Below are 72,089 nucleotides of genomic sequence, written 5' to 3' on the forward strand. Positions count from 1 at the left end.
TTAAGAAGTATTTGAATGTGCACTTACAATGCCATGGCATACAAGGCTGAGGGCCTAGTGCTGGAAAATGGGATTAGAATAGTTAGGTACTTGTTTAACCAGCACAGACTTGATGGGCCGAAGGGCCTTTTTCTGTGCCGTGAACCTCTATGACTCTGAGAGGAAGGTCAGAAAGCAGTGGGGATGAAGATGGCTTAGACACTGTTGATGTCTTCAGTTTGGAAGGCAGATTCCAAGAGTTCCTCACACTTGATGTTGAAAGTGATGATTGAAGGAGGACGGTAATTGGAGGAGCAAACTCTAGTATTAACCTTCTCTTGCGCAGTGATTGCAGTCTAGTGAGAGGATGCAATTGCTTAGAGAATCAACTTTTGCTTAAGGAGGTCAAATGAGAGTTAGTGGTGAATGATCAGGCTGGCTGTGCATTTTTGCAGGTTGGTAGCCCTCAAAAGTAAGTATGTGAATCTGATGACCATTAGTAGGAATCAAAGATTGTGAGCTTTCTGGTGGGAATAGGTGTCAAAGGTCATGCAGGTTATTGAGAAGGAGCAATGCTGTGATGGGAAGATGGAAGAGGGGAGAAAAATGGGACAGATCATTTTGTGGTCGAGATGAGGGTGCTGAGGAGCATACAGGTTATTAGAGAAAGCTGTCAGTGACTGAAATGCCAGATGTATGTGTTAGGGGGGGGCATGGGGGGGGTTGCAGTGCTGTGAATTGGTGAGTTGACCTGCAGTCTTAGGTTGAATGAGGCTTTGAGGGCTGTGAAGTTATAACAGAAGGGGCAATGGGAAGTTTGAAGTAGTTGAAGCAGCTGAAAAGCTTGGTGCAAAGACTTTTAAAAAAAATGGGAAGAGGAACTTGTTGGTGATTTAGGAGGTTAGCAGAGAAATTTAATGTTAGTGAGTTTTTCAGTTTAGGTGCAGAGCACATTTCACTACTCTGCCTACACAACATGCTGCATCTCCAACCTCTGAATCCGCTCCCCTCCACCTATATGACATTTCCAATTCTTAACTTTTGGTCCCCAATCTCAAACATATTTTAATCAGCTCTATTACTAAAACTCCATTAAGTGCATTATTTTCATCAGTAAAGATTGAGAATTTATTAATTAGGCATAGTATAAATGACTGAAATAGAGCAGCTAATCTACCAAATCTTGCAGGGCTGTTGCACATATAGCTCAACTACAAGATAAAACAGTGGACTTGAGGAAGTTCCTGTGCTTCACAGGAAACTTGCACTTGAACAAGCTGTTAATTCAATGAGTCATCGTACTGCTGATCTTGTTCCAGCTCCGTGATCTGTGAAAGACAGCAACAGATAGCTCTGGCCGATGCCACTGGACTTTAGATTGGCCTTCGTTTTAGCTAGTTGCTTTGTAATGTTCTGTAATTGTGCTGGATTAAGCTCCCTTTGCATGAAAGATAATTATGTAACATGTCCTGCGTTGCGATATCCACCCTAGTCATATTTCAAAAGACAGTCTGCATTAGACTACGGAGGTGACAAAGGTGGAATATACCACCGACCTCACCAATCGCAGCAGTGCATAATTAGAATGTAACTTTGGAGCTTGCTTTAATTTCTGTGTAATAGCAGTACCATAAGTGGATTCAAAAAGGATATGCTAAGTGTTGCAGCAAAAATATAAATAAAAATACCTGGAAAAACTCAGCAGGTCTGACAGCATCTGCGGAGGGGAACACAGTTAACGTTTGGAGTCCGTATGACTTCTACAGAACTAAGTCAAAATAAAAGAGAGGTGAAATATAAGCTGGTTTAAGGGGGGGGGGGGCGGTGGGACAAGTAGAGCTGGATAGAGGGCCAGTGATAGGTAGAGATAGCCAAAATATGTCATAGACAAAAGGACAAACTCGAAACGTTAACTGTGTTCCTCTCTGCAGATGCTGCCAGACCTGCTGAGTTTTTCCAGGTATTTTTATTTTTATTTTTGTTTTGGATTTCCAGCATCCGCAGTTTTTTGCTTTTATCTTAGATTTGCAGCAGAGATTGGAGCAGTTCTACACCATATATTTTATTTCACAAGTTTTGCTCTAACCATTCAAAACCCATGTACCGTTCCCACCTGAAAAATTCCTTAGGTCTGACATTTTGTTTTTAAGCAATTGCTTTGTTTTGCTCTTAATCGACCCACCCTACCACTCTTTTCCCCCTCCTCCCACTAAGTCAAATCTTTGATTATTATATTTCTAGCATTGGCCATTGAATAGCACAGCATTTAAGGAGGCCATTTGGCCCATCAAGCCTGTTCCAGCTCTTTGGAAGAGAATGCAAATAGTTCCACTTCCCCCACTCTTTCTCCATATCCCTGCATTTTTTTCTCCTAAGTATTTATCCAATGCCATCTCATAGGAAATGCTGATAACCTTTTAAGCACAAACTTTGGATGATTAGAGCTAAACAGTTTGCTTTATACGCCAAATAATCTATTAAAGTAACTTCAGAACGAATTAGAGGACTCCCATCTGAAATATTAGCGCACGTTTTTAGATGCTGACTGACTGACTGTTTTTAGGATTTTCTATTTTTATTTAGAGGCTTGAAACATCTAATTCCCTGCTTACAGGAAGGATTGAATTCCATATACTTTAGATGCCCAGGCTATACACTACCCTACAGGCCATCTTCAACCTTGTTCTCGTAATGGCCACAGCAGCCTTGTTAGATCAAGACAGAATTCAATCAAGGTTAGCACATTAAACAAACTTTAAAAATAAAAGCTTGGTCAATTTATCTACACTCTTCTGGAGGGGGTATGAAAATGGTGAAACTAGTATTTAATAAGCTCAAAACTTAGGAGTTTGTTTGAGCTGCTTTCCCCGTCACCTTTAGGATGATAGATTGTACCTGCTCTGATGAACTACCGTGGAGTTTCCAAGGCGTTGTAATCATTCCAAAGAAGCCACCAGTCACAGGAAAAGTGTCAGTATATTGTAAACAAGCTGGAGGAGTTTCTAATGTTCATTAAGCTGACATCAATCCTGTATAAAAATAATTGAATCAGTTATCAGTAAACCTGAAGATAATAACTTCCTGAACAATGCTCAACATAGATTTAGGAAGATTCTGATGATCGTTCATTTAGAGGGGTATGGTGGAGCACTGGAAATATCACTGGACTTGTAATCCAGAGGCCCAGGCTAATATTCCAGGGACAAGTGTTCAAATCCCACCACGGCAGCTGGTGGAATTTAACTTCAATTAATAATCTGGAATTGAAAAGCTAGTCTCAGTAATGGTAACTATGAAACCATTGTCAATAGTCGTAAAAACCCAGCTGGTTCACTAATGTCCTTTAGGGAAGGAAATCTGTCATCCTTGCCTGGCCAACATGTGACTCCAGATCCATAGCAATGTGGATGACCCTTAGCTGTCCTCTGAAACCATGTGGCAGGCCACTCAGTTCAAGGGCAGTTGAGGAGGGCAACAAATGTTGGCCTTGCCAGCAACACCCACATCCCATGAAAGAATACATTTTTTAAAATTCTGATTGACTTACTTGAGGAAGTGACATCCTTGAATTTCCAGTCTTTCCTGTTGTTCACAGAGATCATCATTAATGTGCTTTTATGAAATAATGATATAGCAAATGTGCTTTAGAGGAATGTTCATTTGTCTTAAAGTAATTCTTCACCAGTCCCTGGATGGTTTGCTGGGTACGTGAACCCCAAGAGATGGCACCGTGTCATTACAATGCAGAGGAACCCCAAGTCTGGCCCGAGGTTTATGCCAAGTCAGCTGCCCAATCAGCAATAGTGCCCCTGGACTGAAACAGGGAAAATCCAGCCAGATTTCTCTCATCCATAATCCAGAGCGCATCACGGTTTGAAGTACAAAAGGAGGGTCATTCACCCCATCATGTCTGTGCTGGCTCTTGCTAGAAGGTGACTGAAGAGATGGCCAAACTACAAATACTTGTAGTTTGTAGCTAGTGTGATGCATCAGACTTTCTCTTGTCTGTCTACTGCTTTGAGATTAATTGTTTGGCATGTGCTGCTCGTGCATTTAACATCCAGCTCTGCTTTTCAATACACAAAACTGAAAACCACTTCTCAATATAACCGAGTGTATTTGGCTTTCAGCTGGAAGCAATGCTTTGCTTTCTCCAATATATTATTTTTTAACATAAATGAAAATAAATTATGTTGGTGCTCTTGAATGGAACATTCAATGCCAGTATGAAGCACTCCATAGGTACAGTACACATTAATTCCAGGTAAAAGTTCCCTTTACTTCAACTCCGCTTCAGAAGAGCATTCCTAACATACACCATCGTTCTATTTCCCTTCCCTACGTATCTTCTAGTTTCTCAGACTGAGACTGACAATTTAGTACTAATTCCTAATGCTGTTAACTTTAGGGTGTGGATTCCTGAAGCCCATTATTGGAATTGATTGAGATTTCCCAAAGCCAATTCCAATAAGTCTCTCAGAAGTTGGCAGAAAATGTTGACTTTCATCCACAGTCTAGGGCTGAAATCCAGGGTCACAAAGTATATTTTGTTCCAGTTAAATGGTTTTGCTCTGTCTCCTGAAAACCCCTCAATATCCAGTGCAGTTCCACTGCACAAGAAATGGGGACAGCCTGATCCTAGAGGCTCCACTACTATTCTCTTGTAGGGCAACATTATGTATTTGCTCTGCACCTTCCATTAATAGCAGGGCTAAGACCAGAAACTCACTGGTAGTGGTATTTTGAAGCACCAAATGAATTGGTCATAATTTTGCTTTGCAAATGTCTTCTTAATTGGCTGAGATTTAAGGCTCCTGGTCCAAATCAAGTTTCAATACTTGCACTGTCATTTTCTGATGAGTAAAACCAACTGAGGTACCTAATTAAAGATCTGACTGTCATTTTTCCTTAGCGTTAAACAAGCTGTGCCCTATCTTTGCCTCTTGACAGGAAATGACTACTGGTAATACAGTATTGTTGGGAGATAGAGATAGTTTAAGTAAGTTAAATTAGTATTTGTGGGAGTTAATAATGAGTTTTAGCTTTAATGTTTAAGTTTGATTTGTATTTCTGTATCTGTGGTTTAAAAGTTGAGTTTTCGTTTCACTTTAAAAAGTGCCTGCATTTCTAATGAGAGTTTATGACTGTAAGAGAAGTTAGTAGAAACCTGGGCTGTTGGGTCCAGAGAGGCAAGTCCTTCCCACAGACACACACAGGAAACGAGAAACAGTAGTTTTTGAGTTCAGTTTTGAAGACAGCTGCCAGGCAAAAGCAGCTTAGAAGGGGCAGATAGCCAGCCCCAAGCTAAAGTAGCTGCTAGGGAGAGACTGGAGCAAAGGGGACAGATAGCCAGTCTGAAGCTAAAGGAGAAAGTCCCCAAGAATCCAGGGGACTGGAACAGGTGAAAGTACCAAGCAGACCTTCTAATCAAAGGAAGGACAGGACGCTAGAAAAGATCCTGTTAAGTGAAGTTAAGAGTGAGGGGCGGAGAAAGGCTCCAAGCTGTAGGAAGCAGATTCAAAATGATCTAAAGGCTTGTGAGAAGTCAGAAGGTCCAAAGAGACAACTGAAGGTCTGTAACTCTTTGCTATGGGCATGGGAAGCAGTGGTGTACTGTTGACAGCTGAGTCATTGAGAGAGTGTGCGTGGAAGAAAGCTTGAATGCATGTGGTGACCCAGGGGAGAGGAACATCGGAAGGAGAGTTCGAAACCCTGGAGGTGAGTCCTTGCGGAAGGCATCTGAGAGAAAGCATCGGTTTGGGAGAAGATTCCAAGGCATATTCTTTGGAAACCCCCATGTGAAAGGCGGAGTTCAGTGAGGCTGGTTCAGTGAGGCTCACGGTGTAACAAGTGCCTGGGGGAAGTTAAGGAGAGATCCATAGCATCTCTCTGGGGTGGTATCTGTCACTTGGTTTCAGAGTGTGATGTGCATGACCATAGGTCGCCAGTTGGTTTACACAGACTGTACTTGCTGTGAACATTAGAGTATAAGATAGCTTTTGTAACTTGTGTTATCCTTACAAATCTGTATGTACCTGTAAAGATACAGTTCTGGGTGAAGGAGTATTATAATATAGTTCATCTTTTCTTGTTTAAGAAATGTTTTATGCTTTTGTTAAAAGTTCATTAGCTGATTCTGGTGACTCCATTCAGTAGCTCCTCTCCATGTATCAAAGCAAACAAATAAAAGTTAGGATCTATCAAGCTGGGTTTCACCCCTGGATCAGACTTGTCCAGTGGTAACCTTAGCTGGGGACTAACAGCATTCAATATGAATAGATACAGCAAGTTACCAAAAAGGGACAGTGGGGCTGCGAGCTGGCACACAGAGGGAGGGTATCGATCCACATTCGCTGTTCCCTATATGTTGGTAACCCGTTTCAGCACACTCTGAAATGAGCTCTAGATGGGAACTGAGAGTGAGTGGAAAAAAACCAGAAGAGCTGCTTCCAATTCACTTGCTAGAAGATGGCTCCACAGCATCAGAAGTCTGAAGCCCCAATGATTTTGAGACCCCGCTCTGATAAGGTACTGCATATTACACTCATGATTAAAGTCAGAGTTTGCAGGATCAGAGACTGAGTAGCAGAATCAATTTCAAGCTGGCTACAGAATAGAAAGGACAGAGCAGGGGTTAAAGGTGGTTACTCAGATTGGTGGAAGTTGGGAAATGGTGTTTCACAGGGTTCGGGTGCTGGGACCAAACTTAAACAATTTGGGTAAAAGCAAAAAAACTGCGGGTGCTGGAAATCCAAAATAAAAACAAAAATACCTGGAAAAACTCAGCAGGTCTGGCAGCATATATTTCACCTCTCTTCTATTTTTACTTAGTTCTGTTGAAGGGTTATTCGGACTCGAAACGTTAACTGTGTTCCTCTCCGCAGATGCTGCCAGACCTGCTGAGTTTTTCCAGGTATTGTTGTTTTTGTTTTATAAACAATTTGGGCTTGGGAATGGAAAGTACAATTTTGAAATTTTCAGATGGCAGCATATTGTGTGGTATAATTTACATTGAGGAAGACTGTGGCAATATACAGGATTTGGGAGTGTGAGACTAAGCATAATTGCTCTTTCAAAGAGCCAGCATAAGCACCACAGACTGAATGGCCGCCTCCTGTGCTTTAGGTTTCTATGTTTCTATGATTTTAAGAATTTAATAAATTGTAGAATGGGTGTATAAATAGTGAACTAATTTCAATTTAGATGGGTGAGGTAGTACATTTTGATAGGAGGATCCACATACTGCTTGGAGTTTAAATGTGGTAGAGAAGGAAAAGCGTATGGATTAAAATTTAATGCAAGGTAATAATACTACAGAAAATGCAAACAAAAGACGGGGGTTCATTTCTAGTGGAATATAATTAAAAAGCAGAGAAGTTATGTTAAACTAGTATAGAACCTTGGTTCGGATACAGACTACTGTGCACAAGTCTGTTCTCCATATTACAAAAATGACATAGAAACGCAGAAGGTGCAAATAAGATTTACAAATTTCCATTCTCTCAGGTCCAACCCTGACATTGTCATCAAACCCGCTGACAAGGGTGGTGCTGTTGTTGTCTGGCGCACTGACCTCTACCTCGCGGAGGCTGAGCGTCAACTCGCAGACACTTCCTCGTACCTCTCCCTGGACCATGACCCCACCATTGAACATCAAGCCATTGTTTCCAGGACTGTCACTGACCTCATCTCCTCTGGGGATCTTCCTCCCACAGCTTCCAACCTGATAGTCGCCCAATCTCGGATGGCCCGCTTCTATCTCCTACCCAAAATCCACAAACAGAACTGCCCCGGTAGACCGATCGTCTCAGCTTGCTCCTGCCCCACAGAACTCATTTCTCGTTATCTTGACTCCCTTCTCTCTCCCCTTGTCCAGTCCCTTCCCACCTACATCCGTGATTCCTCTGACACCTTACGTCACATCAACAATTTCCAGTTCCCTGGCCCCAACCACTTCCTCTTCACCATGGACGTCCAATCCCTCTACACCTCCATCCCCCACCAGGATGGTCTGAGGGCCCTTAGCTTCTTCCTTGAACAGAGGCCGGAACAATCCCCATCCACCACTACTCTCCTCCGTCTGGCTGAACTTGTTCTCACACTGAACAATTTCTCCTTCAACTCCTCTCACTTCCTCCAAATAAAAGGTGTGGCTATGGGTACCCGCATGGGCCCCAGCTATGCCTGTCTCTTTATGGGGTATGTGGAACATTCCTTGTTCCAGTCCTACTCTGGCCCCCTTCCACAACTCTTTCTCCGGTACATCGATGATTACTTCGGTGCTGCTTCACGCTCTCATCGGGACTTGGAAAAATTTATTAATTTTGCTTCCAATCTCCACCCCTCCATCATTTTCACGTGGTCCATCTCTGACACTTCCCTTCCCTTCCTTGACCTCTCTGTCTCAATCTCTGGTAATAGACTGTCCACCAATATCCATTACAAACCCACCGACTCCCACAGTTACCTCGACTACAGCTCCTCACACCCCGCTTCCTGTAAGTACTCCATCCCATTCTCTCAGTTCCTTCTCCTCCGTCGCATCTGTTCCGATGATGCTACCTTCAAAAACAGTTCCTCTGACATGTCCTCCTTCTTCCTTAACCGAGGTTTTCCACCCATGGTCATTGACAGGGCCCTCAACCGTGTCCGGCCCATCTCCCGCGCATCTGCCCTCACACCTTCTCCTCCCTCCCAGAAACATGATAGGGTCCCCCTTGTCCTCACTTATCACCCCACCAGCCTCCACATTCAAAGGATCATCCTCCACCATTTCCACCAACTCCAGCGTGATGCCACCACCAAACACATCTTCCCTTCACCCCCCCTGTCAGCATTCCGTAGGGATCGCTCCCTCCGGGACACCCTGGTCCACTCCTCCATCACCCCCTACTCCTCAACCCCCTCCTATGGCACCACTCCATGCCCACGCAAAAGATGCAACACCTGCCCCTTCACTTCCTCTCTCCTCACCGTCCAAGGGCCCAAACACTCCTTTCAAGTGAAGCAGCATTTCACTTGCATTTCCCCCAACTTAGTCTACTGCATTTGTTGCTCCCAATGCAGTCTCCTCTACATTGGAGAGACCAAACGTAAACTGGGCGACCGCTTTGCAGAACACCTGCGGTCTGTCCACAAGAATGACCCAAACCTCCCTGTCACTTGCCATTTTAACACTCCACCCTGCTCTCTTGCCCACATGTCTGTCCTTGGCTTGCTGCATTGTTCCAGTGAAGCCCAACGCAAACTGGAGGAACAACACCTCATCTTCCGACTAGGCACTTTACAGCCTCCCGGACTGAATATTGAATTTGACAACTTTAGGTCTTGAGCTCCCTCCTCCATCCCCACCCCCTTTCTGTTTCCCCCTTCCTTTTGTTTTTTTCCAATAAATTATATAGATTTTTCTTTTCCCACCTATTTCCATTATTTTTAACTATTTTTAAATCTTTTATGCTCTTCCCACCCCCACTAGAGCTATACCTTGAGTGCCCTACCATCCATTCTTAATTAGCACATTCGTTTAGATAATATCACCAACTTTAACACCTATGTGTTCTTTTGTTCTGTTGTTTGTGACATCTTTTGATGATCTGCTTCTATCACTGCTTGTTTGTCCCTACAACCACACCAACCCCCTCCACTTCTCTCTCTTGCTCTCTCTCTCCCCCCCCCCCCCCCCCACACACCTTAAACCAGCTTATATTTCAACTCTTTCTTGGACTCGAACTCAAGTTCTGTTGAAGGGTCATGAGGACTCGAAACGTCAACTCTTTTCTTCTCCGCTGATGCTGCCAGACCTGCTGAGTTTTTCCAGATAATTCTGTTTTTGTATGGGACAAGCTGGATGAACCGGTGGGTCTTTGCCTGCTGTCATTGTTCATATCTTATGGCGATAAGGTTAGATGAGTTAGGACGAGGGGAGGCTTGTGTGGAGCAAAGAGCAGCTAGGCCAAACGGCATTTCTGTGCTGTAAGTTCTATGTAATTCTATGCAAAGACTGAGCAACTAAGAATTTATGTGACACTGCCTGTTTGTGACTCATGAAACCTCAACTTCTCTTCCAACCCCATTCTGTCACACTTCCTGTTGTTCCGTCGAGCAGGTCGTTATGAAGGTTAATGGTGCATGAAATCTTGTGGTAGCTTTTCGCGGTCATGTTTGGCTTCAAATGCTTTCAACTAAATCAATATATTTTTAATAACCTTTGAGAAAAATTACCAGCTGGAAGTATCGCAAACCCAAGGCTGGATTACACGAGTTGTGCATTGCTGTGTCGTTATCTGAAAGAGGTCCTTATCATTACCTTCTCTACCAAGCTACAGTAGGTTCTTGTATTTTTAACTACTTTTTCATTTTTAATGTTTGAACAAGTCAGAACTTCCTAAGACGCTCTTGGTGCTGTAATATTGTAATGTGAGCTTTCAAACTACCTATTCTTGGTGCTTCAAACAGCAAACTTCTATTTTCACCATTGAACACTCATCCAAATCAAACTTAAAATGCCAACTTGTGGCACACAACTGAAAATTCATTAGTTTACTAGAGTAAAGAATGAAAGAAAGGTCTTGCATTTATAGATTGGAGGCTTTCAGAACGGTTCTTTGATTTCCAATACCGTGTTTTTGTGTAACACACTTTACAGCTTCCCCTTCCCTCCGTCATCACACTTGGAGATAGATTTCGTGGTGGCCAGAGAGAGAGAGAGATAAAGAACCAACAGATGATTGGAGAAAAAAACAAAAAACTGCGGTTGCTGGAAATCCAAAACAGAAACAGAAATACCTGGAAAAACTCAGCTGGTCTGGCAGCATTGGCGGAGAAGAGCACAGTTGACGTTTCAAGTCCTTATGATCCTTCAGCAGAACTAAGTAAAAATAGGAAATATTTCACCCCTTTCCTATTTTTACTTAGTTCTGCTGAAGGGTCATGAGGACTCGAAACGTCAACTGTGCTCTTCTCCGCCGATGCTGCCAGACCTGCTGAGTTTTTCCAGGTATTTCTGTTTCAGTTTTTGTGTAGATGATTGGAGAAACCGCTTTCCATTCAGTCAGCACAAGTATTTAGTTAAATTGTTTCATAGCAATCCAATAATCTCCAGATAAATGGGTACTTGATTTCAGCATTGAATTCCAGAGGCTGAACTCCTTTCCGTTCATATCACACAAAAAGGTCTGATTCTGTTCTCCCAGTGTGGGAAATGCTGCAGTGAACACATAATGGGAGCCAGTGGATAAATCGATGTCCCTCAGACCATCTAAAGCAGCATTTACTGCTTCTCATTCAGGGAGGGCGAAGGCCCACATGTCAATCTTGGCACAGTGGCTTCACACACAGCTATGTGACATGATGCCTTATTTCTAAGAAATAAATAAGGAAAAATTTCCAAGTAAACAAAGATAGAGTTTCCTTAAGAAATGTATTTTTTTAAGCATGAGAGCCAGGTGCTTTTGGACTCTTACACCTCCAGGATCTGGGTTCAAAGTCTTCATTGGCTGCCAGTGGGTAGGAATTCTGTGTGAAATATCTGTAGGCAGCCTCAGTTTAGTCCCTTGTGGCCATGGAACCAGTGTATAAACCTGTCCTTAATTTAACACTAATTGGCAATCTCTGATAGACTGTGTAACTAACTGCACTGTACCTGGTCTGGGTGTGCTTGATTGCATTAAAATGTTCTATTCCCGCCATTGGCGTGAGGCACCTTAAACATAAACTTAAACATAGACTATGTCAGACGAAGTCTGAAAATGCATTAAATACTTGCAATAATTGTGACTTCAAATAATCAGAAAATCTTGACAGTCCACAGGATCCTCTAATTGATAATCAACATCAAGATAACAAGATTTATAAGCATAGGCTAACAGGTCTATCAGCATCTGAAAAAAAGGTTGCAGGCATATTAACTTTCCAAAGTACATGAGGACACAGAGCTCTGAAATGAATTACTTTGCTACAACCTGTATAATACTTTGCAAAAAAAAGTGATTTTTCATCATTTGGACAATGAAAAGACATTTTTTTTTATTCATTCACAGGATGTGGGCTTCGCTGGCTGGGCCAGCATTTATTGCCCATCCCTAGTTGCCCTTGAGAAGGTGGTGGTGAGTTCCTTTCTTGAACCGCTGCAGTCCATGTGGGTAGGTACACCGACCATGCTATTAGGGAGGGAATTTCAGGATTTTGACCCAGCGACAGTGAAGGAACGACGATATATTTCCAAATCAGGATGGTGAGTGGCTTGGAGGGGAACTTCCAGGTGGTGGTGTTCCCATCTATCTGCTGCCCTTGTACTTCTAGATGGTAGTGGTTGTGGGTTTGAAGGTGCTGTCGAAGGAAGCTTGTTGAATTCCTGCAGTGCATCTTGTAGATGGTACACACTGCTGCTACTGTGCATTGGTGTGGAGTGAATGTTTGTGGATGTGGAACCACTGTTCCCATTTTTCAAAGTGGGCTGCTTTGTCCTGGACAGTGTCAAAGCTTCTTGAGTGTTATGGGAGCTGCACTCATCCAGGCAAGTGGGGAGTATTCCATCAGACTCCTGACTTGTTCCTTGTAGATGGTGGACAGGCTTTCGGGAGTCAGGAGGTGAGTTACTTGTCACAGGATTCATAGTCTCTTACCTGCTCTTGTAGCCACAGTAGCTATATGGCCAGTTCAGTTTCTGGTCAATGGTAACCGCCCCCAGGATGTTGATAGTGGGGGATTCAGTGATGGTAATGCCATTGAACATCAAGGGGCGATGATTAGATTCCCTCTGGTTGGAGATGGTCATTGCCCAGCACTTGTGTGGCACAAGTTCCTTGTCACTGTCAGCCCAAGCCTGGATATTGTCCAGGTCTTGCTGCATTTGGACATGGACTGCTTCAGTATCTGAGGAGTCGTGAATGGTGCTGAAAATTGTGCTAACATCAGCGAACATCCCCACTTCTGACCTTATGATGAAAGGAAGGTCATTGATGAAGCAGCTGAAGGTGGTTGGGCCGAGGACACTACCCTGAGGAACTCCCTCAGTGATGTCCTGGAGCAGAGATGACTGACTTCCAACAACCACAATCATCTTCCTTTGTGCTAGGTATGACTCCAACCAATGGACAGTTTTCCCCTGATTCCCATTGACTCCAGTTTTGCTAGGGCTGCTTGATGCCACACTTGGTCAAGTGTGGCTTTGGTGTCTAGGGCAGTCACTCTGACCTCACCTCAGGAGTTCAGCTCTTTTGTTCATGTTTGAACCAAGGCTGTAGTGAGGTCAGGAGCTGAGTAGCCCTGGCAGAACCCAAACTGGGTGTCAGTGAGCAGATTATTGCTAAACAAGTGCTGTTTTATAGCACTGCTTCCATTACTTTACTGATGATTGAGAGTAGATTGATGGGGCAGTAATTTGCCGGGTTGGATTTGTCCTGCTTTTTGTGTACAGGACATACCTGGGCAATTTTCCACATAGCCAGTTAGATGCCAGTTGTAGATGTACTGGAACAGATTGGCTAGGGACGCAGCAAGTTCTGGAGCGCAAGTCTTCAGTACTATTGTCGGAATATTGTCAGGGCCCATAGCCTTTACAGTATCCAGTGCCTTCAGCCGTTTCTTGATATCACTTGGAGTGAATCAAATTGGCCCAAGACTGGCATCTGTGATGCTGGGGACCTCTGGAGGAGGACGAGGTGGATCACTCACTCGGCACTTCTGGCTGAAAATCGTTGCAAATGCTTTAGCCTCGTCTCTTGCACTGATGTGCTGGGCTCCCTCATCATTCAGGATAGGGATGTTTGTGGAGTCTCCTCCTTTAATTGTCCACCACCATTCATAACTGGGTGTGGCAGGACTGCAGAACTTAGATCTGATCTGTTGGTTGTAGGGATCACTTAGTTCAGTCTAGCACTTGCTGCTTATGATATTTGGCACAAAAGTAGTCCTGTGTTATAGCTTCACTAGGCTGACACCTCATTTTTAGGTATGCCTGGTGCAAATGGGAAGGCAAATGGAATGTTGACCTTTATTTCAAAGGGAATGGAATATAAAAATAGGGAAGTCTTGTTTAAACTGTACAAGGCACTAGTTAGACCACACCTGGAATACTGTGAACGGTTTTGGTCTCCTTTATCTGAGGAAAGATATACTGGCAGTGGAGGCAGTCCAGAGAAGGTTCACTAGGTAGATCCCAGGTATGGAGAGATTTTCTTATGGGGAGAGGTTGTGTAGGTTGGGCCTGTACTCATTGGAGTTCAGAAGAATGAGAGGCGACCTTATTGAAACATGTAAGATTCTTAGGGGGCTTGACAGGATAGATGCTGAGAGGTTGTTTCCCTTTGTGGGAGAGCCTAGAACCAGAGGGCATAATCTCAGAGTAAGTGTTCACCCATTTAAGACAAATGAGGAATTTCTTCTCTCTGAGGGTAGTGAATCTATGGAATTCTTACCACAGAGGGCAGTAGAGGCTGGGTTGTTAAGTGTATTCAAGGCTGAGATAGACAGATTTTTAATCAGTAAGGGAATCAAGGGTTATGGGGAAAAGGCAGAGAAGTGGAGTTAAGGATTATCAGATCAGCCATGATCTCATTGAATGGCACAGCAGACTCAATGGGCCAAATGGCCTACTTCTGCTCTTTGGTCTTATGGTACAGTGGAGGATATGCCAGGCCATGAGGTTACAGATTGTGTTTGAGTACAATTCTGCTGCTGCTGATGGCCCATAGCACCTGATGGATGCCCAGTCTTGAGTTGCTAGATCTGTTCGAAATCTATTCCATTTAGCACGGTGGTCGTGCCACACAACACGATGGAGGGTATCCTCAATGTGAAGGTGGGACTTGGTCTCCACAACGACAGTGCAGTGGTCACTCCTACCGATACTGTCATGGACAGATGCATCTGCGGCAGGCAGGTTGGTGAGGATGAGTATCAAGTATGTTTTTCCCTCTTGGCTCCCTCACCACCTGCCGCAGACTCAGTCGAGCAGCTATGTCCTTTAGGACTTGGCCAGCTCAGTCAGTCGTGGTGCTACAGAGCCACTCTTGATAATCGATATTGAAGTCCCCCACCCAGTGTACAGAGTATATTGTGTGCACTTGCCACCCTTGCCATGGAGGAAAGCTGATTCATCAGCTGAGGGAGGGTGGTATGTGGTAATCGGCAGGAGGTTTCCTTGGCCATGTTTGACCTGGTGCCATGAGACTTAATGGGGTCTGGAGTCGACGTTGAGGAGGCAACTCCCTCCCAACTGCATACTACTGTGCCCCCAGCTCTGCTGGGTCTGTCCTGCCAGTGGGACTGGACATACCCAGGATGGTTATGTTGGTGTCTGGGAAACTTTCTGTAAGATATGATTCCGTGAGGATAACAATTTCAGGCTGTTGCTTGACTAGTCTATGAGGCTGCTCTCCCAATTTTGACACTAGCCCCCAGGTGTTAGGAGGGCTTTCCAGGGCTGAATTTGCCCTTGTGCCAGTGTTGTTTCCAGTGCCTAGGTCAATGCCAGGTGGTCCATCTAGTTTCATTACTTTTTTAAAGCTTTATCGTGGTTTTATACAACTGAGTGGTTTGCTAGGCCATTTCAGAGGGCATTTAAGAGTCAACCACTTTGCTGTGGGTCTGGAGTCACATGTAGGCCACACCAGGTAAGGACTTCAGATGGTAATCGACAATGGTTTCATTAGACTTTTAATTCCAGATTTTTGTTGAATTCAAATTCCAACATCTGCCGTAGTGGGATTCAAACCCAGATCCCTAGAGCATTACCCTGGGTCTCTGGAATACTAGTTCAGCAACAATACCACTACGCCTTCGCCATCTTAAAGCAGATTCACAGATTGAAGCGCAGCATAGAAGGAGACCATTGTGCCTATGCCATATCTTTGAAAGAGCTATTAAAGAAAATAGCTTTTCATATTTTTGTCAGGAAAACAAGAGCTGCTCCAGCAGCCTCTCAGTGTTCTGCGTTGATCCGCTCTGAATCACAGCAGTGGAGCTTGGCGCACAGCTTCTCCTCCTTGTGGAGCTTCCCTGCCAGGCAGTGCCATTAACTAGGAATTCTGCCCCTGGCGTGCAGAGTTAACAGTTAACCACTAGACCATGATTTGTTGGAACATGCTTAAAACAATGATGGTGCTCAGATATCCCAGTGTCCACCAGAGTTGGCTTCACATGACTTCTGGACGTCTGTCCTCATCACAATTGCCTCCAAATGTAAACCTGTCCACCATCTACAAAGCACAGGTCAGGAGTGTGATGGAGTACTCTTCACTTGCCTGGATGAGTGCAGCTCCAACAACACTTGAGAAGCTTGACACCATCCAGGAGAAAGCAGCCCACTTGATTGGCACCCTTTCCACAAACATTCACTCCCTCCACCACCAACGAAAAGCGGTAGCAATGTATACTAACTATAAGATGCACTGCATGAACTCAAAAGGCTCCTTAGACAGCACCTTCCAAACCCACGATCGCCACCATCTAGAAGGACAAGGGCAGCAGATAGATAGGAACACCACCACCTGGAAGTTCCCCTCCAAGCCACTCACCATCCTAACTTGGAAATATATCACCATTCCATCACCGTCATTGGGTCAAAATCCTGGAACTTCCTTCCTAACAGCACTGTGGGTGTACCTACACCACATGGACTGCAGCGATTCAAGAAGACAGCTCACCACCACCTTCTCGAGAGCAGTCAGAGATGAGCAATAAATGCTGGTCTAACCAACGCTGCCCACATCCCATGAATGAATAATTTTTAAAAACTAATCCTGTTGCACAAACCAACTCTTGCACAAGCAATGAAATTCAGCACAGCAATTCAAGCTTGCTATCTCGCACCAGCACTAAGCAAAGCGCCAGCTTTATTTCAGGCTAACTGGGTTGAATAAAAGGTAGGAATATTACAATGGAACAAGAAATGTTAAATATGTTAATGTACAGCTCAGTGTGCATATTTAGAATAGCAGGTGGTGCAAAATGATTACAGAGCTGTAATGTCACTGAGAGCCCAGGTAGGACTGCCAGGTTTTGAGCAATCAATGGTCACCATTTGAGCACTATGATTGACTCCCCATTCATGAAAGCAAATGGTGGCCCAACACATTCACAAGAATCATTTTGAGGGTGCAGCAGGAGAGGTGCAAGGTGCCATCACAGGAGGATAACTTTCTGAAGATGCCTGATGATGCGTCTCAGATTGTGGCTCGAAGCTCTTGGCTAAAGGAGGAAAAAATTAAGTGGTTAGATGATCTAAAACAAAGGGTGTGACCAGAAAAGAGCAATGACAGTATCTTCTATTAGCTAATGGAAACCACAAGTCAGTCAGGGCGTTTTGTTTTTCATAACATTCATAACTGACAGAAGTATTAAAAGTAGTCATCCACAGAAGATAACCTTGTGTGTAAAAGCAGAGTTGTCTGAATAAATGGGTAAAAATAAACAAATGAATATGTAAAGGTTTTGCATCATGCTATCTTGAATGGTAGAAATTAGTTTAAAGGGAAACAACAGTGTTGTGAGAGAAGCAACCTCAGGGTAAACAATGCCCTGTAACTTTTAAGCTATATCTTTTTCCTGACAGACAATCACAATATAAACAAGGATTATACAACATATAAATGCCTTGAAACTGATCTAGTCCTTTTGAGTACTTTCTATTAATCAATTGCAAAGAATTATGAATTTTGCTGGATTATTTTTGAATATTTGCACAGATCATTTCCTCAGGAGCTGACATGGAGGTAGAATCCATGCTTTGTTGAATTGTCCCGATGTTTAAATTCCTTCAAAGCCTCACCCCATCCTTAGGCTCACCAGCTTTACAAATTCCATCCACCCCATTGCCCTGTGCCCTACTTTCCTCTTATTCTGGCATCTTGCACATACCCATTTTGACCCACATTTGGCAATGTGCCTTCAGCCAGCTACAAAAAAAAGACTTGCATTTATATAGCGCTTCTTACAACCACTAGGCATCGCAAAGCGCTTTACAGCTGATGAAGTGTAGTCTCCGTTGTAATGTAGGAAACGCAGCAGCCAATTTGCTCTCACAGCAAACTCCCAGAAACAGCAATCTGATAATGACAATCTGTTCATTTGTGGTGTTGATTGAGGAATACATTATGGCCAGGGTAACATGGATAACTCCCTGGCTCCTCTTCAAGATAGTGCCAGGGGAATCTTTTCCATCCATCCAAGCAGACAGATGGTGCTTCAGTTTATCATCTCATCTGAGACACAATGCCTCCAAGTATGATTGCTCATACTCAAAATCAAAAAACTTGATTTTTATGTTCAAGTTCCAGAGCAGGAATAGAACCCAGAATCTCTCAACCTAGAGATAAGAGTGTTAACTCACTGAGTCACAGCTGACACCTAGGGCACTCTGGAATTTCAACTCTAAATCTCCTAATGTCCCATCTCCACCTCCTCCTTTAACCCCATCTCATTGACAAACTTTTAATCACCTATATCTTTGACTTGGCATCCATTTCCCTCATGACATCGTCGTGAATCACCTTGGAGTGATGTTCCACATTAAAGGCACCATATAAATGCAAGTTGCTGTTGAGAGGAAGTCACCAAAAGAAATCAGAAGTGTTCAGAAATAAGTTGATGTGCAATCAAATTATAGCAAAAACTGCTTGAAAAATTCTAAGATCAAACATTGATGTTCTTGAGAGAAGGTGTTCAGAGAAAGATGAGTGACGTCACTTATTGCTCTCACTCTGTCATGTGTCTTTTGTGGTTTGAGTTGACTAAGCAGGAAATCATGCAATAATGCCCAGTAAGATCCAAACATGCTATTGGCAAAGCTCAAATTTGTCTTGAATCATGTCAATGATGTTACAAAGAAGTACCAGAATTATTCAGCATCTAAATGGGACAATCTATTAGGAAAGATAAGGGAAACTCCAGCTCTGCTCGATAGAGAGCAGATGATTAATGGGGGCCACACTGGTAAATACTAATTGTGGAGATAAGGTACATTTCAAACCAGACCAAAAATTAATTTAGTAAATTTAAATTTAAATTTAATTTAGTAAAAAGTACAGAATGAATGAACATATGAAATGGTAGGTGAGATGAGGTTATACTTAAGAGGCCATTAAAACCATTCCAACTACACTTAAGTAGTGTGCTGGGAGAGTAAGGATGCTGAATTGGTACATTTTACATGCCAAGTGGCCTTTTCTCATCCCTGACTGTCCTTATATTTGAACTGTTGAGGCACAGTCAATTCACTCCTTATTCAAATCCTACAAAAATACAGATTCGTCAAAAGAATATTTAAAATAACATGAATTGTCAAATGGACATATAAAAAATTAATTGTGGCTCAATGTAGAAAAGGTGGGACCATCAGACAAGGAAAGGCAGTGCTGTATTAACACATGGGCCCGGAGCCCCAGAAAAACTGCACAGAACCACTGCATTAGTCTCATTTGAGTATAATTTTGCTGAAAAAAAGACATGTCTAAGCTTTTCATCTTGCACTCATCAGGACACTCGCAAGAATGCTGATATAAGGGGAAAACAACAATTTATACTGTTGGTGAAGAGAGTGCTGATTGGTTGGCAAGTGGTGTTGCCATGGAGAATGCACCAGTGATGGTGACAGACAGTTAACTGCTAAACATTGTTTGAAATTTAAACAAGGCAGCTTGACCCTAATTGGGTCAATGTTTGATTGTCAATGCTTGGAAGTTAACTGTCAGTCACCTTCACTGGTGCATTCTCCATGGCAATGCCATTTGCCAACCAATCAGCACTCTCTTCACATGTAGTATAAATTGTTACTTTCTCCTTATATTGGTATTCTTGCGAGTGTGCTGATGAATGCAAGACAAAAAGCTTAGACACGTCTCTTTCTTCAGCAATAATTAAGTTCTGTACTACAAAATGACTATGCATGTAGCTTATTGTGACATAACTGGCTTTATTATTCATGCTGTGTATAAACATTATACGTGCCTTTCTTCATGCATTTCACTTCACATTTGGATTTAAAGGATCAAAAGGAGAGTTGTGTCTGGGACACCAAGAATTGATAACCCAATTCTGAGCAAGAATTGAGCAAAGAAAAATTCCTCCTCTGTGTGTCTCACTCTCTCATATTATGTATATACATATATAATCAGAATCAATCAACTAGTGGCATGGAGAGAGGAAATTGAAGGGAGATTAGCTAAGCAATGAGTTTCAGGTGATTGTCAAATCACTATGGTCAATTGTCTTCCCTTCATGTTATTTCTGTCTGACACCTGATGCAGTATAGTACAATCATAGTGTTATTATGGTACAAAAGGAGGCCATTTGGCTCTTCAAGTATCTCCAAGAAACTGGCAGAGACAGATAACCTATCGTACTTCCAGTAAAAGGAGCCAAATCTCCTCCTCGCCCCTCACCCTCTTAGCCCCTAGTCCCCCATTGTCACAAAATGCACAATCTCAATGGGAATTGCAGCCATTATAATGACAGTAAGAGAAAAATATGATGTACGTTAATGGGAGATTCAGGCACATGGAGCAAAAATAGACATGCTCATTGAGGACCTTTTCTCTTTCCCACATCCTCAAAAAGTAATAATGTAAGCAAATAACACCAGGAAATGTATGGAAAAATGTAGCGCATTTCTTCAAATATTAACAAACCATTTTCATCTTTACTCTTGCAGTTCTGGCTGCCTTGTGACACCCTCCTGATTGTCCTGCATTCTCTGTATAATATATACCATGAAAATACTGACAATATCCCTTGGAACACCCAGCGCTATATCAATGCCACTGCTTTTATCTCATTATATTGCCTTTGAGAAGTTACAGAGATGAGCAACCAGATCATTCCTAGTATCTGAAATTTAACAAAAGGAGAAGCTAAGGAATAAAAATGGAAAATGTTGGGAAAATTTCAGCAGGTCTAGCAGTATCTGTGGAGAAAGAAACAAGAGTTAACGTTTCAAGTCATTATGACTTCTTCAGAAAAGTTAAGGAAGTTTGGCTCGTTTCCTATGGGAAAAGGGAGACTTTTAAGTTTCTTAATGCAAATATTCCATTACTCCAAATCACCCTGTGTGATTTTAGTGCTTTGAAAATAAATGGGTCAGTGCTTTCAAACAGAGGAGTCAAACATCTTCATTATGGATATCACAAAATCCAAATACAAGATGCAGGTTATGAAGCAGATTAGGGCAGAAGTTCAGGACAAATTGTCACTATTGTAAAAGATTCAAGTACCAAGAGACACAAATTAAACATTAGAAAGTCAGAAGGGGAGTCCATTAGAACTCTTTATGAGGGAGAAGGTACTGGAGGAACAAACTGTAAGGAGAGGCCATGAAAGCAGAGTTTAAGAGATCATTACACACACATCTGGAGAGAGAAGGAATTAAAGGTTATGATAAAACTGAGGGTGGGGTTAAGATCAATCATGTTATTAATTTGCTGAGTCCAATGATCTTTGTTATAATTTTTGACGTATCAGATATTTAAACGCGGTCACAATGAAAGCAGATCTAACCATGAGAAAAAGAATCATTGATTCATTGACTTTGATATCTGGAACAGAAAGTGACAGAGTGTGTTTAAAGGGCTGAACACCATCTTAGATTCAGATATAATCACTGGTTTGGGCCTTCCCTTTTAGAGGCATTTCTGTCCCATAATCACCATTTCTTTCCTGTCATGGACTCAATGGGCCAAATGGCCTCCTCCTGCGTCTGAATCTGTGGCTTGTTTTCTTTTTAATACACAAACCTGTAAGACAATCTTAATGGCTTTTAAAAACAATGTGAACATTCCTATTGTGACAAACTTTTGTCATGTTCTATTTTAGAATCCTAGCAGCTACCTGTGACATTAATGGATGATAATATGATTACTATCCATGCAATAAGCATCAGATACCTGTTGTGCATACATTATGTTCAAAGCAGTAAAAAAATGTTGTGTACTAATGCTGTAGACTTGACTTTGCTGTACTGAAGAGATTAAAAATATACACATTTTTAACTTCTTGCAGATATGTCACTGCAATGGTGCACCCTTCCTGTGTTTCTTGCTATTGTAGCTGGTATGGTTGTGATGGGGCAGACCACAAGAGCAACACTGGAGTTAACTGATTCAGTGGAAACAACTTCAGTTGGAGTGACCCAGAATCCCAGCAAGTACTCTGAAAGCACCACTGAGAGTCTAGCAACTCTCCCACCTCTCAACCCGAGTTCAGCAACTCCCCCATCTCTAGACCCGAATTCAGCAACTCCCCCACCTCTCAACCCGAGTTCAGCAACTCCCCCACTTCTTGACCAGAGTTCAGCAACTCCCCAACATCTTGATCCGACGAGCACACCCCTTGCTGAAGCAACTGAAAGTCCCACCCAACTCACTTCCACAGCTGGTACTCCAACGACAAGTGCCCCAGTTTATTCCACAACAGGGGTTCTGTCTCACACAACTCAAGATTTCAATGCTTCTCAACAAGCCACGAATAAGTTGATGGAATTGTCTACTTTTCTACGTCTTGAAACAGAGACTGGTGTCAATCAGGACTCTTCTCCCACTATTGGATCTCAGCATTGGACAACTGATGAGACTGGAACTGGAACCGACACACCTGAAATCACAGCAGCCTCAACTGCAGTTACTAACACTTCAGAGGTTGGTGGATATGTCCATCCAGATATACAGGTGAAAACCCAACCTCCTCCAACCAGTACTTTGACTTCTACAAAGAAGCAAACTACCAGCTTCCATCCAGTGACCACTGGTGCCCCAACTGTGACAACTATAACAAAAGCTAATGAATCAATGCCCTTAAATCCAACCATTCCCTTTGTCAACAAAATCATCAAAACAACCACCAGAAGTTACAATAGGCTTTCAACTGCTCAGGTTACGGCCAAGAAAATGAGTCTGGTTGCTCAGTGCCTCATTGCCATAGCGATTCTAGCAGGGGTTTGCACCATCTTTGTCATATGCACTGTTGTCCTGTGCACCAAGCTCTCTACTCAAAGACAGAACTATAGGGTCAACCGGACAAACGGCACTGAGCTGATCTGCATTTCTGCTCTGCTACCCGAGGACGAAAGAAAGTTGAGGAAAAAAATGAGACCAAAACGGTTAAGAGACCATCTCAAAGAGACTGCAGTTGGACAAAACAGTGACAGCGATGACGATGATGACCTTACCCTCCACAGCTTTGTGACCGAACATTAAGACCTTTCCCTTTACCTCCAGGTACAGGGCTCACTTCCTGGTCTCTATATAATTAAGTATGAATATTTGGATAACTTGGTAGCTGGTGAATTGAGTCTCATGCTTTGATTAATAAGAATGTATCTCTGAGGACTTTCCATGACTGAGGTCTGGAAAGGGTTGATGAGCTCATGATTTGCTCTTCATTGCATTTTAAAGATCTCCTGATCGACTGAGCTCTCTCTGTTTTTTGTCCTGATTCGATTCAGTTGACACTCGTAAAGGACTTTGAGCTCAGTTGGCTATACAAAACTTATATGTTATAAAGATTATACATTTTTAAGACTTTGTGTATATACTTTTTATTAAAACAGTGATGCAGACTTGCTTTTTGTCGCACATTAAAGGGCAAGCTAGTTGGATACTGAATATTCATGAGGTCACAAAACCAAGAGGTATCATTAGGAAAAGAAAAGTTCCTAACATCTGCCTGGAGGAATTTGCCAAACTTGAGAGCGAACATTTGAAGCATTGATTTGTTTCTGGTGGGACATTGCCCAATCCAATGATCCATGGGATTGATTCTTTAACACCACATCTCAAGACAGCATCCTACTTTGCTAAATTACTCTTTGCCATTAATTTAATAGAGGCTTTTAAAATTAAGAAGGATTTTAGTAAAGTGAAAGGAGGAGACCTATTTACTCTAGCTATAGAGTCAGTAGCAAGGGGACCATTGATTTAAAATGATCACCGAGAGTTATCAAAGAATTGAGCAGATGTTTTATGCTCTACTAAGTGAAGTGTCACTGAATCACAGAATTTTAATGGCACAGAAGGAGGCCATTCGGCTCATCGTGTTTGCACCAGCTCTCCAAAAGCATTATGACCTAGTGTCATTGTCCTGCCTTTTCCCCATACCCCTGTACATTGTTTCTATTCACATAATAATCTAATGCCCTCTTGAATGCCTCAATTGAACCTGCCTCCACCACACTTCCCCACAGTGTTTTCCAGACCCGAATCACTTGCTGTGTGAGAAAACATTTTACGAGTGGGAACAGCTTCTCCCTGTCTACTCTGTCCAGCCACCTCATGATCTTGAACATCTCTATCAAATCTCCTCTTAGCCTTCTTCTCTCCAAGGAGAACAGTCCCAACTATCCAACCTATCTTTGTAACTGAAGTCTCTCATCCCCAGAACCATTCTTGTAAACCTCTTCTGCACTATCTCCAATGTGTTCAAATCCTTCCTATAATGTGGCACCCAGAACTGTACACATTCCTCCAGCTGAGGTCTAACAAGTGTCTTATATAAATTCAGCACAATTTCCTTGCTCTTGTACTCTATGCCCCTATTAATAAAGCCCAGGATACTATATGCTTTATTAACTACCCTCTCCACCTGTCCTATCTTCAATGATCTATGCACATATACACCCAGGTCTGTCTGCTCCTGCACCCCCTTCAAAATTTCACCCCTTATTTTATATTGTCTGTCCATGTTCTTCCTACCAAAATGCATCACCTCACACTTCTCCACATTGAACTTCACCTGCCATCTATCTGCCCACTCCACCAACTGGCCTATGTCCTTTTAAAGTTCTACACTGTCCTCCTCGCAGTTTACAACATTCCCAAAGTTTGTATCATCCACAAACTTTGAAATTGTCCCCAGCATATCAAGACCTAGATCATTAATATATATATAAGGAAAAGGAAAGGTCCCAAAACTGACTCCTGGGGAACTCCACTACAAACTTTTCTCCAACCTGAAAAATATCAATTGACCATTACTCTCTGTTTCCTATTTTTCAGCCAATTTTGTATCCACATTGCTACTGTCCCTTTTATTCCATGAGCAATAACTTTTCTCACAAGTCTGTTGTGTGGCACTTTATCAAATGCCTTATGAAAGTCCATGTACAGCACATCAACAGCATTACCCTCATCGACCTTTTCTGTTACCTCTTCAAAAAACTCCAGCAAGTTAGTTAAATGCCATATTCCCCTTTAGAAATCCATGCTGGCTCTTCCTTATCAACCCATATTTTCCATGCGATTACTAATTCTATCCCGACTAATTGTTTCTAGAATCTTGCCCACCACTGAAGTTAAACTGACTGGCCTGTAATTGATGGACTTATCCTTGCCACATTTTTTGAACAAGGGTGTATTGTTTGCAATTCTCCAGTCCACTGCCACCTCTAATGAGTCTAGGGAAGACTGAAAAATTATGGCCATTGCCCCTGCAATTTCTGCTCTCACTTCCTTCAATATCCTTGGACGCATCTCATCCGGTCCCTGCGCTGTATCAACTTTAAGTACCGACACTCTATTCAACATTTGCTCCTTATCAATTTTGAACCCTTCTAGTGACAGAGTTTCCTCATCTGTCACCATAGCCTGGGCAGCATCTACCTCCTTGGTAAAGATGGATGCAAAGTATTCATTTAATACCTCAGCCATGGCCCCTTCGTCCATGTGTAAATTCCCTTTTAGGTCCCTAATCGGCCCTACTCCTCCTTTTAACATCCTTTCATTATTTATATGCCTATAGAAGACTTTGGAATTCCCCTTTATGTTGGCTGCCAGTCTTTTCTCATAATCCCTCTTCTCTTCTCTAATATGCTTTTTCACCTCCCCTCTAGACCTTCTGTATTCCTCTTGGTTCATGGTTATATTTTCATAAGCACACTTTTTCTTCTTTATCTTAATTTCTATCTCCTTTTTCATCCAGGGAGCTCTGGGTTTGTTTGCCCTACCTTTCCCTTTCGATGGAATATAGCTTGACTATGCCCAAACCACTTCTTTTTTGAATGTAAGTAGTTATGACAGAGATTGTTCCACATTATAAGGAAGAGCATTTGACGTTGAGGAAGATACAGAGCTACAGGGAGAGACCCATGCAGTGGGATTAGTTTTGGATTGCACTAACAAAGAGCTGGCACAGATATGAAGAAATGAATAGCCTCTCTCTATGGTTTAATGAATAACCAATTATAGATTGGGGTGGCCTTATTGAGGACCATCAGGAAGGTAATCTTCTGTGTAGTGCAGTAGAATGGCCAGCTTCAAAAATACTGCCCCAAACTTGCAATCCCAATTCTGCCTATTGCTCCCTTCAACGCTGACCCCAGCAGAGTTTGAAGGGTCAGTGGGAGAGCATTGGATGAGCGGGTACACGCATTGGACTGCCCTTTCAAAGAGTCAGCACTTGCAACACAGACCGACTAGGCTCTCTCCTGTGCTGTAAGATCCTATGATTCTATGAAATTAGCTGAAAAGATAAATTTGGAATTAAGGAGTGAAAAAAATCCACTCCATAAGTTGAAATGTACATGACTGTACAGAAACGTACACTTGGGCATACGTGTGTAACTAGATGTGCACAATTTCAAAATGGGGCTTTTAGCACTTTTTGGAAGGTGGTAATACTTAGCTGAGGTGATGAGGAGGCACATCATCAAACATTTTATTCCAATGGAAGACACAATAAAGAGTGAAAGTGTGAGTGAACTGCAGTCTGGCCTGTGCTGTCCCTATAGAGCGTACAGGCTTTCAAATTCAGATGGCAATGAAAGGGTTACATTTTATTTTAGCTAATTATCAACGAACTGTACTGCAATGGAACAAGTGGAATTCTGAACAATTTCTAAATAAAATAAGAGAGTTTCAAACCTCCCTCCCAGTTTTGGTTTGTTAAAAATGTTTCTTATAGTCATTGTCAAAAGCAGTTGAGTGATTTCTAATTCTTAGTTGAGCTGATTTCCACTCAGTTTGGAACTAGCACTGAAATTCCAGGCTGGGGCCTGTTTTAATAAATTCACATGAATTAATTTTAAAGGCATCAAGAGAGGACAACGTACAACATCTGAATTGTCACACTCATCAGCCCGGTGCAGCCACCAGCTCTCTCTTGTGCGTTTGGTATTAACTTTTCTTTGCCTGTTGTTGTACTGCCACACACCTGGACAAGTGCTGGTGCAAGGCAGTGAGATGCATTTTGTGCATGGTTGCCTCTCAATTTTAGCCGTGCTTTTGTGAGCAGAGAATGGGTACTGGAAGCTCATCCGTTCAACCACAAAAGTGGGCACGAAAGACACCTTCCTACCCACTTCCTTCATATGTCCTCACAGCATCTTCCAAACCCACAGCATCTTCCAAACCCATAGCCTCTACCCACTAGAAGGACAAGGGCAGCAGATGCTTGGAAGCAGCACCACCTGCAAGTTCCTCTCCAATCCACACACCATCCTGACTTGGAAAAATATCAGCATCCCTTCACTGTCACTGGGTCAAGACCCTGGAACTCCAACCACCTCCTCCCACCGCCCCCCCCTGGTCCCCCCCCGCTCCCCAACCCCCTCCTGCCTAACAGCACAGTGGGCATACCTGCACCAGATGAACTGCAGCAGTTCCAGGAGGTGGCTCACCACTATCCTTCTCGAGGACAATTGGGAATGGGCAACAAATGCTGGCCTAGCCAGCGACGTCCACATCCTGTGAAAGAATAAATGAAACAATACCAGTCAGATCCAGCCTTGCCAGGATGTACATCACCTTTCTGGGAAATGGAAGTGACACAGAACAAAGCGCACAGAGGGGACCCGGGCTTTGCACTGAGTGGGCCCACAGAGTGGGAAGTTGTTAAGATTAAATTATTTCCTTGCGACACTCACTGTTTTAATGCAGTGAATTTTAATGTGGACCTTCCAGTTCAGCTGTGAGGTCATGGACCTGGAATGTTAACCCTATTTCTTTCTCCACAGATTACTGCATGACCAGCATTTTCTGATTTTATTTCAGGTTTCCCCAAAACCTGCAGTACTTTGCTTCTGTTATAATGCAGCATTGTACTTTGCATTTTCATCCCAAGTGGCTTGATCCAGCAATCTCCCATTGCTCAGGAATCCCTATGGGAAACGGAGCTTCGTATGTGCTTTCGATTGCACAGGGACAGCAGCCCCACCACTTCCCCTGGTCCGTCCTCTCTCGGCTGATGTGAACACTCCAGTTTAGGGGCAATAGTTCTCTGTGTGTGGTGCTGTCTTCGGTGCCCTAAAGATGTAAATTAGCCATGTAAAGTAACAAATTGCAGAAGTAGGCAGCACCGAAATGGCAACCAATACAAGTGTAGTTTGCTTCTATTTCAGACAATTCACTGGCAAATGTTTGAATTTATACAATTCATTTTTGGATCGAGGAGCTGGAGAGCCTGGCTGATCTTGGCCAACTGTTTTGCAAGTGCCTGATCTTGAGAGATGCTGAGACATATAAATTTGGGGACATTTTCTTAAATAATTCAAAACCACTTAAAATAAGCTGGACAAGGAAAGGGGGATGTACGATTCCTGGTCTGTGTTGAGTGAGCTGAGTCGGCCGAGGCACCACTGAGCAAGCACGATTCAATAAAGCTCCTCAGGCGAGGCTGCTACTGAGACAGAAAATGATGGGATTGAAGGGAGAACTTGCATGTGGACCAGGGATTGGCTGTTGGAAAGAGAGGAGCAAGTCCTTGTTAGGAGCGCAATGTTGGTGCAGGTCATTACCGAGCGCAGGGCCCTGAGGATCAGTGCTTGGGTCCACACTAGTCCCTAATCTACACCAAATACTTGGATTCAGAAACCCATTGCAGACTAGTTATATTTGCAGTTATTAAGATTGGGGTCATAGGGGGGTGCATTGATGATTAAGGAAGGCAAGGAAAGCAGTTGAACTTAAGGAAGCAGAAGGATAACCCCCGTAAACAGGTGGAGCAGTGGCCAATGAGATTCAATACGGATTGTGATGTCAGGCTCAGTAAGTTCATAGTAAGAACGCAATTCTTCCAGCATTGATTGGATGGGAAGCAGATGTACCTGCAGGCCAAAGTCGAACAATGGAGATGATGTAATAGCATGACACATGCGAAGCAGTCTGACCCACTTCTGTTCTTATGTAGAATGGAGTTCAGCCTGACTACAATTGAGAATCAGAGAATGCATGTGCAGGCCTTTGTCCTGGTGGGTGGGTGTAGAAGAATCCATATTAGGGTGGAATATTATATGAGTGGGTTTGGTGAACCAGCTTTTCCTTTCTTCTTCAATGATGTTCTTTTAAGACAAGTCCATGCAGAGATGTGTTATCACCTCTTCAGAACCAGTGAAGAGGGAATGAGAGAAGTGTGAAGTGAGAGCAGTTTGTCTGCACTGTGTGGTTGCATTGACACCACAACATTTCCTCTGCCAGTTGTTATTTTATTCTTAATATAACCTAGAAGCCGTTTATAGGGGAAAAGATGATGGGCGAGTGAGAACAACCAAAATAGAAATGATACCTTTTTTGAAGATTTTAGCCAATGAGTCACCACCACACCATCATTTTGATGTATCTTAAACTGGGTTATTTGAGCAGATGATGCATCTGATGTTATGAATGTGGGTGGCAATCATTGAATCAAACAGAATAGAAGGAGGCCAATTAACCCATGAGCCTGTGCTAGCTCTTTGAAAAATTATCTAATTAGTCCTAATTCCCTGCTGTTCCCCCATAGCTCTTCAACTTTTTTTCCCCTTGCAGTATTCATACAGTTCCCTTCAGGAGGTCCCTGTTGAATCTGCTTCCACCATTCTTTCAGGCAGAGCATCCCAGATAATAATTCACTACATAAAATAAATTCTCCTCATCTTGCCTTGGGTTCTTTTGCCAATTATCTGAAATCTGTGTCCTTTGGTTACCTGCCCTCTAGCCAGTTGAAACAGTTTCTTCATAGTTTCTCTATCAAAACATTTCATAATTGAGAATATTACATCTCCCTGTTACCTTCTCAGCTTTAAGAACTATCCCAGTTTGTCTAGACTTTCCACATCGAGATGAACTAGAGGAAAGATTTCCCCCGCTCCTGAAGGTTTCAGCCTCGATTTGCCATTGAATGGGATCCTGGCCGGTGCTCCCCAGCTCTGAACCTGCTGGAGAATGTAGGGTTGGGCACCTCATTGACATGAGCTGGCAAGTGTGCATGCTACTGGGGGTGGGGGGGGAGGGGGATGCAGTGGGTGGTGTGCCTCAGACCTCACTGCCCCAAGCTGCCACTAATTCCAGCCTTGCTTCTAGGTACAGGATTGAGGCATGTTGGGTGTTGCTACAGAACATAGAAGATCATCCCCAGATGGGCTGCTTTGTAACTCTTTCGAGTACAAATCTGTTTCCATCTGTTTCAGATGAAGTTACATTGTTTCATAGTTGGCCATTGTGAGATTTGAACTCTTGATTTATTTACAGAGAGAAACATTACAGGTATATATCTCCTGATTCCACTCAACTCTTGTGGCAGTAACTCTTTCGAGTACAAACCCGTTTCCATCTGTTTCAGATGAAGTTACATTGTTTCATAGTTTTGCCATTGTGAGATTGTTTGAACTCTTGATCTTGGGGTTACAAACCCGGTACCATAACCACTTGGCTATTTAGGCCAAGCCTTGGGCTGCTTTGTAAGGGGGCCACAGTGAAAATTCTTCAATCACTGGGGCGGGGTTTAGACTTCAATCTGACCTGAACCAGCCAGCTGCATGGTCCATTTTATCCTTCCAAAAGACCCAAGAATTATTAACAGGCTGATTGGTGCTTAAATTTGTCTGCTTATGCTCATCAAAGAGGCTGCATTTTGGTGGCCAGCATTTGAACTAATGCCCTTTCCCAACAACGACCAGTGAGTAAATGAGTCATTGCTGCTGAAGATTTTGAGCACTTCTTAAAGGCATATTCACCTTTCCCTGTTCACTATGTTGCTGGAGACTTGAAAAGCACATGAGATGTCCTGGAGAGAGAAACAGAGTTAACGTTTCGAGTCCGTATGACTCTTTTTCAGTTGTACAGACTCAAAATGTTAACTTTCTGTTTTTTTCTCTCCACAGATGCTGCCAGACCCGCTGAGTTTTTCCAGCATTTTCTATTTTGTTAGTCAGCCATTCACCAGCACCTTTATCAGCATTTATTCTAGAAATGCCCTGAGGACTTCACCTGAATAAAGGTAAGCTTTTTTTTTATTCTTTATGATGTGGGCGTCACTGGCAAGGGCAGCATTTGTTGCCCATTTCTAATCACCCTTGAGAAGGTGGTAGTGAGCCATCTTTTTGAACAGCTGCAGTCCATCTGGTGTAGGTACACCCACAACGCTGTTGGGAAAGGAGCTCCAGAATTTTAACCCAGTGACAGTGAAGGAATGGCAATATAGTTCCAAGTCAGGACGGTGCATTGCTTGAAGGGGAATTTGCAGGTGGTGATGTTCCCATGCATCTGCTGCCCTTATCCTTCTACGTTGTAGAGGTCACCAATTTGGAAGGTGTTGTTGAAGGTGAGTTGCTACAATGCATCTTGTATATGGTATACACTGCTGCCACTATGCGCCAGTGGTGGAGGGAATGAATGTTTTAGTTAGTGGACGGGGTGTCGATCAAGCGGGCTGCTTTGTCCTGGATGGTGTCGAGCTTCTTGAGTGTTGTTGGAGCTGAACCTATCCAGGAAAGTGGAGACCATTCCATCACATTCCTGACTTGTAACTTGTAGATGGTGGACAGGTTTTGGGGAGTCAGGTGGTGAGTTGCTCATCACAGAATTCCTAGCCTTTGAGCCACAGTATTTATAATGGTTGGTCCAGTTCGGTTTTTGGTTAATGGTAATCCTGTGCTCCTCTGGGGAGAGGAGGGCTGCAGACGGTGCCAAACCCTAGGGCCTGGGGATTTGCGGGGGGGGCGGTGCCTGGGCTTAGTGTTTTAAATGGAGTTCTCAAACCTTACAGACAGAGCAGCCAGAGTTTCAGACCCCCCAAAAAAATTGGAACTGTCAAGCTAAAAGTTTTGATTTTTTTTTTTTAAAGCCAGTCTGTCACTATCAGGTCAGTTTCCCTAGTAGCTGCTCTACTGCATCTGACCTTCAGGCAGCTTCATGGTTTTCTGGCGAGCTTTTTAAAAAAAAAATCGGAATCATGAAGCTGCCCGAAGGTGAGAATCAGCAGCAACTGTAATGAGAGTGCTCTCGGTTGAAAAATGGTAAGTGAAATTCCTATAATTTTAGAACCAATTGGATGCTATGCGTGGGGTGGGTGTTGTTGCAGGGAGGTTGGGAGGGAGATTGCAGTGGGGTTGGGGGACAGTTGGGTTAGGTTGGAGAAGGATGGGGGTGGTGAAGAGGGGGTTGGGGGGTGTCACTTTTAAGGTTTAGTACCACAAAATTAAATACTGTTCACTTCTCAAAATTCTCTTTTAAATGTAAACCAGCATATAAATAGCAGTCTAAGTTCTTACTGTGCCCTAAAGTAGACACAATGCTGACATGATGTGTTGATATACCAGTGGCTTAAGAATCTTGAGCCTCCTGAAAATAAATGTAAGAAACTAACAACCTAGAGTGATGCAAAACAGGGGTGTTGCCTCACTTTTGCCCATTTTATTCCGGGCATGAAGTCCCTATTTGTCACTGAGGGATTACTTAAAGAAAGGCCTTAAAAAATCTCTACTCCATCCTTGGTTCACCCCACCTTGCATCATCCTGGTGGTCTCACTATGAGACTAGCATTTCTCCGAGGGTGAGGATTCCCAGTCATCCAAAATAACTTTGGCAAAAAAATCCATTGAAGTCCCAGAGAACAGCCGAAAGGGCTTTTACCAGGAAGGGTCTTTATAGAAACCCATTCCAATGACTTAAGTGCTTCTAGGAATGATTTCTCTCAAGATTTTGCTGTCATATTCCTTTTTTTTGCTTTTGGAGTTTCTTATTTATTAATTAAATTTTACCACTTAATTTGCCTGTTTCTCTCATACCTCAAACAACAGTTAGAATTAAAAAAAACTATTTGCATATTTGTTTAGTACAAATGTAATGCTGTGTCATGTGGAACCTGTGGATAGGCTGTAAATTCACAGTGTACCACATAATGGTATGACAGTGGGTTGGTGCCAGAGAAGTCAGAGTGGTACGGTTATATTAGCTACTGAGTTGAATTGTTTTGAAAATGTTGTGATTTCTTTGTAGCCACTTTCCTAACACCAGTTGATTGCTTTGTGAATAATTATCCTGAGAGAATCAGGATTTCACCATTGTTAGTCACTTTGCTTACTGCAAGCAGACATGATGAGAAAAAGACAAAACCTACATTTATACAGCACCTTTCATGATGTCCCAAATTGCTTTACAGCCAATTAGGTACTTTTAAGTTGTAGTCACTGGTATGATGTAGGCAATGCTATCAAATGGCAGAGCTGGCTTAAGGGGCCGCATGGCCTACTTCTGTTTCTAATATACATGTCCGTACATCATTCTGGATGGGTGGTGGGGGGGATGATTGAGGGGGAAGGTTAAAGTGGAGAGAGGGGAATAAGAGGCCTGGAAATGGGAGAAACACCAGGGCCCATGGTTTTCCTTCCTGGCCCGCTGCCTTATTGGAATCACAAGGAGAAAGATGGTGCTTGGTCATGGGCATCTTGCTGGGGTGCCCCTGGGTCTGCAGGAGGAATGGGGGGAGACCTTGAGGCGAGGCACTAGCTGCTGCAGGCAAGAGGTTCAGGAGGGAGAGGTGGGCTCCATCGCCTCTGCAGGTACAGGCCACGTTTCTTCCTCTGGATTTCCAGTGCTGCGTCTAAGAACCTGTGTACCCTCTCCCTCGGTCCCTGAGCCACCTTGAAACCTGCTGTTGTGTGTCAACCAGCACCTTCAGTGGAAGTGGGTGCATGGAGCCCACATATACTGCTCCATGAAAAATGCTTCTAATCAGCACTTGAAAGCTAAGTATCAATTTTAGCACTTCTAGGCAATTATTGTAATTACAGTAGTCAGTAAGTAGGCCTAAAGTTGTACAGCACTCTTTCATTAAAATAACCCCTTTAATCTTTTAATTTCCCCTCCCCTATCACATATGCAGGTTGGCCAGCATAAGGACTGGATCCAGACCAATCTCCACCTATCACTGGCCCTCTATCCAGCTCTACTTGTCCCACTCCCCCTTAAACCAGCTTATATTTCACCTCTCTTCTATTTTTCCTTAGTTCTGTTGAAGAGTCATACGGACTCGAAACGTTGACTGTGTTCCTCTCCGCAGATGCTGTCAGACCTGCTGAGTTTTTCCAGGTATTTTTATTTTTGTTTTTGTTTCTCATCTATTTCTATCTTGGACCATCTTGTGTAGCTATACAATGTCGCCCTCATATGGACACATTTGAGAATTGACAAATCCTTAGGTAACATCAAAACTGAGAGCAATCACCATCAGCATTGGGATGAGTGTGTGATAATTTGCAATTGGACATAAAAATATCTTATTGTGTGGAAGGCAGCCAGCTGTGGCTCAGTTGGCAGCACTCTGACCTCGAAGACATGAAGGTCGCGGCTTCAAGCCCAGTCCAGCACTTGAGAGCACTCCAGTGCAGTACTGAGGGAGTGCTGCACTGTTGGAGGTGCTGGCTTTCAAATGAGCTATTAAAATGTGGCCCTGTCTGCCTTCTCAGGTGGACATAAAATTTCCCCATGGCACAATTTTGGAGAGGAGTAGGATGTTAACCCGGTGGCCTAGCCAATATTTATCCTTCAATTAACATTACAAAAACAGATTAAATATCTGGTTATTATCACATTGTTGTTTGTGGGAGATTGCTATGTGTAAATTAGCCGCTGCATTTCCTAGAATACAACAGTGACTGTACTTATAAAGTGTTTTGGGATGACCTGAGGTTGTGAAGGGTGTTATTTAAAAGCAATTCTTTTGTTTTCCTTTGTTTATTCTCTTTGTATCTCCTGAAGACCTCAGTTATGTAATGCATTGGGGAACTGAGGCACAGAGAAAGGCCCAAGGCTTGTTCTGGTTTAGTGGATCTCAACAGTACAGGTGACACAACTCTCCTAACTGCCTCTGAGGAAGATTAGACTGTATTCCCAGTCTCAACCATTAGGTGCTGACTTCCTGCTACTACCATGACTTAGTGGTAGCTATCTCAAATCATCTCTCAAATTCAGATCAGTTCAAATCCTACTCCAGACTCAAGTACAAAATCTAGGCTGACACTTCAGTGCAGTACAGAGTGAGTGCAGTGCTATCAGAGAGATTTCAAATGAGATTTTGGAACAAGGCCCCCTTCATCTGCTCCCTTAGGTCCATGCAAAAGATACCATGCCACCATTTTGATGAACAGGAGGGCTCTCCCTGGTTGCCCAGTCAATATTTATCACTCAACCAACATCACTAAAAACAGATTACTTGGCCATTATCTTGATGCTGTTAGTGGGAGTTTGCTGTGTGCTAGTGGGCTGCTGCATTTCCCACATTGTGCCAGTCATTACACTTCCAAAGTACTTTATTAGTGAAGAAATGCCTTGGTTGAACAGCCTGATGCTTGTTGCCTAGGGTCTAAGTTGGAGAAGAGCCTCTTAGCTGAGCTGTTGTTTTGTATTCCTTATAACTGAGCATGGGCCAGTACCATCAGAAAAGTGGGTGGAAGGCCAACAGGGTAAACATGAACCTTTCTTTGTATCACTCCCTCCACCTAACATTCTCAGTCATAAAGCAACATTTTAATGGATCCCATTTACGCTTTAGCTCCAGAATTTACTGGATATTCAGGAGGATGTTATAATGAAGATGAAAGTGGTATATTTTTCCACCTAGGCTTGCTGACAGAGAAACTGGTCTTTGAATATTATGGCAATGGCAGAGCTGTGGAGGAGAATGGATGATAGTCCTAAGGAAATTAAAGAGGAGCAGCCACATGAAGGCACCATCTTCAAGTTTCTTACTAAACACAAGTTGTAGTATGACATTATTTTTATCAGAAACTGAACTGGACTAGCTACAAGACCAGCATGGTTTTGTGAAGGGGAGGTCGTGTCTCATTAACTTGATCGAGTTTTTTGAGGAAGTGACAAAGATGATCAACGATGGAAGAGCAGTGGATGTTATATATATGGATTTCAGTAAGGCCTTTGACCAGGTCCCTCATGGCAGACTGATACAGAAGGTAAAGTCGCACAGGATCAGAGGTGAGCTAACAAGATGGATACAGAATTGGCTTGGTCATAGAAGACAGAGGGTAGCAGTGGAAGGGTGCTTTTCTGAATGGAGAGCTGTGGAGTTCCGCAGGGATCAATGCTGGGACCTTTGCTGTTTGTAATATACATAAATGATTTGGAGGAAAATGTAACTGGGCTACTTAGTAAGTTTGCAGACGACACTAAGGTTGGAGGAGTTGCAGATAGTGAAGAGGATTGTCAGAGGATACAACGGGATATAGATCGGTTGGAGACTTGGGCGGAGAACTGGCAGATGGAGTTTAATCCGGACAAATGCGAGTTAATGCATTTTGGAAGGCCTAATACAGGCAGGAATTATACAGTAAATGGCAGAACCCTTAAGTGCATCGACGGGCAGAGGGATCTGGGTGTACAGGTCCACAGGTCACTGAAAGTGGCAACGCAGGTGGATAAGGTAGTCAGGAAGGCATATGGCATGCTTGTCTTCATTGGCAGGGGTATTGAGTATAAAAGCTGGGAAGTCATGCTGCAGCTGTATAGTACCTTGGTTAGGCCACACTTGAAATATTGCGTGCAATTCTGGTTGCCACATTACCAGAAGGATATGGACGCATTGGAGAGGGTGCAGAGGAGGTTTACCAAGATGCTGCCTGGTCTGGAGGTTATTAGCTATGAGGAGAGGTTGGAGAAACTGGGATTGTTCTCACTAGAGCGACGGAGATTGAGGGGCAACTTGATGGAAGTTTACAAAATTATGAGTGGCATGGACAGAGTAGATAGTCAGAAGCTTTTTCCCAGGGTGGAAGAGTCAATTACTAGGGGGCATAGATTTAAGGTGAGAGGAGAAAACTATAGAGGAGATGTGCGGGCAAGTTTTTTACGCAGAGGGTAGTTAGTGTCAGGAATTCGCTGCCAGAGGAGGTAGTGGAAGCAGGTACGATAGTGGTGTTTAAGAGGCAGCTTGACAAGTACATGAATAGGATGGGAATAGTGGGATACGGACCCCGGAAGTGCAAAATGTTTTAGTTGACAGGCAATATGATCGGCGCAGGCTTGGAGGGTCGAAGGGCCTGTTCCTGTGCTGTACTTTTCTTTGTTCTTTGTTCTTATAAGACGTATGAGCAGAAATAGGCCATTTCTGGACTGCGTCCAATGCCAGTATATCTTTCCTTAGAAACGGGGACCAAAACTGTTCTCAATATTCTAAGTGTGGTCTAACTAGTGCCTTGTATAGTTTTAGCAAGACTTCCCTATTTTTATACTCCATTCCTTTGAAATAAAGGCCAACATTCCATTTACATTCCCTATTACCTGCTGAACTTGTATGCTACCTTTTTGTGATTCTTGCACAAAGCCCCCCAAATCCCTCCGTACTGAAGCTTTCTGCAGTCTTTCTCCGTTTAAATAATATTCAGCTCCTCTATTAATCCTGTCAAAGTGCATAACCTCACATTTTCCCATATTATATTCCATCTGCCAAATTTTTGCCCACTAACTATGGGGAGGTGATGGTGTATTGGTATTGTCACTGGACTAGTGACCCAAGGCAATGCTCTGGGGTCCCGGTTTGAAATCTCACCACAACAGATGGTGGATTAAAAATCTAATGATAACTATGAAACAACTGTTGTAAAAACCCGTCTGGTTTACTAATACCCTTTAGGGAAGGAAGCCTTACCTGGTTTGGCCTATGTGTGACTCCAAACCCACAGAAATGTGGTTGGCTCTTAAAATGCCCTCTGGACAAGGGCAATTAAAGATTGGCCAGTGATACCCATCCTTAACCTGTCTATATCCCTCTGTAGACTCTTTGTGTCATCCTCACCACTTGCCTTCCACAAACTTGGTGATAGTTCTCTCTCTTCCCTCATCCAAGTCATTAATATATATTGTAAATAATTGAGGCCCCAGCACTGATCCCTGTGGTACTCCACTAGTTACAGGTTGCCATCCTGAAAATACCCCTCTTATCCCAACTCTCTGTCTTCTATTAATTAGCCAATCCTCTATCCATATTAATATACTATCCCCAACACCATGAGCTCTTAAATGTTAAGTAGCCTTATGTGTGGTGCCTTTTCAAATGCCTTTTGGAAATCCAAATATATTACATCTACTGATTTATCTTTATGTCCCTTTATATCCCCTCCTCAAAGAATTTTAATAAATTTGTCAGGCAAGATTTCCCCTTCATGAAGCCACATTGACTCTGCTTGATTATATTATGTATTTTTAAATGCTCTGCTATTACATCCTTTATAATAGACTAACATTTTCCAAATGACAGATGATAAGCTAACTGGCCTATTGTCACTTGTTATTTGTTTTCCTCCCTTTTTGATTAAGTGTGCTACATTGGCAGTTTTTCAATCCCCTGGGACTTTTCCAGAATCTAAGGATTCTTGGAAGATTACTACCAATGCATCCACTACCTCTGTAGTTGCTTCCTTTAATATCCTAGTATGAAACCCATTAGGTCCAAGGGATGTATTGGCCTTTAGCCCCATTAGTTTGCCTAGTACTTTTTCTCTTGTGATAGTTATTGTATTTATTCCCACCTCCCCCTTTTGCCCCTTGATTCTTTAGTATTTTTGGAACGCTATTAGTGTCTTCTACCGTGAGGACTGATGCAAAGTATTTAGTCAACTCCTCTGCCATTTCCTGGTTTCCCATTATTATTTCCTCACCCTCATTCTCTAAGGGGCCTATGTTCACTTTGGCCTCTCTCTTCCTTTTTATATATTTAAAGAAGCTCTTACTGTCGATTTTTATATCACCTGCTAGTTTACACTCAAAGTTTATTTTCTCCCTCTATTATTTTTCGGTCATCTTTTGTTGTTTTTTAAAACTTTCCCAATCCTTTGGCTTACCCCTAATATTTACCACGTTGTACATTTTTCTTTCACTTTGATATTATCCTTAACTTCCTTGGTTAACCACGGTTGGTTTATCCACTTCCTAGAATCTTATTCCTCATTGGGGTATATTTTTGTTTTGAGTAATTAACTATTTCCTTAAACATTTGTCATTGTTCATCAACTGTCTTTTCTGCTAAACTCATTTCCCAGTTCACTCCAGACAACTCTGCCCTCATTCCTTTGTAATTAAAAACAAAAAAACTGCAGATGCTGGAAATCCAAAACAAAAACAAAAACAGAATTACCTGGAAAAACTCAGCAGGTCTGGCAGCATCGGCGGAGAAGAAAAGAGTTGATGTTTCGAGTCCTCATGACCCTTCGACAGAACTTGAGTTTGAGTCCAAGAAAGAGTTGAAATATAAGCTGGTTTAAGGTGTGTGTGTGGGGGGGCGGAGAGAGAGAGAGAGAGAGAGAGAGAGAGGTGGAGTGGGGGTGTGGTTGTAGGGACAAACAAGCAGTGATAGAAGCAGATCATCAAAAGATGTCAACAACAATAGTACAAAATAACACATAGGTGTTAAAGTTAAAGTTGGTGATATTATCTAAACGAATGTGCTAATTAAGAATGGATGGTAGGGCACTCAAGGTATAACTCTAGTGGGGGTGGGGAGAGCATAAAAGATGTAAAAAAAATATATAAAAAAAAAAAATTTTTTTTTCCTTTTTTTAAATTTTTTTTTATATAATGGAAATAGGTGGGAAAAGGAAAATCTATATAATTTATTGGAAAAAAAAAGAAAAGGAAGGGGGAAACAGAAAGGGGGTGGGGATGGGGGAGGGAGCTCACGACCTAAAGTTGTTGAATTCAATATTCAGTCCGGATGGCTGTAAAGTGCCTAGTCGGAAGATGAGGTGTTGTTCCTCCAGTTTGCGTTGGGCTTCACTGGAACAATGCAGCAAGCCAAGGACAGACATGTGGGCAAGAGAGCAGGGTGGAGTGTTAAAATGGCAAGCGACAGGGAGGTTTGGGTCATTCTTGCGGACAGACCGCAGGTGTTCTGCAAAGCGGTCGCCCAGTTTACGTTTGGTCTCTCCAATGTAGAGGAGACCACATTGGGAGCAACGAATGCAGTAGACTAAGTTGGGGGAAATGCAAATGAAATGCTGCTTCACTTGAAAGGAGTGTTTGGGTCCTTGGATGATGAGGAGAGAGGAAGTGAAGGGGCAGGTGTTGCATCTTTTGCGTGGGCATGGGGTGGTGCCGCTTCCTGTAAGGACTCCATTCCATTCTCTCAGTTCCTTCGCCTCCGTTGCATCGGTTCCGATGATGCTACCTTCAAAAACAGTTCCTCTGACATGTCCTCCTACTTCCTTAACCGAGGTTTTCCACCCACGGTCGTTGACAGGGCCCTCAACTGTGTCCGGCCCATCTCCGGCGCATCCGCCCTCTCCTCCCTCCCAGAAACATGATAGGGTCCCCCTTGTCCTCACTTATCACCCCACCAACCTCCGCATTCAAAGGATCATCCTCCGCCATTTCCGCCAACTCCAGCATGATGCCACCACCAAACACATCTTCCCTTCACCCCCACTATCGGCATTCCATAGGGATCGCTCCCTCTGGGACACCCTGGTCCACTCCTCCATCACCCCCTACTCCTCAACCCCCTCCTATGGCACCACCCCATGCCCACGCAAAAGATGCAACACCTGCCCCTTCACTTCCTCTCTCCTCACCGTCCAAGGACCCAAACACTCCTTTCAAGTGAAGCAGCATTTCACTTGCATTTCCCCCAACTTAGTCTACTGCATTCGTTGCTCCCAATGTGGTCTCCTCTACATTGGAGAGACCAACCGTAAACTGGGCGACCGCTTTGCAGAACACCTGCGGTCTGTCCGCAAGAATGACCCAAACCTCCCTGTCGCTTGCCATTTTAACACTCCACCCTGCTCTCTTGCCCACATGTCTGTCCTTGGCTTGCTGCATTGTTCCAGTGAAGCCCAACGCAAACTGGAGGAACAACACCTCATCTTCCGACTAGGCACTTTACAGCCTTCCGGACTGAATATTGAATTCAACAACTTTAGGTCGTGAGCTCCCTCCCCCATCCCCACCCCCTTTCTGTTTCCCCTTTCCTTTTCTTTTTTTTTTCCAATAAATTATATAGATTTTCCTTTTCCCACCTATTTCCATTATAAAAAAAAATTAAAAAAAGAAAAAAAAAGAAAAAAAAATTTTATTTATTTTTTTTTACATCTTTTATGCTCTCCCCACCCCCACTAGAGCTATACATTGAGTGCCCTACCATCCATTCTTAATTAGTACATTCGTTTAGATAATATCACCAACTTTAACTTTAACACCTATGTGTTCTTTTGTACTATTGTTGTTGACATCTTTTGATGATCTGCTTCTATCACTGCTTGTTTGTCCCTACAACCACACCCTCACTCCACCTCTCTCTCTCTCTCTCCACCCCCCCACACACACACCTTAAACCAGCTTATATTTCAACTCTTTCTTGGACTCGAACTCAAGTTCTGTCGAAGGGTCATGAGGACTCGAAACGTCAACTCCTTTGTAATTACCCTTATTTAAGTTTAGCACAATTGTTTCCGACCCAAGTTTCTCACCATCAAACTGAATGCTAAATTCTACCATGTTATGGTCACTGTTTCCTAGGGGATCTTTTACTTTGAGATCATTTATTAAACCTGCCTCATTACACATTACCAGATCCAAAATAGCCTGATCCCTGGTTGGATGCACAACATATTGCCCTAGGAAACTGTCCCAAATACACGCTATGAATTCTTGCTCGTGGCTACCTCTGCCAATTTAATTATCCCAATCTACATGAGGGTTAAAGTCACCCATGATTAATCTACTCCCTTTTTTTACATGCCCTCATTATCTCCTGATTTATTCTCTGTCCTACAGTATAGCTACTGTTAGGGGGCCTATAGACTACTCCCACCAATGTCTTCTTCCCCTTGTTATTTCTTACCTCCACCCATATGGATTCTACATCTTCTGATCCAAGATCATTTCTTGCTATCGTATTTATTCCATCTCGTACTAACAAAACTACCCCACCAACCTTTCCTCCCTGTCTGTCCTTTCGAAAAGTCTCAGACCCCTGAATATTTAGTTCCCAGCTTTGATCTCCTTGTAACCAATCTCCATAATGGCTATAAGATCATATCATACCCATTAACTTCTTTTTGTGCCATTAATTCATTTATTTTGTTCTAAGTACTATGTACATTTAAGTAAAAGGCCATTAATTTTGTGTTTTTACCTTTTTTCCCCCTTTGATCCTATTTGCTGCTGTTTTTTTATGCTTGTACATCCTTTTGCCTTGTAAGCCTACATATCCCCTCTCCAGAACCCTCCCCCCTCTATTTAGTTTAAAGCCTCTCGACAGCCCTAGTCATTTAATTCGCCAGGACACTGGTCCCAACATGGTTCAAGTGAAACCTGTCCCACCGGAACAGTTTCCTTCTACCCCTGTACGTGTGCCAGTGCCCCATGAACTGAAATCCATTCCTCCCACACCAATTCCTTGAGCCATGTATTTAACTCCTTGACTTTATTTACCCTATGACAGTTTGCCTGTAGCTCAGGTAGTAATCCCAAGAATATTACCTTGGAGGTTCTGCTTTTTAAGTTAGCTCCTAAATGTTCAAATTCTTTCAACAGAACCTCCTCTTATATAAATACTGTGGCTACTATAGCAGGTCAGAGGCTAAGAGTCCTGTGACGCTAACTCACTTCCTGACTCCCCAAAGCTTGTCTACCACCTGCAAGGCACAAGTCAGGAGTGTGATCACAGAATCACAGAATTGTTGTGATGTAGAAGGAGGCCATTCAGCCCATCATGTCTGCACCGGCTCTCTGAGCATTTTAACTTAGTGCCAGTCTCCTGCTTTTTCCTCATAACCCTGCACATTATTTCTATTTAGATAATCATCCAATGCCCTCTTGAGTGCCTCAGTTGAAGCTGCCTCCACCACACTTCCAGGCAATGCATTCCAAACCCTAACTACTCGCTGTGTGAAAAAGTTTTTTCTCACCTCGTCTTTGCTGCTTTTGCAAAGCACTTTAAAACTGTGCCCTCTGGTTCTCGATCTGTTTATGAGTGGGAACAGTTTCTCCCTATCTACTCTGTCCAGGCCCCTCATTATTTTGAAAACTTCTATCATATCTCCTCTCAGCCTTCTCCTCTCCAATGAAAACAGTTCCAACCTCTCCAATCTTTCCTCATAGCTGAAATGTCTCATCCCTGGAACCATTCTCGTAAACCTCTTCTGTACTCCCTCCAATGCGTTCATATCCTTCCTGTGGTGTGGCACCCAGAACTGTACACAATACTCCAGCTGAGATCTAACCAGTGTCTTTTTATATAAGTCATCATAACCTCTCTGTTCTTGTACTCTAAGCCCCTATTAATAAAACCTAGGATATTGTGTGCTTTAGAAACAGCTCTTTCTACCTCTCCTGCCACCTTTAATGACCTATGTACATATACACTCAGGTCTCTCCGCTCCTGCACCCTTTAGAATAGTATCCTTTATTTTATACTGTCTCTCCATGTTCTTTGTACCGAAGTATATCACCTCACACTTCTCCACATTGAACTTCATCTGCCACCTATCTGCCCACTCCACCGATGTGTCAATGTCCTTTTGAAGTTCTTCACTATCCTCCTCACAGTTTACAATTCTCCCAAGTTTTGTGTTGTCCACAAACTTTGAAGTTGTCTCCTGCACACCAAGATTCTAGATCATTTTTATGTATCAGGAAAAGCAAGGGTTCCAATACTGACCCCTGGGGAACTCCACTACAAATCTTCTTCTAGTCCGAAAAATACCCATTAACCATTACTCTGTTTCCTATCCCTCAGCCAATTTTGTATCCACGGTGCTACCGCTTTTTTTTCCATGACTTATACTTTTCCTCACAAGCCTGTTGTGTGGCACTGTATCGAACACCTTTTGGAAGTCCATGTACATCACATCCAATGGCCTTGCCCTCATCAACCACCTCTGTTACCTCTTCAAAAAACTCCAGCAAATTAGTTAGACACAACTTTCCTTTAACAAATCCACGCTGACTTGTCCTAATCAATCCAAATTTTTTCATGTGACTATTAATTCTATCCTAAATAATTGTTTCTAAAAGTTTCCCCACCACCAGAGTTAAACTGACTGGTCTGTAATTGCAGGCCAGATCTTTACAGCCTGTTTTGAACCATGTTTGCAATTCTCCAGTCCTCCAGCACCTCCTCCGAATCCAAGGAACATTGAAAGATTATTTCCAGTGCCTCTGCAATTCCACTCTCACTTCCTTCAGTATTCTTGGATGCATCTCACCCGGTCCTGGTGCCTTATCAATTTTAAGTACCGACAGCTTATCCAATACCTCCTCCTTATCAATTTTAAACCCTTCTAGTGACTGAGTTTCCTCCTCTGTCACCATGGCTTGGGCAGCATCTGCCTTGTAGGTAAAGACAGATGCAAAGTATTCATTTAACACCATAGCCATGCCTCTTGCCTCTATGTGTAAATCCCCTTTTTGGTCCCTAATCGGCCCCACTCCTCCTTTTACCACCATTTTACTATTGATGTGCTTATAGAATACTTTGGGATTTCCTTTTATGTTAGCGGCCAGTCTTTTTTCATAATCCCTCTTTGCTTTTTGTATTTGCTTTTTCACATCCCTTCTGAACCTTCTGTATTCAGCTTAGTTCTTTATTGTATTTGCTACCTGACACCTGTCGTAAACACACTTTTTCTTCTTTAACTTAATTTCTTTCTCTTATGTCATCCAGGGAGCTCTGGATTTGTTTGTCCTACCCTTCCCTTTTGAGGGAACATATTTTGACTGTGCCCAAACCATCTCCTCTTTGAAGGTAGCCCATTGTGTAGCTATTGTTTTTCCCGCCAACCTTTGGTTCCATACTATCCGGCCCAGCTCCATTCTTGACTCATTGAAGTCCGCCCTCTGCCAGTTGATTATTCTTACTCTGGACTGACCAATGTCATTTTCCACTGTCATCCTAAACCTTATGATACAATGATCACTGTCCCCTAAATGTTACCCCACTGTCGCTTGATCTACTTGGCCCACCTCATTCCCAAGAACCATGTGTGGCAGTGCCTCCTTTCTTGTTGGACTGGACAGAGACTGCTGTTGGAAATTCTCCTGAACACAATCTAGGAATGCTTGTCCCTCACTTACACTACCACCATCCCAGTCTGTATACAGGTAATTTAAGTCCCCCATTATAACTACTCTATGATGTTTTCACCTCTTTGTAATTTCCTTCCAAATTTGTTCCTCTATATCCTTCCCACTAGCTGGTGGTCTCTACATTACAGCGAGCAATGTAATTGCACCTTTCATATTCCTTGGCTGTAGCCAAATCGATTGTCCTTGAATCCTCTGACACATCCTCTTTCCCCAGTACTGCAATACCCTCCCTAACCAAAAACGCCACCCCTCCTCCTTTTTTCCCTTTCTTAACTTTTCTGAACACCTTGTAACCAGCAATATTTAACACCCAGATCTGCCCTTCCTTAAGCCAGGTCTCCGTTATCACTACAACATCATAATCCCACAAGGCAATCTGTGCCTGTAACTCCCCAATTTTATTAACTATACTCCATGCATTCACATGACTATTCTATAGACTTCAGAATGCTTTTGTTTGTATTCTGTTCTGCATTAAGATCTGTTTGGCCATTACTGCCATCGCACTGACCTATATTGATTCCCTGTCCCAAATGCATGAAATTTACATTCCTCATGCTATTCCTTGTTGCCTCCATGAACCTACACTTCCCTATTTGTGCGACCTCATTCTCTACATCTGCTCACCGTTGAGCCCCATACTTTTCCTCTATTCATCCTTCTCCCCTTTCACCTTGTTCCCACAGCAATTTCTTCAGCTGCTTTGGCTCTACTTTTGCCCTAAACCATCTGCTTCTCTTTTATCTTTTAAAAACCTCTTAAGACCAAACTTTATGATCACCATTTGGTCATCTCACATTTATTGATTCAGTGTTCCATTTTATTTTTATTTCTACTTTCATCTGGGATGTTTATCAACGTGGAAGTTGCAGAATAAGGCAAATTGTTAATGGTTTTCACCTTGTCTACCTTGAGTCTTTTATTGTATTTTGCATCCATAAAATGTCCTTGCAATATCTGCCACTATGACATACATGCAGTGTAACCCTGATTTAGACTTCATTACCTGCTCCCTTGCTCTGACTCCATCTATTAACTTACTATCCTCTATTTTAGTGCTTCCTGCCTCTCCCAACATTCCATGCACCCTGGTATTACTTTCTAATATTCTTTCCTGGTTCTCAGAGCCCTGCTGAGTTAGTCTGAGATGGAATACTCCCCACTGGCCTGGATGAGTGCAGCTCCCACAACATTCAAACTTGACTCCGTCCAGGACAAAGCAGTCCACTTGATTGGCACCGCATCCACAAACATTCACTCCCTCCACCCCCAATGCACAGTAGCAGCAGTGTGTACCATCTACAAGATGCACTGCAGGAACTCACCAAGGCTCCTGCGACAGCCCCTTCCAAACCCATGACCACTACCATCTAGAAGGACAAGGGCAGCAGGTAGATGGGAACACCACCACCTGGAAGTTCCCCTCCAAGTCACTCACCATCCTCACTTGGAAATATATCGCCGTTCCTTCACTGTTGATAGGTCAAAATCCTGGAACTCCTTTCCTAACCGCACTGTGGGTGTACCTACACCACATGGACTGCAGCGGTTCAAGAAGGCAGCTCACCACCACCTGCTCAATGGCAACTAGGGATGGGCAATAAATGCTGGCCCAGCCAGCGACACCCGCATCCCTTGAATTAATAAAAAAAAAATGACAAAGGAGGTAGCATCCCTTTAAGGGGGAAGGCGGTGTGGGTGGGGGAGGTCATTGTAGGGGCTGATTCCAGATTTGTATTTGTTTTTGGAGACGAGAGGAAGGACGGAAGGAATAAATTTATTTAGCACTTCTCATGTCCACCAGATGTCTCAAAGCACTTTTTACAGCCAATGAGGTACTTTTTGAACTGACTGTTGTAACCTAAAAAAAACTCAGCAGCCAGCTTACTCACAGCAAACTCCCACAAACAGCAACGTGATCGTGACCAGATAATCCGTTTGGGTGACCTTTGAATGAGGGATAAATATTGGCCAGGGCACTGGGAATAACTCGCCAGCTCTTTCACGAAGTAATGGCCGTGGGATCTTTTACATCCGCCCGGCAGGAGACCCTGCCCCTTTAACTGGCAGCTGCATTAAATTCTGAAAAATCACTGGGTGTGCTGCTGCCCACTCAGATGGCCTGTTACAAACATGTCAATTTTTCCGCTGAGACTCTTCTTTCATCGAACTGAAGGCAATAATAATGCTCCATGCCCCAAGCATTTCTCTGCATTTTCCTCCTCCTGCCGCTTTAATACCCTGTGATTTTCAGCCTTGTTCTTGAATAAGTGATTGTCTGAGGCCAGTTCCTGGAAACCCCCTTTTTGGTTTTTTTGAAGCAGATTGTAGGAATTCCTGTTCTATTTTGACAGGCACTGCATGTTTATTGAACTGAGCGTTCCTTCCCTCAAACATGTAAATGTTTATAAATGATCAGTTTGGATGGTTGGCCTCAAAAGATACAATCCTTTTACGAGGGAGCCTCAGCAACTGGGCCCCTTTTAAAGAGAGAGTCTTGCTGTTTGTTGCCTCCTTAAAGAGGAGGTCTCTTCGGCAGGGAGTGTTTAATACATTCTAATTTTGTTTAAGGTGGATGACAGACGGCAGGAATGGATTTTCAGGACAAACGCAGATACGTTGCTGCATTTTACCAATGATGTGGCTGCCCATGTGGCGAACGCGTGAATAAAAGTTGGCCAGATATTTTTTCTTAAAGACAGCCCCTTTGAAAATGGAGGACCTCACCACGCAGGCAGATTGGTCCTGTAATTTTTCAGATCCTCTCTGTGAAGGCTCTCTCTCCCTCCTTTCTCCCATGTTACGCAGGGTTACCACAACGCTGGTTGATCACCCTCTCCATCCCCAGTCATATCAACCATCAGTTTTAGATTTAGCAAGTAGTTTTAAAGCCAGATTCCCTCCCTGCCACCAACCCTCCCCGTTTCTTTGGGCTGGGGGCTGCACCAATACACGTTGGCTTGCCTGAGCCCACTGTGGGGGTTCTTCAGACACCAACAAGTCCTGGAGTGGGGCTCAAAACTGGACCATTCTGGCTCAGAGGCAGAGCCTGACGCACAAGACCCACCTCCCACTCTGTGAAGGCTGCAATGCAATGAGATTGTCATGTCACATGGATAACAACTGCTTTCACTGGCTGAATAACCCGGTTATATTGTTGAAACTCACACATGAGGATTGGCTGCTCAGGTGAGGCACTAGGGGGCAGCAGACAGCAATGGAACGGTGATCCAAAACTGAAAACCGAGTTCCTTTTAGACAGGCTGGGTTAACAGTGCCCGATCTCCGCAATAGGAAGGATCCCGTGGACAGCTCCACAAACATGACTTTGTGGCCTCTGTTGTGCCCCCATTGATGTAGAATGGAAATGACATCTGTTCCCTACCGAGAGAAAAGCCACTCCCTGACCACATATTCCCAACATGCCACCTTGCAGAATTCTCATTGGGCAGGTCACAGCCACGTACGCTGTGACCAAGTGGAGTTTATGTGGAGGAGAAATACACAAAATAAATAATAGATAATGAAGAGCAGAAGAATATCTGGGGAGAGATAGTTAGGAATAGGACCTGGATTTGTCATGGAAGTGAATGGACTAAATACATTACTCTGGAATGGCAAGGAAGAAAAGGACAAATGAACAAACTTGCATGTATTACATCCCAAAGCACTTTACAGCCAATGAAGTATTTTTGAAACGTAGCCATTGTTATGATGTAGAAACGTAACTGCCAATTTGCACACAGCAAACTCCCACAAACACAAAATGCGACCAGATCATTTTGTTTAGTCAAATTGGTTGCAGAATGAATATTGGACAGAACATCAGGAAGAACTCCTCCTGCTCTTCCTCGAAATAGTGCTATGGGATCTTTGATGTTCACCTGAGAGGACAGAAGGGGACCTTGGTTTACCATCACAAAAATACGACAATATCTCTGACAGTGCAACCTCTGGAGTGCAGTTTGAACACATGACCTACTGACTCAAGCGAGTGTGTAACCACTGAACCATGGCTGACAAGGAGTCCAAACACACACACATCATAGTCTAACTTCCCACTTGGAACTAAATCCTGCTGTGACTAAACATAAAGCAATGTTTCATGCATTACTTGGATCCGTGTTTAAGGAGGAAGTTCTGTCTTTGACAGGCATTGGCCTTGTTGGGAAGTTCTCCCTGAGAGAATGGAACCAATCGGTAATGGACTTGTGACTCTCACTCTACAGAAAGCTTCTGAAGCTTGAAATTTACTTTTAAGGATCCACAACTGGAATTTCCCAGTGGATGAGTATTCTGACATGTTTATGACTAAGCAGACATGTAAAGATAGATGAGAATGGGGATATTTATGAATCAGCAGGAGGTCGTGCAGTGATCATGTCCCCTACCTCTGGAGCAGAAGCTCTGGGTTCAAGTCCCGCTTCAGGGTTTGATGGCCATGGAGGATTTGTTCACAATGTGGCCAAACAGATTGATTATCGGCCTGTAAATCCTTCCAGTGAGCCTGATGGTAGGTGCTAAGAGGGGGAGAGATTCCTGGTCAACCAAACTGCAGAAGGCAATGGCAAGCCACTGCAGTACTTTGTCAAACATAATCATGGACCAATCCATGATCGCCAAGGCACTCTTAGGGCATGGTACCTGGAGGAGAATGAATAGGCTGGTCAATTTAGACATTGCAAAGTATTCTTTATATATTTCTGTAGAAAAAGACTAATACAGTCCACAATTATATGGAACATATCGCCTGCAGAAATAGATTACTGCACAAAAGCTGCTAGGTGCAGAAAATGCTGTCTGCAGTTTTACAGCTGTTTGTGGTGCTGAGTACAACTTACTGCTGGGACCAACCCTGATGGTTGAGACAGTATTCGTCTGACTCAGATGTTTCTGCAGAGAACCACATTCTCCTTTTTAACATCACTGCTACATTTTCCAAAATGACAGCTTCCAGGCAGAAAGGGAGAAAGAAAAAAAACTGCATCTCTTTAACTCCTTACCAAAGTTCACAGACATTGTGATGAGCTTCACATGCAATGCTTTTGAAGTGCTGTGTGGACAAGCAGAGTCCCACAAACAGCAAATGAAGGAATAACATGATAGTGTTGCTGGTTAAACGAGGAATATTGGCCAAGATACCAGGGGAATAAAATTTAAGAAAACATTTCTAGTTCCCTGATTACTTTTTGTGCTTTTTACCGTGTCCATTATTTATTAAGCATCTTAATGCAGTAATTGTAATAACTAATGCCTCTATGTGGTGAGATAAAGTAAATGGGGAAGTGTGACAGGGATAGGGGGGATAGGTACATGTTTTAAGCAATAGTTTTGATGGTCTATTTTCCAAATATTTAGCCCCTACATGTCAGAAATGCAAGTGCAGGAAACTTGGGCACACACTCCAATTTTCTATGCGTCAGAAGTACGCACATATTTTAAAACAATCATCTTCCTGTCCACCTTAAATTTTAGAAGTTTCCATATACTTGGCCTGAAACAAATAATTTGTCTGGAAGGAGCCCCACCAAGGGGATAAGTGGTTTATTGATCGGCGAGTGAAAATTAATTGGATGGAACGATTTTGAGAGAAGCGCTTAACCCACGGTGACCCTGTTGCCTGTGGTAACATTCACAGCAGCATTTCTTCTCACAGGTTACATGAAACTTGATTACCACGGGCCCAGGTTGTGACGATCTGAACCCAGGAACAGTTCCCACATCATCGCGTTTGTGGCTGGTCTTATCCACTCTGCGAATGCTTTCCCCAGAGACAAGCATTTGTGAAATGTCAGTGATTGTACCAGTTGTTCACATTGAAACATTTCAAAGTCGCAATTGCGGAAGTTTTCACTGACATCCCATTGTCAGAGCAAGATAATTGTAACCACTTGGTTCAGGCCGTTCTTTCTCCTAACAGTTTGCCCTTGTTTCTAGAATTTCTACTGTGTAACGTTTATGCTGAACTCTCCCACAAGGTCCAGTCCTTGACAGAACAAAACCTTCGACCCCTGTCCGGTGCCTTTGCTTTACAAGCCCATAGACTTCACAGTCTGTTTCCCTGATGTAACAAGTAGCAGCTGGCTGAGGACTTGCTAAAACAAACCCGTTTTCAGCAACCTTGCGAATAGCCCAGTGAGAGGTTTATTCTGAGGCACTGCTGAGGGCACCGGTAACTTGATGGCAAGTCCCCTGACAGTGACTGGATGGGAAATCGTTCATTCACTTGGTGAACTGTGAGCAATGAATGGGCTGCACTTATTCAGACAATGTTGACCATGTGTAGCTAATTGGGAATCCAGATGTGATCAATTAGTAAATAAAAACTGAGTAAAGGATACAATTTTGGGCTTGTGATCTCAGTACTTAGTCACGTCATGGATGCATGCGTGCGTTAACCTTTTAGTAATATTGTAAGCAGAGTGTGCAAGTGGCTTTTTTCTGTACTTTCCTGGTTACTGCTTCCTGACGCACAGTAGCATCAGTGTGTACAATTTACAAGATGCACTTCAGCAACTCACCAAGTCTCCTTCAACAGCGCCTTCCAAACCTGCAACCTCTACCACGTAGAAGGACAAGGGCAGCAGATGCATGGCACAACCAAAACCCCCTGGAAGTTCCCCTCCAAGCCACTCACCATCCTGACTTGGAAATATTTTGCCGTTCCTTCACTGTGGCTGGGTCAAAATCCTGGAACTCCCTCCCTAACAGCACTGTGGGTGTACAAATACCACAGGGACTGCAGCGGTTCAAGAAGGCAGCTCACCACCACCTTCTCAAGGGCAATTAGGGATGGGCAACAAATGCTGACCTAGCCAGTGAGGCCCACATCCAGTGAAATAATTTTTTTAAATGACCTGTTAAATGAATGTGAAACACAGGGTAAAAACACTGGACCTTAGCATCATGGAAACAGCAGAAACGTTGTATGAAGAGGGGAGCAGTCATTGTGGTCAGCTCAACTCCAGGCCAGCAGAAGAAAACAGCTCTACCCAATGATGAGGGCATATCATGGCAAAGGGCAAGGAGCATCTAATCATGATCTGGACAGAGAGCAGTGGGGGACCTGGCACCTCTTGTTGTGGGAGTCAATATTCTCAGCAATCGCTCTGCTGGACAAAAGCTGTCATTTATACAGTGCCTTCAATGTGGTAAAACATCCCAAAGCACTTCACCAGAGATTATCAGGCAAAAAGAGAGACTGTGTCCAAGTAAATATTAAGATAACTAACTGTAAGCTTGGTCAGAGAGTTATTTTAATGAGGGTATTGAAGAGGGAGACAGATGTGGAGGTGCAGAGAGGTTTAAACAGGGACTTCCAGAACTTAGGAACTAGATAGGAGATGAAGGACATATCTGCCAGATCAGGCCTGCGGCAGGTGGTGAGGGAACCAACAAGAGGGAAAAAACATGCTTGCCCTCATCCTCACCAGTCTATCTGGTGCAGATCCAGCTGCCCATGACAGTATTTGTAGTAGTGAACACCACACAGTCCTTGTGGAGACAAAGTCCCACCTTCACACTACGGACATGCTCCATCGGTGTTGTGTGGCACTATCACTGTGCTAAATGGGATAGATTCAGAACATATAGCAGTATCAAACTGGGCATCCAGTGGGCCCTCAGCAGCTGCAGAATTGAATTCAATCACAATCTGTAACCTCATGGCCTGGCCCCCACTCTACCATTACCATCAAGCCAGGGGATCAGCCCTGGTTCAATGAGGAGTATGGGAGAGCATGCCAAGAGCAGCACCACACATACCTAAAAATGTGATGGCAATCTGGTGAAGCTACAACACAGGGCCACCTGCATGCTAAACAGCAGAAGCAGAATGCTATGGTAAGTGATCTCACAACCAACGGATCAGACTAAGCTCTGCAGTCCTGCCACATCAGTTATGAATGGTGGTGGACAATTGAACAACTAACCAGAGGAGGAGGCTCTACAAAAATTTCCATCCTCAATGATGGGGGAGCCCAGCACATCAGTGTAAAGGACAAGGCTGAAGCATTTGCAACCATCTTCAGCCAGATGTGCCAGGTGGATGATCCATCTCGGCCCCCACCTGAGGTCTCCAGCATCACAGATCCTATCATGGCATCTACACATTAAGACCAGGAGTCCACACCTTATTGACTTAGGTAGGAAGGGGGATGTGGTCCTGCAATCAGAATTTAGGGAGCTAGGTAGAAAATTAGCAAGCAGGACCTCAAATGTAGTAATCTCTGGATTACTTCCAGTGCCACATGACAGTGAGTACAGAAATAGGGGGGATAAGACAGATGAATGCATGGCTGGAAAGATGGTGCAGGAGGGAGGGCTTTAGATTCCTGGGGCACTAGCATTGGCTCTGGGGGAGATGTACAAGCTATACAGGTTGCACCTGAACAGAGCTGAGACTGAGTTCCTTGTGTGGCGTTTTGCTAGTGCAATTGGGAGGGCTTTAAACTAACTCAGCAGGAAAGAGAAAATATTAGAGAGGAATAACATGGTGCACAAAATACTGGAGGAAAAAATAGCACTAGTATAGAGAATAGTAAGTTAATAGGTGAAGTCGGTGTGAGGGAGAAAGTAACAAACTCTAAATCAGGGTTACTATGCATGTATGTATGTATGTATGTGAATGCATGGAGTATAGTAAAAGATTGGGGAGTTACAGGCACAGATTGCCATGTGGAAATATGATGATGTGGCAATAACAGAGACCTGGCTCAAGGAAGGGCAGAACTGGGTGTTAAATATTCCCGGATACAAGGTGTACAGGAGAGATAGGAAAGGCAGGAAGGGGGGAGGGGTGGCGGTGTTGGTTAAGGAGCACATTGCAGCGCTGGAGAAAGAGGATGTCCCAGAGGGTTCAAGGACAAAATCGATTTGACTAGAGCTAAGGAACAAAAAGGGTGCAATTACATTGCTCGGTGTGGTCTATACACCGCCAAATAGTGGGAAGGACGTAGGAAAACAAATCTGCAGGGAAATTACAGAGAGATGCAAGGATTATAGAGTAGTTATAATGGGGGAGTTTAATTACCCGACTGTAGACTGGGACAGTGCTAGTGTAAAGGGTGGAGAGAGGCAAAAGTTCCTAGATTGTGTTCAGGAAAATTTTCTACAGCAGTATGTGTCCAACCCAGCAAGAAAAGATGCACTGTTTGACCTGGTTCTTGGAAATGTGGTGTGGTCCTTTTTAGGAGACAGTGATCATTGTATTGTATGTTTTAGGATGATGATAGAAAAGGATGATAGGCAATCCAGAGTAAGAATAGTTAACTAGATGAGAGCCGACTTCGATGGGGCAAGAACAGAGCTGGGCCAGATAGACTGGAACAAAAGGTTGGTGGGAAAAACTGTGGCTGAACAATGGGATACCTTCAAAAAAGAATTGGTTTGGGTACAGTCAAGTATATTCCATGGAAAGGGAAAGATAGGGCAAACAAATCCAGAGCTCCTGGATGAGAAAAGGAGATAGAAATTAAGATGAAAAAGAAAAAGTGTGCTTATGACAGGTGTCAGGTAGAAAATGCAACTGAGAACCAAGAGGAACACAGAAGGTTTAGAGGGGAGGTGAAAAAGCATATTAGAGAAGCGAAGAGGGATTATGAGAAAAGACTGACAGCCAACATATAGGGGAATTCCAAAGTCTTCTATAGGCATATAAATAATTAAAGTTTATTAAAAGGAGGAGTAGGGCCGATTAGGGACCTAAAAGGGAATTTACACATGGACGAAGGGGCCATGGCTGAGGTATTAAATGAATACTTTGCATCCGTCTTTATCAAGAAGGTAGATGCTGCCCAGGCCATGGTGACAGACGAGGAAACTGTCACTAGAAGAGTTCAAAATTGATAAGGAGGAAGTGTTGGATAGACTGTCGGTACTTAAAATTGGCAAGGCATGGGGACTGGACGAGATTCATCCAAGGATATTGAAGGAAGTGAGAGTAGAAATTGCAGGGGAACTGGCCATAATTTTTCAGTCTTCCCTAGACTCAGGGGAGGTGCCAGAGGACTGGAGAGTTGCAAACATTACGCTCTTGTTGTAAGGATAAGCCCAGCAATTACAGACCAGTCAGTTTAACTTCAGTGGTGGGCAGGATTCTAGAAACAATTATTCAGGATGGAATTAGTGGCCACATAGAAAAATATGTGTTGATAAGGAAAAGCCAGCATGGATTTCTAAAGGGGAAATCGTCTTTAACTAACTTATGGGGCAGGATCTTCCGGTCAGTGAGCAGGGCCGGGGCCCACTCACCAATGCATAAAATGATGCGGGATGATGTTGGGTGGAACTCCCGACATCACCCAGCGTCATTTCCTTTTTCAGGTCGGCGGGGGGGAGGAGGGGGGGGGGCCGGCGCAGCCAATTCAGCTGCACACCCGCTGACCTGTCAACGGCCTATTGAGGCAATTGAAAAATTAATTAAGGTCGTTAATGGACCTGCCCATCCAACCTTAAGGTTGGCGGGCAGGCTGGGAGCCCTGGCGGGCTTCGGAAAAAGCATGAAACCTCATCCACGGGTGGAATGAGGTTTCATGAGGGTATTTAAGTTTTTATCCAATCTTTCAATAAAAGTTATGGACATGTCCCAACTCTTGTGACACTGTCACATGAGGGGACGTCAGAGAAATTTTTTTTATCATTTGTATTAAAAATTTTAATTCTGAGCCAATCTCTCTGAGGTGTCACTTAACCTCAGGGAGATCTGTGCGCTCATTCGCTCGCATGTGCAAAGGAGCACACTCCCGGCTGAGGGAATTCCCCCCAGCCTGCACAGGGAGTGCATAGCGCTTCCGAGCGGATGTCACACTGGGCGGGCCTTCATTGGCCCGCACATGTAAAATGGTGGCACACCCCCAATCGGGGATGCACCTGCCCGCGCCTGCTCCTGCACATCCCCCCTACCACCCTCCCAGCGGGGGAAGAATTTTTCCCATGAAGTATTTTGAAGAGGTAACAGGAAAGGTCGATGAAGGTAATGCTGTTAATGTGGTGTACATGGACTTTCAAAAGGCATTTGATACGGTGCCACATAACAGACTTGTGAGAAAAGTTATTGCTCATGGAATGAAAGAGACAATAGTAACGTGGATACAAAATTGGCTGAAAAATAGGAAGCAGACAGTAATGGTCAATGGATATTTTTTGGGCTGGAGGAAGGTTTATTGTGGTGTTCCCCAGGGGTTGGTATTGGGATCCTTGCTTTTCCAGATATATATTAATAATCTAGATCTTGGTGGGCAGGGAACAATTTCAAAGCTTGCGGATGATACAAAGCTTGGGAGTGTTGTAAACTGTGAAGAGGATGGTGTAGAACTTCAAAAGGACATAGACAAGTTGGTTGGGTGGGCAGATAGGTGGCAGATGAAGTTCAATGTGGAGAAGTGTGAGGTGATGCATTTTGATAGGAAGAACATGGACAGACAATATAAAATAGGGGGTGAAATTTTGAAGGGGGTGCAGGAGCAGAAAGACATGGATGTATATGTGCATTGATCATTAAAGGTGGCAGGACAGGTGGAGAGGGCAGTTAACAAAGCATATAGTATCCTGGGGCTTTATTAATAGGGGCATAGAGTACAAGAGCAAGGAGGTTATACTAAATTTATATAAGACATTTGTTAGACCTGGTGTATTGTGTACAGTTCTGAGCGCCACATTATAGGAAGAATGTGAACACATTGGAGAGAGTGTAGAAGTGGTTTACAAAAATGGTTCCAGGGATGAGAAACTTTAGTTACAAGGATAGATTGGAGAGGTTGGATAGAAAGGAGATTTGATAGAGATGCTCAAAATCACGAGGGGGCTGGGCAGAATAGATAGGGAGAAGCTGTTCCCACTTGTAAAAGGATCAAGAACGAGAGGGCACAGATGTAAAGTGATTTGCAAAAGAAGCTAATGTGACGTGAGAAAAAACTTTTTCACACAATGAGTGGTTCAAGTCTGGGATGCACTGCCTGGAATTGTGGTGGAGGTAGGTTCAACTGAGGAATTCAAGAGGACATTGGATGATTATTTGAATAGAAACAATGTGCAGGGGGTACGGGGAAAAGCCAGGGCAATGGCACTAGGTCATAATGCTCATTTGTAAAGCCGGTGCCAACACGATGGACTGAATGGCCTCCTTCTGTGCCTTTAAAATTCTGCGATTCTGTGAAGAAATTGGAAACATGAAAAGCTATGGCTCGGAATTCATGTTGAACATTGAGAAAATGGTGGCAATTTTCATCTAAACTGCCTGATGGGAAACTGATGTGAATTGGATGTAATACTGGTTTTACACTTCTAATGATTCTTCAGCACCACTGAATTCATTGGAGCATCATATTGATGTAAAACGTTATTTCCATCGCATGGGTTTCCTGTCTGATCAGTAAGGTTAACATTACCCTCAATGCCTCCACTTTCACTATAGGTTTGCCACTGGGGGGAAGCCATTGAGAAGGAATCAATTAAATAAGATTAGGCTGTTTAAAAAGCCTACACTTTACCTTTAAAGGAATGAAGCTGACAAATGTTGTTCTTTAAACCTTATAAACATTAGTTTCCAAGCAGAGAAGGAGAACAGGAATTGAGAGGTTATTTTGGAATGGCTGTATTTATGCTGGGTGTCTCACCCTATTTTCTCTATTGCCAGCACTCATGTCAAGAAGCCAAGTTTGATGGCTGCAGCAGTGTAAAGTAAGAACATCGATCTTTGTGCCAAAACCAGACAATGCTGGATAAAAGGGTGCTTTGGCTATTTAGCACTGGTCTGAAGATTATCAGTACCAGGAAATGGGAACATTTTCCCACTGTACAACTTTGCCAGTGCTCCCGAGTCAGCGGGGGTTGCTTGCAAAGCAAATCTTTCTTCACATTTTCTTGGTAACATGCATCAGTTGAACCTCCCCTCTCCACAACATGTAATATTTCCCCACACCAGCCTTGCTGAGGGTTAGAATGCAGTGCTGAATCAGGGGCCATTTTTGCCATAGATTAATGGCCATTCAGAACACACTGACACCAGCCAAAAGTCATCTTTTATGAATCCTTTTCAGTCAACTCTGGCAATGACTCCATGGGTTAACCCAATGAGTGGTTGAGTCATACAGTCTAATTGGCTCCCAGCCAGAGCCAAACCTCAGTCTGTGTTGCATTAGGTGTCCTCAAGCTCAACAAAATATTAAAACCTTTTACATCATGTTTGACCGCGAGCTTGCTTTCAGATCACACATCCGTTTCAATGCAAGGAAATTCTTCTAATTTCACCACAGTGACTGCATCTGACCCGACCTCTGCCACAACCATAGTGACATAAATGCCTTTGTCAACTCCAGACTTAACTACTCCAACTCTAATTTCATTGGTCTCCAATTTTAATTATGTCAGTTGTTGCTCAATTGATAATACGCTTGCTCCTGAATCAGAAGGTTGTGGGCTTAAATCTAGGACTAGACCACAAAGATGAAGGCTTACGCCCCAATGCGATATTGAGGAAGTTCTGCACTGTTGGAGGCATTGTCTTTTGGATAAGTTGTTAAACTGAGACCCTGTCTGCTTTCTCAGGTGAATGGAAAAGATCCCGTGGGGCTACATTGCAGAAGGGCACAGGGGAGTTGTCCCCAGTGTCCCAACCAATGCTTAGCCCTCAATCATCATCTCAAAATCAGATTATCTGGTTATATCACATTGCTGTTTGTGGGAGCTTGCTGCGTGCAAATTGGCTGCTGCGTTTCCAATATTACAACAGTCACTATGCTTCAAAAGTACCTGATTGGCTGTAAAGCACTTTGGAACATCCAGTGGTCATGGAAGGCACAATATGAATGCAAGTCTTCCTTTGTGCAAAATTCTGCCACACTGCATTAATTCCTGCCTCATGTGGTTGACGCTCAAGGATCACAAATGAGAATGGCCACTTTCATGAAGTGCCTTAGAGTAATTAAAGCATAGGGTATATCAGAAAAGAACCATTAGGTGAAAGAGGCGAGGGGCAGAAAATCAGCAGAAGATAAATCAAAGCCCTTACAGACAGAAAGTAGCTAGATTTGGATGCAGGGCCCAGGGTTATAACATTGGCCAAGTTTTTCCAATCAGCAGCCAAGTACTGGAGCTCGCCCCTGACCTTGAAGAGAACTCCTCACAATGATTTAGTGATCTCTGTGCCATGGAATTAATTATTCCTGATGTTTATTTCAATCTGGCGCCAGCTACAGGGAATCTCTGACACTCAGCAACAGCAATGTCATCAAACAGGCTAAGCAGCCAATCACTTTGACAAATTCTCACAACCTGGAAGAAACTCACAGATTCTATCCTCCACTTTTTATAACTTTTCAGAAAAGAATTGCAGATTGGATTTAAGTAGAAGTTGAAATGTCATAAGCAATATTTTAAAAATTATTATTTCAAAAATCAATGGAAATTTTATCATGGAATGGAGAAATTTGATATGTCACAATATAAAATTAGTTCTGCAGGGCCAGAGAGGTGGTTCAGCAGAAATTATGACTTAGTACACCACTAAAAACCCAGTTACACATCGTTTAACAAGGTGTAATGTTCTCAAAGGTTTTTACAGTTAGAATAATAGCGTAAAATATGGAAGGAATAACAAATCAGTGATCTCTAATTGATTTTTCATCTGCAAGGATTTCAGCAGTGCACCCTGTGATGGAACAAGGAATTACTGACGGCAACTTCTGGATCTCTGTGTTTAACTGTGCATGTGCAGATGCCAGAAGTTGCTGTCGGTTTTCTCAGTTAATGTGGGGACAGTTTCACTGTCATTACAATTGCAAGATCCAGGCCATTAAAGCAATATTCTGGCACCACCAAGGGAAGATGTGGATTTAAACTGAGGGACCCCTTTTAGGTTTCACGGAACCATTTCTCGCGTTTCATGAGTCGTGAATAAGGAAATCTCTCTGACTGCGAGTGGTTCTGGGTTGCGTGGTGACATTGGCAGCTGCCTTTAAATTGCCTGCAGATGCGAAGGGTGCTGTTCACTGGTGCTGGCAGCAACACACTGAGACACCCAAAACTTCAATAGAACAAAATTCTCAGCTTCGCTTCAGGTAGATGCACAACCAGTAGAAAACCACTGAAGGGAAAACAAAATCACATGCTTGTTAAAATTTTACCCTTTCATTTCTGCCTAAAGTTATTTACATTAAGAATGTGCAGGACTTTAGGAACAGCAAAGGCCATTGGGCCCATCAAGCAGATCCCTTTGTTTAACACTACAAATAAAGTAGGCTGTGGCACTCCCGATGATAATAAGGTACAATCCCAATAGGAAGTAGTCATTGCATGGTGGGCATGTCTGGGAAGGCCAGGAAATTGGAGAAGTAGATTGTAAATTGGGATCTCACCTGATTCCAATCGCACAATACTACCTTGCCAATGTGTGATGTAACTTCGGTTACAATCCATGAGCGAGGGACAAGTCTTGTGCCCACTCACAATGTTTTGACGGTATTGTGGGCCCTTTTAAAATGGATGCTGGAGCCAAGGCACACCCTGAACATAGGAACATAAGAAATAGGAACAGGAGTACACCATTCAGCCCCTCAAGCCTGCTCCACCATTCAATAAGATTATGGCTGATCTTCTTGTGTTTTGATTTCACATTCCCATCTAACTCTGATAACCTTTGACTCCCTTGCCTAATAGGAATCTCTCTACCCCTGCCTTAAAAATATTCAATGACCCCGCCTCCACCACCTCCTGAGGCAGAGAGTTCCAAAGTCGCACAACCCTCCGAGAAAAAAAATTCTCATCTTCTCTGTCCTAAAAGGGCAAAAAAAGTGCCCCCTAGTTTGGAAGGGAGGTTTGGCCCAGAGACAATGCAGGAACGGCGATATATTTCCAAGTCAGGATGGTGTGTGCCTTGAAGGGGAGTTTCCAGGGGGTGGTGTTCCCATGTGTCTGCTGCCCTTGTCCTTCTAGATGGTAGTGGTTGTGGATTTGAAAGGTGTTGTCTACGGAGCCTTGGTGAGTTCTTGCAGTACATCTTGTGGATGTTACACACTGCTGCTACTGTGCGTCGGTGGTGGAGGGAGTGAATGTTTGTGGATATGGTGCCAATCAAGCGGGCTGCTTTGTCCTGGATGGTGTCAAGCTTCTGGAGTGTTGTTGGAGCTGCACTCATCCAGGCAAGTGGACAGTGTTCCATCACACTCCTGACTTGTGCCTTGTAGATGGTGGACAGGCTTTGGGAATCAGGGGGTGAGTCACTCGTCACAGGATTCCCAGCCTCTGACCTGCTCTGGTAGCCACAGTGTTTATATGACTAATCCACGTTGAGAGTTAACTTCTTGGATTGCTTTGAACTATCTTTACTGTCCCAGTAGGACAGTTTACAGGGGCTTTTTAGAGTATTGTGCTGTGTTTTTATGGCTGGCTTCCTTTTTGCTTGGGTGAGCTTTTTTAATGTTTTTTTTTGCTCTGTGTTCTTTTTGCAACAGCCAACTGCTGCCAGCTGCAAATCTGTTTTCAGCATTTGCATCTCTGAAGAAGCGGTTATTTTTCTGGCACTCAGAGATTTAAACAAAGAAGAGAATTATCAGAGGCAGATGAGAGGAAGGTACAATTACACCCGAGGGGGGTGACCTGCCTTTGTATGCCCTTAACCCAGAGTAAAGTACAGATCTGGTCTATAGATACAAAAGACCTATCCCCATCTCCTTATGCGTCTTGGCATTAAATCTTGTTTCATAATGCTTTTTTGAAGCTCCTCGGAAATTTTCCAACATTAAAGGCGCTATATAAGAGCAAATTGTATACAAGAGGAAGCCATAAATAATTCATATTGCAGACGCCGATACAAAGTTAAAAGGAATGCATTAGTTAGGGCTCTTTTGTAACTGAGGAAACACGTCCATATACGGTGAGACATACAGCCGTTGTGTGCGGGGTGCCTGCATGTTACCCAATGAACAAGTGAGTGAAGCAGAAAAGGATGACACCAGCTATGAACATCATGCAAACCTCCGAGATCTTCCTTCTCACTCCTCCTAACGTTAGCTCGGCCTCTTCTTCTCTCCTCTATTCTACCACCCAAACAGAAACAAATTCCTTTAAAACCTACTGCTGCCCTGGAACTCCGCCTCTCCCCTCAGAATGCTCTTTGTACCTGGTCGGATGAACCTAGGGAACACAAAGACTTTATTCAAATCTTGGCATTTCTGACTGGATCAACACTTAGGGCATGGGATTAAATTCAGTGGGACCAGAAATGCTTCCCCTGAAATGCTCCCCATTTGGGCTTTCAGTAAAACTTTTGTCAAAGTTCCACATCACAGGATGATACTAAAACTAAAACCCTTTGGAATTGAAACTAGGCTATGGAATTGGATAAGAAATTGACCTGGAGCTTTATGTCTGTTCCTCCCCTTTTCTACCAGCTCTTTCTCTTCTTCCTAATGCTGGAGCTATTGACTGCATGAGTGTCACCATGGCTCATAGTACTCTCACACCTGTGTTACATGATTCTGGGTTTAAGTCCCAAGGCTCGAGCACAAAAATCTACTGTCATGTTCCAGGGCAGTACTGAGGGAGTGCTGCACTTTCAGAGTGCTGTCATTCAATGTTAAACCGAAACTCCAGATGCCTGCTCGAGTGGATGTAAAGGATCCCATGGCACTATGTGGAAAAAAACAGGGATGTTATCCCTTTCTCCTGGCGAAGATTCATCCCTCAGTCAACATCACTCTAACCAAATTATCTGGTCATTATCACATCGCTGTTTGCGGGAGTTTGCAGTGTTTTTTTTAATACTTATTCATGGGATACGGGCTTTGCTGGCTGGGCCAGCATTTATTGCCCATCCCTAATTGCCCTTGAGAAGGTGATGGTGAGCTGCCTTCTTGAACCGCTGCAGTCCATGTGGTGTAGGTACACCCACAGTGCTGTTAGGGAGGGAGTTCTTGGATTTTGACCCAGCCACAGTGAAGGAACGGCGATATATTTCCAAGTCAGGATGTTGAGTAGCTTGGAGAAGAACTTCCAGGTGGTGGTGTTCCCGTCTATCTGCTGCCCTTGTCCTTCTAGGTGGTAGTGGTCGTGGGTTTGGAAGGTACTGTCTAAGGAGCCTTGGTGAATTCCTGCAGTGCATCTTGTAGATGGTACACACTGCTGCTACTGTGCTTCAGTGGTGGAGGGAGTGAATGTTTATGGATGTGGTGCCAATCAAGTGAGCTGCTTTGTCGTGGACGGTGTCCAGCTTGAGTGTTGTAGGAACTGCACTCATCCAGGTAAGTGAAGAGTATTCTATCATATCATCCCATCATCCTAACCTGTTCCTTGTAGATGGTTGACAAGCTTTGGGAGTCAGGGAGTGAGTTACTCATCGCAGGATTCCTAGCCTCTGACCTGCTTTTGTAGCCATAGCATTTATATGGCTACAAAATCTGGTCAGTGGTAACCCCCAGGATATTGATAGTGGGGGATTCAGCAATGGCAATACCATTGAACCTCAAAGGGCAGTGGTTATATTCTCTCTTGTTGGAGATGGTCATTGCCTGGCACTTGTGTGGTGGAAATGTTACTTGCCACTTGTCAGCTCAAGCCTGAATATTGTCCCAGTCTTGCTGCATTTGGACATGGACTGCTTCACTGTCTAAGGAATCATGAATGGTGAACATTGTGCAATCATCAGTGAACATCCCCATTTCTGACCTTATGATGGAAGGAAGGTCATTGATGAAGCAACTAAGATGATAGGGCTGAGGACACTACCCTGAGGCACTCCTGCGGTAATGTCCTGGAGCTAAGATGACTGACCTCCAAGAACCACAACCATCTTCCTTTGTGCTAGGAATGACTCCAACCAGTGGAGAGCTTTCCCCGATTCCCATTGACTCCTGTTTTACTGGGGCTCCTTGATACAGCACTCGGTCAAATGCGGCCTTGATGTCAAGGGCATTCACTCTGACCTCACCTCGGGAGTTCACCTCTTTTGTCCATGTTTGAACCAAGGCTGTAATGAGGTCAGGAGCTGAGTGGCCCTGGCAGAACCCAAACTGGACGTCAGTAAGCAGGTTATTGCTAAGCAAGTGCCACTTGATAGCACTGTTGATGGCCCCTTCCTTCACTTGACTGATGATCGAGAGTAGACTGATGGAGCGGTAATTGGCCGGCTTGGATTTATCCTGCTTTTTGAGTACAGGACATACCTGGGCAATTGTCCCCATAGCTGGGTAGATGCCAGTGTTGTAGCTGTACTGCAACAGCTTGGCTAGGGGCACGGCAAGTTCTGGAGCACAAATCTTCAGGATTATTGCCAGAATATTGTCAGGGCCCATAGCCTTTGCAGTATCCAGTGCCTTCAGCTGTTTCTTGATATCATGTGGAGTGAATCGAATTGGCTGAAGATTGGCACCTGTGATTTTGGGACCTCTGGAGGAGGCCGAGATGGATCATCCACTCGGTACTTCTGGCTGAAGATTGTAGCAAATGCTTCAGCCTTATCTTTTGCACTGATGTGCTGGGCTCCCCCATCATTGAGGATGGGGATATTTGTGCAGCCTCCTCCACCAATGAGTTGTTTAATTGTCCACCACCATTCACAACTGGATGTGGCAGGGCTGCAGAGCTTAGATCTGATCCATTGGTTGTGGGAGCGCTTAGCTCTGTTTTCACCTGCTGCTTATGCTGTTTGGCATGCAAGTAGTCCGGTGTTCTATCTTCAACAGGTCAACACCTCATTTTTAGGTATGCCTGGCTGCTCCTAGCGGGCCCTCCTGCACTCTTCATTGAACCAGGGTTGATCCCCTGGCTTGATGGAAATAGTAGAGCGGGGGATATTCCAGGCCATGAGGTTACAGATTACATTTGAGTACAATTCTGCTACTGCCGATGGCTCACAGCGCCTCACTGGTGCCCAGTCTTGAGTTGCTAGATTAGTTCAAAATCAATTCATGAAGCATGGTGGTAGTGCCGCACAACACAATGGAGGGTATCCTCAATGTGAAGGCAGGACTTCATCTCCACAAAGACTGTGCGGTGGTCACTCCTACCGATACTGTCATGGACAGATGCATCTGTGGCAGGCAAGTTGATGAGGATGAGGTCAAGTATGTTTTCCCCCTCCTTGGTTCCCTCACCACCTTCTGCAGACCCAGTCTAGCAGCTATATTCTTTAGGACTCAGCCAGCTCGGTCAGTAGTGGTGCTACTGAGCCACTCTTGGTGATGGCAATTGAAGTCCCCCACCCAGAGTACATTCTGCACCATTGCCAACCTCAGTGCTTCCTCCAAGTGGTGTTCAACATGGAGGAGCACTGATTCATCAGCTCAGGGAGGGCGGTAGGTGGTAATCAACAGGAGGTTTCCTTGCCCATGTTTGATCTATTGCCATGAGACTTCATGGGGTTCGGAGTCAATGTTGAGGATTCCCAAGCAACTCCCTCCAGACTGTATACCACTGCGCAGCCACCTCTGCTGGGTCTGTCAGGACATACCCAATGATAGTGATGGTGGTGTCTGGGACATTGTCTGATCAGGTACAATTCTGTAAATATGACTATGTCAGGCTGTTGCTTGACTTGTCTGTGAGATAGCTCTCCCAATTTTGGCACAAGCCACTAGATGTTAGTAAGAAGGACTTTGCAGGGTTGATAGGGCTGAGTTTGCTGTTGTCGTTTCCAGTGCCTAAGTCAATGCCAGGTGGTCTGTCTGGTTTCATTCCTTAAGACTTTTTAACAGTTTTGATACAACTGAGTGGCTTGCTAGACTATTTCAGAAGGCATGTAAGAGTCAACCACTTTGCTGTGGGTCTGGAGTCACATGTAGGCCAGACCAGGTAAGGATGGCAGGTTTCCTTCCCTAAAGGACATTAGTGAACCAGATGGGATTTTACAACAATCGATGAAGGTTTCATGGTCATCATTAGACTTTTAATTCCAGATTTTTATTGAATTCAAATTCCATCATCTGCTGTGGTGGAATTTGCACCCGGGACCCCAGAGCATTACCCTGGGTCTCTGGGTTACTGGTCCAATGACAATTCCACTACGCCCTTGACTCCCGCTGAGTGTGCAAACTGGCTGCTATGTTTCCTACATTACAACAGTGTCTGTACTTCAAGAGCACTTCATTGGCTGTAAAATGCTTTGAGATGTCTGGTGGTCACAAAATGCGCTATATAAATGCAAGCCTTTCTTTTTCATTCACTGGCACTGGCTGTCCTCTGGTATTCTGCTGATGTGGTTGTTCTTCCTGCATGAATCTAGAGAGTGAGGATCAGGAGATTGTTTAACCTTGGCAGCACAACAAGACTAATGCCATCTTCATCTTATGTCACATATGCACATATCCACTGTGGGGTAGCAATCAGGAATAGGAACACTGTCTAATTTTCCCATCCTTAACCCCTGGCACTGACCAAGTTTACTATTGCAATCCCAACTAGTTGAACCTGAGTCTAGTCTGTATGGTTTGATTATATACAGGGTAAACTCACTGAATTATCAGAGGTTCCAAATGATCCAAGGCCTCTGTGTTCTCTAAGGTGGATGCAAAAGATCCCATGAATTTTTCGAAGAAGGGCAGGGGAGTTCTCTCACCTATCCTGGCCAATGTTTATCCTTCAAACAGTAGCACTTAACAGAAAACAGATGATCTGGACATTATCACATTGCTGTTTTTGGGAGCTTGCTGTGCACAAATTGGCTGCCACGTGTCCTACATTTCTCGGTGACTACACTTTAAAAATACTTTATTGGCTGTAAAGCACTTTGAGACGTCCTGAGGTTGTGAAAGGTGCAAAAAAAGCTTTCCTTCGTTTTCCAAATGACCTTCCTTGGTAACTTATTCCACCTTGTGTAATAAAATGTTACTCTTGACTTTTCCTTTTACTCTTAATCTCCTCACTCTTAACTTGTTGCCCCTGAGAACAACCTTTCACCTTGAGCTTTCTAAAAGCGTCAGCAGTTGTTAAAAAAAAACTTCTCCCTTCATATCTCCGCACTCCTGAAGAAGACATGCTGGCCTTTGATTCTGTCTGGTATCTCATCCAAGGTACCATCCTTTATGGGTGAGTCTAAACAGTGAGTGTTTATGGGCTATTGGGTCATAGCTGAGCCCAATGCTGCCCTCACCCACTGCTCACACACACTACGGCAGAAGCCCCGAGTCGGCTTGATCAGAACCCTGAGGAGTTGCTCAGTACAAACATTTTCATTCTACAGTTGTGGGGCTGTGTGCAGAAAAAACATGTCTTTAACCACTATGGGTCTTATCTTATGGTAAGGGTGAGATAAAGTCTGATAAAAAGGAGACAGTCCTTGGGAAGTGAACACACAGCACAATAAATAAAGTTGTGTTCATTATTTAATTAAAATTAGATCTTAATTTAGGAGTAAGAGCCAAGAATTACTAAGTATTTATTAATTTGAGGTAAGATGTAACTTTTTTTTTGAGCAAGCTGACATGAAATAGCCTTTAGCTCCTGAGGCTGGTACCCAATTGAATCATCAGTGAATGGATTGCATGTGCTCAGGGATCTGTTGTAAGCCATAAATATTTGCAAAGAGTTGACACAAATATTACCATTACCAGTCTTTTGACAGATTGAGTACCTGACAGTCTTGAGTTCCCTAACACTACATCACACCAGCTTCCTGCTCCTTGTAAATGAATGAGGATATTTAGAACTGACAAGTGTCAGGATAAGGAGTTGGCCAATTAAGACTGAGATGAGGAAATACTTCTTTACTGAGAGTGTTGAGAAGCTTTTGAATTCTCCATTCCCAGAGAGGAACACAGGAACATAGGAGCCGTGCATGTTCAGTCTTTTGAGTATACTCAAGACCGAGATCAATAGATTTTGGGGCACTAGTGGAATCAAGGGATATGGGGATCAGATGGGAAAGTGGAGTTAATGTAGAAGATCAACAGTGATCTTATTAAATGGTGATGTAGACTTGAGGGACATATGGCCGACTCCTGCTCCTACTTCTTATGTTCTTCTGATGCCGAGGAGCTCTTGCTACATTCGTTCCTATCATTATAAGGCATTTATGTGGGCTAATCATGCCCATCATACTCCTTCCTATTCCATATGTGCTGACTCTCCTAACAGTCACCCCCCTCTTACCACACCAGTTTTTCAGACATGAGCCTGGCTGGTTAATGTTGCAGACTGTTAACAGCCTAGTCTAATCCAGCCTTTGTCCATTTTCCACATTCTAGCAGGAGTCATTTGTTATGGGCAGGAAAGAGAGAAAAACTGAAAATTTCCCTCCCCTTTTGTTCGTAATTAATGTAATTTATTTTTGAAAAGGTTAATGTGTGTGCTCCCAAATCCCTGTTTGAGTGCAGTCAATTTAAAAGTCACCAGCAGCAGATTTTCATGAATTTAAACAAGGGGCATTGTTTATTCACACACTCACCCCTGGAAAGTCTAACTCTGCGTCAATCACACACCAAACACCCGAGAAAGATACGATTAAAGAAGGTAGTGCACTTCTACAAGTGTTAAAACCAAATAGAATAGTTAGCAATTCACGTGTCTTTGAGAGTCCAGTGAAGGAAGGAATTTTTCCCACTCTGGCTATTGTAACCAGAGGTCCAATTTCTTTACAAGTGAATTTGGGTTTTTTTGCAAAGATGCTGGAGGAAGCTTTTTAAAAAAACTTATAGGCCTCCCAGTTCTTGAAAGGCAAGATAGCACAACCTTTCACTGCAGCTGTGGTATTGTTGATGTTGGTCTGCAGACTGCCGAGGTCTCTTTTGGGTTTTGGAATAAAAGATTTGCAGTATCAGAGAACAATTTCAATCACATGATTAAAGCTCATTGACACACAATTGAAGGCAAATAGAGGTCTTTCAGTACTAAAGAATTAGTTTTGATCACATGGTCAAAGGTCATTGATATTCAAAAGAAGGTAAATGGTGGTCTTTTGCATTTCACTTGTGGATAATTGGTCTCGATAGCTTTCCTTTGTTACATTACAAACCTGGAGTCATAGAGTCTAGGAGTCTATTTCCTCTGTATTTTGGAGTAAGCATCAACAATAGTAGGTATGAAATTCTGCAGAGGAGTGCTGTCCATTCAAGTGGGGAAACCCCTGTCTATTATAATTCAATTTGGAACTTTCTGGAAACTTGCTCATCTGTTGAATTTGCAAAAGTTCACCTGACCCTCTTGGCAGTCATCTTAATATTTCATCAGGGTCCATTTTAAAAGGAATACAGCTTTTAAAATGTTGTGATGTTGCCATGCCTATACTGGCGTGACGCATTGTAGATTTACTGTGGAGCAATCAGGACCAAAACCATAAACTTTATTTCTCTTTAGTGATGCAGGAATAAGATAGGCCATTCAGGCCCTCAAACCTGTTCCTACATTTAATTAGAACATGACTATACTGTACCTTCACTCTATTTGCCCATCCTTGATCCATATCCCTTGGCCCTTACCTAATAAAAATCTATTGATCTCAGTCTTGAAAATTTCAATTCTGCAGCCTTTTGGAGTGTGAGTTCCAGATTTCCACTATGTTTTGTGTGTGAAAGAATGCTTCTTGGTTTCACTGCTGTATAGCCTACCTCTGATTTTATGATTGCGCTCCCACCCATCCCATTCTGGAATTTACCCCACAGGAGAAAACTGAGTTAGAAAGGGACACTGAGGTGAATTGTTCTCCATTACAACAAAATGGAGAATGGGGATGAAACCTTGCACCTTCCTGATCTCTAGAGCCTTTATTTCATGCTGGATAATGCAAGCAGTCAAGCTATAGGGGAGCTTGCAATGCTCCTTTAAGTTTCCTGGGTGATACATGGGCACACACCAATGTCAAGAATAAGTCAATAAATGGATTCAATTGCTTGCGCACTACTAAAGTTAAACAAAGGACAAAATCTTGAATGAGACTGTATGCAACCTGACTAATGTGCTGCAGGATCCCACCAAGCCTCCTTAGAGGGCATCTTCCAAACCCACAACCACTACCACCTAGAAGGACAAGGACAGCAGACACGTGGAAACACCACCAGCAGTTCCCCTCCAAGCCACTCATCATCCTGACTTGGAAATATATATTGCCATTCCTTCACTGTCGCTGGGTCAAGTTCCTGGAACTCCCCCCCTAACAGCACTGGGGATGTACCCACACCAGGTAGACAGCAGCAGTTCAAGAAGGCAGCTCACCACCACCTTCTCAAGGGCAATTAGGGATGGGCAATAAATGCTGACCTAGCCAGTGATGCCCACATCCCATCAATGAATAATAAAACCACCCCTGTTAGTTGGTTACCACCATCTCCTCTGCTATGGTCAGTATCATCCAATATTGACAAAATGGTGGGGTCGCCAAGGGAATGAACATAACCATATCAGAATTTCGAACTTTGGCAGGGGAGGGACAAATTTATGAATGAAACTGATTAACAATAATAAAACAAGATGTGAGGAAAATAGAAGAATGAAAAGGAGTTTCTAAATTGTGATTTATTTTAAGTCTTCCATTTTATAATTCAAAGCTCGGTCTCTAATTCTTGTCTTCAATTTGGAAGCTTGTGGTTTCAAGTCCCACTCAAGAGAATTGAGCACATATTCTCGCACGGCTCCAACGGAGACTGTCTTTCGGGTGAGTCATTAAACCGAAGCCCCGTCTACATCTCAGGTGGATGGAAAACGTATCACATGGCATTATTTAGAAGAGCATGGGGAGTTCTCCCCTTTGTACAAACAAATTTTATCCCTCAACCAGCCTTCCTAAAACAGTTTACTGTGTTTCTTATCTCATTGCTGTTTGTGGGAGCTTGTTGTGTGAAATTTGGTTGCCCACATTTCCCTACATTACAACAGTTACAATGTTACATCCCCGTAGACACTAATGGTCTTTTTAAAGAGATATGAATTTTTCAGTGACCTATGCAGATTTCACGTTTTAATAATTTTACTATAACAAACTAAAATAAACATCAACCAAAGCTCTACTTAGTAGGCAACTAATACACTAAACTACAGAAAAGCTTCTTTCCCCATCAATCAGTTAACACAACCAAAAGCCCCACATTGTGTTTATGTGTTATATCATGCTCTTAGCAGATATGTAGCCTTGTAGATTCAAATCCAAATCAACCTTCTGACCTTTCAACAGGTTCCCTTCACCCCTTCACATCAGGGTGAGTCTTCCTATCTCCTTTTGAAAGTTCCTTCACTCAATCTTCTGAGCATATTCAAACTGAATTCCAGCTGCAAGGTCAACTTTGATGGGTCCTTGGTTCTTAAGTCTCCAAAAGTCCCATCTGTTTTGTCAACTTCTTTCCAAACAGAAAGCTGACTCTTACAAACATCCTGCTCTCATAGATGTAGCTTCTCTTATTCACACACCCAGCAGCGTCTCTCTCTCTCCCACCAGGGTCTCTAAGTCTAAGACTGAGCATCTGTAAGTCTATACATAGCAAGAACAGCTGCCTTCTCCTTTGTGTTCAGGTGTTAAAGCACATATCTCACTTTCAATAAGGTTTGACCTGGGCCCCCTACCCCGGTGGCAACCTCATCACATAGCTCTGTCACAGGGCAGGGTTCAGAAAAACCTCACACTGTTCCTATTCCAGGGCATTCTGTTTTACCTTAAGTTGGAAGAGACAGTTTCAAACATAACCATCTTATAAAGTCTCGTATGGTCATAAAACACTTTGGAGTGTCCTAAGATTCTGAAAGGCTCTATATAAATGCAAATATTTTCTTTCCTTTTCCTTTATAATGGTGTTTTGCTCACCTTGTCAGCATTTCCTTAGAGTAAAATTACGGTTCCTTTGCTAAGTGGGTATCTTTCACAGCTTTGAGGAATACAAAAATTACATTTTAGATAATTGAAATGTTTTTGGCTGGAGCTTT

General features: G+C 43.3%; 1 protein-coding gene across 2 annotated transcripts; it reads left to right on the forward strand.

The window, feature by feature from the left end:
* Positions 1–10,069: 10,069 nt before the first annotated feature.
* LOC121285489 (uncharacterized protein PB18E9.04c-like) lies at positions 10,070–31,100 on the forward strand. Of its 2 annotated transcripts, XM_041201981.1 has the most exons (3): positions 10,070–10,303; positions 21,973–23,186; positions 31,040–31,100. In XM_041201981.1, exon 2 carries the CDS (start codon positions 21,975–21,977, stop codon positions 23,163–23,165), a length of 1,191 nt encoding a protein of 396 aa, XP_041057915.1. In that variant the 5' UTR covers positions 10,070–10,303; positions 21,973–21,974; the 3' UTR covers positions 23,166–23,186; positions 31,040–31,100. The 2 variants fall into 2 exon arrangements, with proteins under 2 accessions (XP_041057915.1, XP_041057914.1); XM_041201980.1 differs by lacking the exon at positions 31,040–31,100 and having other exon boundaries at positions 21,973–24,297.
* The last annotated feature ends 40,989 nt before the right edge of the window (positions 31,101–72,089 follow it).

This window comes from Carcharodon carcharias, chromosome 13, assembly GCF_017639515.1.
Source record: "Carcharodon carcharias isolate sCarCar2 chromosome 13, sCarCar2.pri, whole genome shotgun sequence".
Taxonomy (NCBI): domain Eukaryota; kingdom Metazoa; phylum Chordata; class Chondrichthyes; order Lamniformes; family Lamnidae; genus Carcharodon; species Carcharodon carcharias.

Coding starts and splice junctions, on each gene's coding strand:
- LOC121285489 (XM_041201981.1), top strand. CDS start 21,975: ATGTCACTGCAATGGTGCACCCTTCCTGTGTTTCTTGCTATTGTAGCT.